At 38.5% G+C, this 56,140-nt stretch overlaps 1 protein-coding gene, 1 non-coding gene and 1 pseudogene across 2 annotated transcripts; 2 read left to right on the plus strand and 1 right to left on the minus strand.

Annotated features, from left to right (window-relative positions):
* Nucleotides 1-4,521: 4,521 nt before the first annotated feature.
* Nucleotides 4,522-14,320, plus strand: NXPE1 (neurexophilin and PC-esterase domain family member 1). Its single transcript, XM_010372390.2, has 5 exons — nt 4,522-4,614; nt 5,400-6,130; nt 8,410-8,471; nt 13,193-13,405; nt 13,785-14,320. Exons 1-5 carry the CDS (start codon nt 4,522-4,524, stop codon nt 14,318-14,320), a joined length of 1,635 nt encoding a protein of 544 aa, XP_010370692.1.
* LOC115893781 lies at nt 9,067-9,170 on the minus strand. Its single transcript, XR_004053835.1, has one exon. It is a non-coding gene; the product is annotated as a small nucleolar RNA U13 (small nucleolar RNA).
* Nucleotides 14,321-20,090: 5,770 nt separating the features above from the next.
* Nucleotides 20,091-31,010, plus strand: LOC104669416 (annotated as a pseudogene).
* Nucleotides 31,011-56,140: the final 25,130 nt, after the last annotated feature.

The following is a 56,140-nucleotide window of genomic DNA, read 5'->3' on the forward strand; positions in this document are numbered from 1 at the left end:
TCTATTCCTTGTAAGCATAATTTAGACTTATTTCTGTAAATAAATATATGATTCATTCTTACCATAAATCCTTATATCAAACTTTTCAATTACGTTGGTTGTTTAATGTTCATGCTGTTTAGTAGATTCCTTAGGAAGGATCTGGGCAAAATAGTCCCTGAATTCTAATGTTTTCATTAGAACTTGCCTGTGACTCTTATAATGAAAGGTCAGTTTGTCTTCTTACAAAATTTCTGGCTCATATTTTCTTTCCTTGATTTTCTTAAACATTTTACTCTACTAATTTTGACAAAATATTGATGTTAAAAAGTAAAGAAAATAGAATTTAAGAAAAGACATAAATAAGGATAAAGTGAGATGCTACATAAGGAACAATTTACAAAGAAGATATAATAATAATAAATGTGAATGGCCCTAGCAAAAATTCTCAACATACATAAGTGGGAACAGTCAGAATCACAAGCTAAAATTGATATAGCCACAGCTATAGTGGGAATTTTTATTAGCCCTCTTTCAGAAACTTATAAATCAAAAAGACCTTAACTTAGTAAATGGAGACAAGGTCTAAACACAATTGATAAACATAAACTTGATCTAACAGATAAACACTGAGAAGCAGGGGGACAGTTTAGCATAGTGAATTAAGAGATATATTTTTATCTCAGATATTGTTTGTTCTTTTGTAAAATTTGTTTGGTTCTTTCTGAGGACTAAGCTCTGATTTTTTTTATCTTGCTCAAATTCTTCTATTAATTCCAGGTCTTTAGACAAACTCAACCAATTGTCAATCCGAAAAGGATTAAATTTACGGATTGGAATCCGTAATTTAATAGCCTGGAAGCATCATCCCCCCGACTTCAAATTGTCCTGTCTTTCTGGAACAAACCAATGTATTTTTCAAATGTATTTGACTGATGTCTCACGCCTCCCCTAAATGTATATAACCAAGCTGAACCCCAACCGCCTTGGGCACGTGTTCTCAGGACCTCCTGAGGGCTGTGTCACATGGTCACTCATATTTGGCTCAGAACAAAGCTATTCAAATATTTTAGAGTTTGACTCTTTTCATCGAAATTTCTAAGTATTTCTCCACCCTTGCTGAGATTTCTTATCTTCCATTCATTACAACATATTTTCTTTTACCTCACTGAGCATAGTTATAATAGCTGTTTCAAAGTCCTTATCTGATCAGGCCAACATCTATGTTTTCTCAGGGTTGGCTTCCATTAATTGTCTTATCTTTTGCAAAGGACTGCATTTTCCTGGTTCCTCCTACGCTGAGTAATTTTGAATTGTGTCCTGGACATTGTGACTGTTACGTGGTGGAGATCACGGATTCTGTTTTACTCCTCAGAATAGTGTCGATGTTTTTGTTGTGGCAGGCAATCGATTAACTTGGTTCAACTCAAACTGCAAACTGACCCAACCTGTGGTTATAAGTAACTCACATCTCAGTTGAGTTCTGACTAGCTGCAGACTGCTTTGTGTCTACCCCATAGGTGTGCTTCAGGGGTCAGCTAGAGATCTAAGCAAAGTTCATACTCAGAAATTGGGGCACAACCTTCTCTGTCTGTGTTCTAGGATTTCCCCCTCCTTCCAGTGACTGTGTTACTGCAGACTCTGCTCTCAGGTTGTTGAAGCCAAAAAAAACAAAAAACAAAAAAGATGGTTTTCTATTGTGTTTTAGCTACTCTCTTAATGGACTGCCCTCAGGTTAACACATCAAAAACAAGAAACTTACCTCCTCTTAATGGCACCTTCTTCCAAGTTTCATCTTCCCACCAAAACTTGCCTGCTTTTGTTCACTGTCTTTAGCCTTCAGGTACTTGTTTTTGGCATTTCGTTCAGAGTTGAACATTGCTGTCTGAAAGAGAGCCAGAAGTTACTTGGTCATATATGAAACAGAACTCTTTTGTTATACTTAAACAAAAATTATTTCCCACCCATACTCTCCTTCCTCTTTTCCCAATACGCACCCATTCTATACTAGTTATTTCTCAGAGTGTTTCAATTCTTATTCAATACATGTATTTTTGTATATATGTGGACTAGGAAGATAGTTACGAGTTAGTGTTTGTATTTATTTTAATTTACATAAATACTTTAATTTTTTCATTCAAAATAGCTTTTTGAAATCTAATCATGTTGCTATACGTAAATGTAGTTCATGATGTCTGAGAACTGCATGTATTTCATTCTATGAATATACAAAGTTTAATTTATTCAGTCTCCTAAATAAATTGGATTAATCGGCCGGGTATGGTGGCTCACACCTGTAATCTCAGCACTTTGGGAGGCCGAGGCAGGCAGATCACTTGAGGTCAGGAGTTTGAGGCCAGCCTGGCCAACATGGTGAAACCCCGCCTCTACTAAAAATACAAAAAATCAGTCGGGCATGGTGGCTGGCGTCTGTAATCCCAGCCATTCAGGAGGCTGAGGCAAGAGAATCGCTTTGGAGGTCTTATTTAAGAACTACTTGCTGATGTGAGGTCATAAGGAAATTATAAATTTCTTTATATTGAACTTTTAGTTACTATATTCCTATTTAGGTTTTTAATTCATGTGGATCTTTAGTATGTAGTGTGTGATAGGAATCTTCTGGTTTTTTTCAATATAGTGAAAGCAGATTCTTGATACAATTTATTAAATATAATTTTCTGATTTCTGATGTTACCATTAACCTATAATAAATTTCAAGTCTGCTTCGAAGGTATCTACTCCTTTTGATTGGTTTATTTGATTGATATTGCACTTTTTAAATTTTCTTTAGATAATTTACACTAGGGCTAATATTTTTTAAATAGTTACAATTTATAGACAATTATATTCCCTAAAATTTTAGAATTAATCAGATTCCATCTTCCACCTTAAGAATTTGATTAGAAATAAAGAAACTTTTTAAATTTTTTGAGAGAGAATTAACAACTTTATCAAATTAAGCCTTACTACATTTCAAAGCACAACATCTTTTCATTCATTCAGGCATTTTAAAACTAATCCTTAAAAGAATTTTCAAAATACCTCCATTGAGGACAGAGCTTCTTCAATTGTATTTTCTATAACTGAAATGCTTTTGAGTTTGTGAGTTTGTTTTGTATTCCACTCCTTGCTGACTATCTTCATGCTAATAATTTGCTAACTCTGGTTTCTTTGTAGACAGTCACAACACCTACAAAAAACGAAGAAAAGAAGGGAAAAAAGGTCACTTCTCCCCCATCATTCTCATACCTTGGATTTTTGTTTGTTTGCTTTATTTTATTGTTCAGGACTTCTAACATTATGTTGAACATTAATTGAGTCAATGGTGGCTAACGTCCTTGTCTCCTTGACTTTTAAAATGTTTAAGATTTCCTATTACTGAATTTTAATGCTAAGTAAATGTTGAAATACATCAAATGCTTTTATTGCAACTGCAATCCCAATCAGATAAGCCTGAAAACAGTGAAAAATCATAAGATTTTGTCTTTAATCTATTAATATTTAAATGATACTACAAGATTTTTCACTCTAGAACCATTTTTACAACCCTGAATTCACCCATAATCAACCACGACAAATGTACACACACCTGTATATATTTATCTAATCTACCTATATACTTTTGTATGCATATATATATGCACATACACACAGAGACAGAGAATTTAAAAATCATGTCCATGAATAAAATGGACCTGTACTTTTCTTGTATCATACTTACCTAGTTTTAGTATAAAATATATTCCAAGCTCATAAAATTGATTGGATTGTTTTTCCTTGTTATATAAGTTAGGGATATCTGTACTCGCCAATAAAAGCATCTCAGCCTGTGACTTGCGGAGGTGGGAAAAATAGAAAAAGGTTTATCATCATGATGATTATATTCTTATTCATACTGTTATTTATATATTACATGATTATTTTCTATTCTATTTTTAAATTGTATTTTTATCTATTTTATAATGTGAGATTTTTATATTTTCCAGAGATCTACAAAAAAGGTTCTTTTGGGGGATTTCATTTATTTGCATCTCTATTTCTTGGTTGGCATTGCCAATGATTTGTCTTTTGGCTTTGCCAAGGTTTTTTTCAAAACTTCAACTTGGGTTCTATTCATCTTTTTTAAATGATATCTCATTGTCTTGTTTCTCCTCTCCTTTGGCTTATTCTGCCACTTTGTTACCAATCACAAGGGTTTTATTGCCTGATGCTGGGGTTCAGTGCAGCCAGGCCTGAATTTTTTTCAAAGCTTTATATGTGTTCTAAAGTGTGAGAGGGGTTGACAACTACTGGTCTACAATCTTTCTTCTCAAATCTATCTGATCCTAAGATTGCATATACTCCTGGACAACATAATGTAGTGATTATGACTCAGTTGATCTAGATTGAAGCCTAAGAGTTTGTATTTTTAAAAAAACTTGGCAGGTGTTTCTGACTACCAGCAAGATTTGAAAATCACTGAATTTGAGTGCCTATAAAACACTGTATAGTGCCAAAAGTATAAGTGACCTCTGAGGTTGTAATGATTTCTAAGGTTAAGAGATGTTTAGGTGGTTTGGGGGAATTCGGGGGTTACTCAGCAATCCAGGAAGAGGAGAAAGTATTAGTAAAGAACAAGAGCTGAAAAACAGGAAGGTCAGCTCCTAAAAATAAAAGAAATCTTATCAAGACATCAAAAGCAAGGAAGAGAGTAGCAAGAACTAGAGTTAAAAATAGGCCACAGACAAAGCCATATTACGAATGGACTTTTACCCAAGAATTACAAGAAGCCATTGAAGGGGTTTAAGCAGGAAGACAATACAAATAGAGTTTTGCTTTAAAACGACTGGTTTAGCTACAGAAGAGGAAATTAAATGGAGGGAAAGCAGGACTGTCTTCCTTGAAGTCTGAAGACAGTCATCATCCTTCAGGTGGCCACCATAATCCAGGAGATAAATGATGGTGGCTTGAACTATGATACATTTGGAGAGAAAAGGACTACTAGGCATGACTAATAGATATAGATGTTACTGGATGTAAGGCATATATGAAAACAAAGAGTAAACTTATCATCACCAGTTTATTGCTCATAATTATTCTCTGAGCTATATATTTTGGATCAAATATATCTACAACTGTTCAGACATTCTCTAAAATATTGAGGTAAAAGTGTAAATGTTTATATGTTATACAAAATTGTCACAGTTTAAATAATATTGATAATAATATATAATAATACTATATCATCATCATCATATCTCATTTCCTTGTTTCTCTTCTCTTTTGGTTTACTCTGCCACTTTGTTACCAAATATTCAATTTGGTAACAAATTGATTTCAATTATACAAATATTCACTGTAAACAAATCTTCAAACTCATAATAAGTGAAAATGACTAGACAGATTAATTTCATAGTATATCACAATCCTTGTCATTTCAGCTTTGGTCTGCTCTAAACTTATCCATCTCCATCCATTACTGGAACAACTCCGCAAAGTCCTTATTCCCTAAAACATCACCGATACCATTAAAGTTACCAACAGAGACTGAACTCAGAATAAAGGAAATCATAGAGAAACTAGATCAGCAGATCCCACCCAGACCTTTCACCCATGTGAACACCACCACCAGTGCCACACACAGCACAGCCACCATCCTCAACCCTCAAGATACGTACTGCAGGGGAGACCAGCTGGACATCCTGTTGGAGGTGAGGGACCACCTGGGACAGAGGAAGCAATATGGTGGGGATTTCCTGAGGGCCAGGATGTCCTCCCCAGCCCTGATGGCAGGTGCTTCGGGAAAGGTGACTGACTTCAACAATGGCACTTACCTGGTCAGCTTCACTCTGTTCTGGGAGGGCCAGATCTCCCTGTCTCTGCTGCTCATCCATCCCAGTGAAGGGGCATCAGCTCTCTGGAGGGCAAGGAACCAAGGCTATAAAATTATTTTCAAAGGTAAATTTGTTAATGGCACCTTTCATGTCTTCACTGAATGTGGCCTGACCCTAAACTCGAGTGCTGAACTCTGTGAATATCTGGATAACAGAGACCAAGAAGCCTTCTATTGTGTGAAGCCTCAACACATGCCCTGTGAGGCTCTGACCCACATGACCACCCAGAATAGAGAGGTATCTTATCTTACGGACAAGGAAAAGAGCCTTTTCCACAGGTAAGTATACTTTTCATCTATACTGAGAAGTGTTCCCTGAAAAGTGCCCCAGTCAGAGCTACATTGCCCATTGCAACATTGAGCATGACTCAGAGGCTTCCTCTACTCGAGGTAAGACATGTGGTGTCTTCATGGGGCCTCTACTCACCACTCTACGCCCAAGTTGGCATTTTCACTCTATTGTCCATTCAGTCATGTGTTTTGCTGTAACTGTTCTTCTGTGTGTTCACAGACGTTCCACTGAAAAAAAGATTCCTTGATAAGTGTATGACAAAATCCATGCTCCTTCACCTCCCATATCATATTTTGTTGTTTTTGCTCTTAAATATCTTTGCATTGATCCATTTTCCCCTATGCACAGTGCTGTTATGCAAGTTCAGACCATAATCATTTCATCTAGATTACCCGTACCCGCTTCCCAACTGGTCTCTCTCCCAGCAGTCATACCCTCTCTCATCCATTCTCTACACTGAGTGATCTTTCTGAAAAGCCAGTTCCTACTGGTTTTCTCCAGTTGATCCCATGATCAGATATTCTTCAGTATATACCTCTCAGGGTGGAGAAGTCCTTCTTACTCCTCATGTTGTGACCTAGTGATTCCTGCAAACCCCTTGTTCAACAGACCGCCACAAACCGGGGTGGAAGCATGTTTCCTCTATCAATCATGGCTGCAACAATGCCAAGCTTTTCTGCCCCGACTCACAAATAGATGCTCACTTTTTGGTCTCCCTGTTATCCACTAACCTGAAAACCACTTTGTTGATTAGAATGAACCATCAGGGTCGCTACATGGGCCACTTTGAGGATTTGCAAAGGGTAACTATCTGTTATTACAAATCCCAGAACTGTGAGGCAAGCCCTAAGACATCTATCAGTTTCAGAGACTTCTGCTCATTTGCTAACTTTCCATAAGTCTCACAGGCTTAGTCCATTTCCTTTTTTCTTTCAATTCTGCCAGTACCCTTTTATTTTCCCCTACAAAGATTTATTTCTCCTAAGCTTGGTGACAGAGTAGAATGCTAGGTTCACAGCTATCCCCTTCTAGCAGTTTTCAAAGTCAAGTTTAGAGTCTTTTTACCACAAGCTTTCAAAAAAATATGCTAAGAGTAGGCACCAAACATGACAAAATAACATGCATTCCAGAATCTTATCTCATTATCTAAGTTTTGGCTCCTGATCTAGTCCCTGGCTCCCTTCTGAAAAGTAAAAGCACAGTTAAGTTTCTGTTCCTTCCCTTTTATCTCTGATGGTACAGCTCATCAAATCTCTTCCTACCCGTCAACCATCCTTATGCCTAAATCCTAGAAAGGATGAAAACATGCTGATCCTTTCCTTCTCAGGATGGCATGTGGAGAGACATCCATAGCAGGGAATCAGGTACCACTTATATCTGTTATACTTGGCACCTAGGTCCCCATTCTCCCCTTAATCCTTTTCTTCCTTCCTCCACTTACATGGCCATATACAGAGGTTTGAAACAAAGTGTGAGTAAGAGCTTTCAAGCAGGAAAAGTCATCTTTCATCAGTTGGAGGAAAGAAATATAAGGTACATTTATCAACACATCAGATTCAACAATACTTTCTGCCAGTCGCTTTGATAGATATTAAGGATACAGCAGTGGACCAGACACATGCGTTACCTTCCTTCATAAAGCTTACTGATCTTCAGAAAGCAAGTTTGTCGGAAAAGTCAAAGGTAATCATAGCAGGAAATGTGGATTAAAAATGAAGCAGAGGCCCTCCGATAGAAGGTCTACCTGCCACCCAAAAAGGCTAGATTCCTTGGGTGGGAATGATGATGGGGAGACAGTAAAGGGATGTAAGCAGTAGTGCAGTTGGATTTGCAATGAGAAAGGGTGCTCTGGCAGTCAGATTGAAAAATTTAGGTGGGATAAAACTGAGACCTGCATGGCCAATTAGAGGCTCACAGTAATCCAAGGAAACTATTCTGCAAACTTGAACAGGAGATGTGGAAGCAGAAAGAGAGAAGAGAACTTGTAAATTAGATAAATATTTTGAATCTAAAATTCCAAGACACACTGATTACATGTGGCAGATCGGTAGAGCTGCCCTGGACTTCAGGTGCTCTCAGCAGGGTAGAAAGCCTTTCAAAATCTTCACTCATTTACAATACCCAATATATCTAAAATTTACAATAATAATAATAGCTTCCAGTTATAGAAAATTAAAATTTTTCCTTCACTCACAAGGAGATGATTCACTTTGATGTTATGTGGGCATAGAGCAGGCTAATTTATTGTTCTATTTTTTTTTTGAAGGTCCAAAGTGGGAGTTGAAATGATGAAGGATCATAAACACATTGATGTCGCCAATTGTAACAGTAAGTTGGCTCTGTCCTGAGTTAGGTGATGCTCAGAGGAAATTTTATCAGCGTTAACCTAAGTAATTGTAGTTCTCCTGGAGCACAATTCCTAGCAGATGTCTATGATGTCAATTATGTTGGACTTTAAAGGGAGAAATTAACTCAAGGAAATGATACTCAAAATGTTTATAGGAGTTGACATCTTGACATATCCAAAAGGAGAAAGTATTAGTATCCTACATTCATATTTAAACCTGAGAGTTCATCTCCTAGAGTCTAAGGCACTGTGCAAATGTCTTTGAAGGATGGATACCTACAGCTTCAGAGTAGGAACGCTTTCAGTTCTGGTTTCCTAACTCTCTGGTGGCATAACCCCCTAACATTTAGTTGATGCAATTACCAATTTTATATGGAGTTTTCATCTTATTATATGTTTTAAAGACAAACACAAAGCCGGGTTACTTATGAAAGAATACCTTAGCTTTAAGATAACTTTTTATAAAGTCTATCTTAGTTTACCGATAACATCCATCATGATACTTACTTCAACTTATAATAATTTATTGCCACCATTTATTCATTTATTCTGCAAATGTTTATTTATTTTTCCTCACATCATATGGATAATGTGCTGATGTCATAACAAGATTTGAGGGAGACACATCTCACACATGAGCATGAAAACCCAATCATCTTGCTTCTGAACTACAAAAGGATCAGCAAACATTTACTGAGCACTGAATAGATATCAGGCATTATGGACAAATGGAGAAAAATAAATGCTCAGTTAGCTTGCAATGTGAAAGACATTCAACCTACGAACTCTATGAAGACAGTAAAGAGGCAAAAGAGCTTATGTTAAAATTGGTATTTGACTGAGTCCTGAAGGATATGTGTAGTCAGAAAATGAAGAAAAACCTCATAAAGATCATGGGTAGTGTTGCTGGAGTTAAGCAAATAATAATACAGGGAATCAAATGAATATGGGTAATTTCTAATTGCCTGTCATATATACATTGAGAAAAGGGGAAAATGTTGCATGGGCCATACTTACACTAAAAAATTATTCCTTGTTAGAAGTCATACAAATTTAATATGATGTCCTGTATTTTTTATCTAACTCTTTTTATCTGATAATTCCAGTCATGAACTAAGTCATCATGGACTTGTTCAATAGGCCAATGGGGTGGGCATATTGTGGAATGTAGCAGAGGATAAGCCTAGAAAGAGAGGAAGAACCTAATCATGAAGGTTCTCAAGTGCCATGCTGAGGATTTCAGTGACTATTCAGTAAACTTGAAAGCCACAGAAACCAACTGAGGAAGAAAGTGGTATAATCCACTTTGTGCTTTAAAATGCAAATTCACAATTTAACAAAATGCATGATCTGTAGAAAAACAATTTAAAATGTCACTAAGGAATATAAAATAAAATTCATATAAATAGAAGGAAAAAACACTGTCTCTGGATGGGATGACTTTATATTTAAAAGAATGTCAGTTGTCTATGTATCATTTTCTCATTGCTGCTATAATAAAGTGGCTTTTAAAAACAAAAATATATCATCTTATAGTCTGTAGTCCAGAAGTCCAGTGTTGGGCTCATTGAGCTAAGCCCAAGGTAGAGTAGGAGCATGTTCCTTACTGGAGGCTGTAGGGGAGAATCTGTTCCTTTGCTTATTCCAGGTTTTTAAGGCTGCCCACATTCCTTGTACCCATCTTCCTCTATCTTCAAAGCCACAGCAGAGGGTCAAGTTTTCTTGTCACACCTTTGACCCACTCTTCTGCCTCCCTCTTCCACTTCTGAGGACCAGTGACATTAGATTGGGCCTACCTATGTAATCCAGGATAGTCTCTCCATCTGAAAGGCCATACCCTAGTCATATCTGGAAAAGGCAACATTGTTGCGGGAATTAAGGGACAGGAGAGACCAATGGATAGAACAGGAGGATTTTATTTAGGTGGCTACCTGGCCAGCAGATTAACATCCAAAGGCTGAGCCCTGAACAAAGACAGGGCTTGACTCTTATACATGTACCTGAAAGGGTATTGGCTAGCTTGAATACACACTTCACTAAATGGTGCAAAACCTACAAGGTGGCCAGCAAGTGTACAGAAGCAGAATAAAGACAGTTTATCAAACAGTGACAGGTTTTACCACTCAAGCCAGGTGTTGCAACTCAGCCATATGTTGTGACCTTTGCTGTGCTGCACAGAAGGAAAAAACAGGAACTTACAAAACTTGCAAAGATAATTGTGAGAATAGTAAGGCGGGAAGGGGGAAGCTGAATGAGAAAAACTTGTTTTTCCCAACCTTGCTTTGGGATGGGAGGGAGAGACTCTGGAGCCCATCCCTTCTGGGACCTGGCTCTGCAGACAATGCTACCAAAGCTTCAACAGAGCCCTGCCCTTCCCTGGGTCTTGGAGTGGGTCAGCCTAGTACAGGAAAACTTGGTTTTCTTTTTATATCTTCTGCTTCAACACATTCACAGGTTTTAAGAATTAGGATGTGGATATCTTTGGGGGACTATTAGTTTCCCTATCTAATCAAAAATATAATGGAATCTATTTCTCAGTGGGCAGGTCTGTGCAAACCTACTCCCAAAGTTTGAGGAAGCTGAGAGGCCAAAGAAGAGTCTGACACATCCAGTTTCTCCGAAAGAAACATTTAGTAGGGACTTACAAGCAGAAGCCATGTTTATGTCTCCATTGGTGAGACAAGATGGTGGATCTCCATACCATTACCCCCAGACCCAGGGCTTACAGAGCACAAGGGAAGGGTGGTTCAGATGGGATGTACAGGACAACTGAAGTACAATACCACCAAGGCTGTTTGACCTAAGGGCAAGATTTACCATAAGTACCTGCTGTTGTACAACAAACAATAGATAAACTGGGGTTAATCAGGAGCCAACATAGCAGATTAGCATCTAAAATGGAATTGCTTTTGCTGATATACAGAATCCTGATATTATTACCCACATACTGTTCAAAATGCTCAAGCCTATTCTAAAATTATTAAGTAAAATAAACATGTAAGAGTAATCATAAGCAAATTTGTTACAAGTTTGATACATGGCAAAATGAATACCTGACACATAAAGATTACACAACATAGGATTTACAACAATACTATGTTGTATTTACAACAAAGGCTATGTTCTCAGCAAAGTGTGCCAGTACATTATTAGGATAAAGAATACTTACTAACTATGAAACTCAAGTGTCCAGGGTCATGGTATTCAATCATCTAGGGTGCAATGCTATCAAGCCTCATAGAAACCCATCAATATCACACTGTAATTCCAACATAATTATAGGATTATACAAACTCCCTTTAGTAAGCCAAATCACCAAGACTTAAGAGCTATTTCAGGTGCACTTTCCAATTCTGCAACCAGCACCATTTTATCACTTTGTCCATAGGTTACAAACACAACACAACCACGTAATGATGTACAATTCTGTGGACATAGGCAGCCAGAGACTGCAAGGCCTCTGAGGAACTAAGCAAGGAGGGTAAAGCAGAGACTGCCAATGGTTCCCCAATATTCACTGCCTCCTCCTTCTTTAGTAATAGAAACCAGTTTGTGGCTAGACCCATGGCCATCCTTCCTTATATCTAGTTGTGACCATGACTAAGTTTTTTCCAGGAGTGTGAGTGGGAAACTTCTAGGTCATGCTTTAAAAGCAAAAAAACTTGCCCTCCTTATCCATTTCTTCCCTAACTACTAGCTGAACTTTAGATATAACGTGAGAATGGCAAGAGCCAGGTTAGACCATGAGATTGAAGCCACGTGGTAAGAATGGTATAGCCATAACATAGAAGAAACAAGAGTCCCTAACACCATGCAATGGCATATTAGCCCTGTCCTTCTCACTCCAGGCCTGTTGTGTGAGACAGAAATAAACTTTTTTTTTTAAGTCATTATTATCTTGGTCTTTCTTACAGCATTCAAACTGGTTTCCTATCTCATACACAACAAGTCCTAAAATACAAGGCATTGGCTCAGTGATGGGATGGCAGCATAGATAGTGGCAAGGAAACATGACAGGAGAAATTGGATGACCTTTGTTATGCTATAACAAGACATTTGCTGCACTGCTACCTACTCGTAATAGAAGGCAGACCATGCGCAAACAGCCTGAAACTCTAGTGAAACTTCCTGGAATATCTCAGAATATTGGTTTGTAATAGCTGTTGCATGTTGCTTTTAGCAAAGTCTAGTTTTTTAAAAAAAAATTGTCAAGCTAGGTGACTAATATACTATTTGAGGTTTTTATTTTTAATGTACATATTTTAAGCCATTTTTTGAACACGGAAAAATTAGATTATTCATTCCTTCATTAATGAAACAAAGGTAAAGAATTTTATACAACGGCACCAACTGGCAGACCACTAACATTATTCGGGTAAGAGACAAAGACAGAAGTCACCACAGAATCAGGAAGAAAGGACAGAACGTCAAAGAAAGGATAGTATGTCAAGATTTAGCTAATGACCAAATTTAAGAGAAAAGGAATTAGACAGGAGGCAAGATGACTCAAAATCTCTCAAAAGAATAAGTAGAAATGCCTGAGGCAAAGCTAATGATCAAAGAATAGGACTAGAAAGGGACAGAAAAAGGACATAGGCATTACAGGAAGGGGAAAAGAGAGCAAGAAAACAAAGGACCAGGAAAGAAGGCTAGATGTCTAACTTATGCCAATAAAATCATTTACAAGTGTCTTTGTTACCAGAGAGTGAAAAAATAGAAGAGAAATGCCAAGTTGGAATGAAGCCTCCTGTCCCTGGTGGTTATACTTTACAAGGAAAATGGATAACAACATTTTGCAACCAGGTTCAGTTAGACACAATTAAGATAAACGGCTGTTTGAAAGGCAAACTCATTTACCTCCTGGGAGATTCTACGCTACGTCAGTGGATCTACTACTTACCCAAAGTTGTAAAAAGTAGGTAGTTACTTTATATTCTCTTAGAAATTCAGGCTGGTTTTAAAGTACTTTTAATGAAGTCTCTATTCTCTGATTTGAACTATTTTGTTTTTTACTTCATTTAGCTTTCTGGATTTGAGCCTTTAAATTTAAAATGTATTTTATTCCCTCTTTCATAAGAAATGTTGGTCCTCTTTTAAAATTCCAATGAAAACTTTACATTTTTTATTGACATTTTACATGTATGAACTGGGGGTACCGTACCCCAGAGAGTAGAAAGACTCCAGTGAGCAATTATCTAGGTGGGGTGAGTATTTTAAATAATTGATAGGACATTCTTTTTCATGAATATTAACCATTATCTTCTAATTAAAACATCTATTTATTTTTTTATCAGCACTAAAGTTTTTTGATCTTCATGAAACTGGAATTTTTAAGAAACATTTGCTTCTGGATGCAGAAAGACACACTCAGATTCAATGGAAAAAACATAACCATCCCTTCGTCACTTTACAGCTCTACTCTCTGATAGGTCATGATTATATCCCTCGGGAAATTGACCAGCTATCAGGTGACAAAAACACAGCCATCGTCATCACCTTTGGCCAGCACTTCAGACCATTTCCCATTGACATTTTTATTCGCAGGGCCATTGGTGTCCGAAAGGCTATTGAAAGACTATTCCTAAGAAGCCCAACCACTAAAGTGATTATTAAGACAGAAAACATCAGGGAGATGCACTTAGACACAGAGAGGCTTGGAGACTTCCATGGTTATATTCAATATCTTATCACGAAGGATATTTTCAAAGACCTCAACGTGGGCATCATTGATGCCTGGGACATGACCATTGCATATGACACTAATAATGTCCACCCACCTGATCATGTGGTTGGAAATCAGATTAACATGTTCTTAAACTACATTTGCTAAGGGATAAATACTATACAAAATCACTAGGAATCAATCTCTGCACATAATCCCACATGTATTGTAAAGTCAGTTTTATTCATTTTAGGAACTAAGGAAAATAAATTTAAAAGAATCTTTTTTGGGAGGAAGGCTATGTAAGGACAATGACAACTGATATGGGATGCAAAACCAAGAGAATCAGACATGTAGAATGACTATACCATGCCTGGTTCTGATGCTTCTTTAAAATATTAAAGAAGTTTTTTAAGTCATGTTATTAAGCTGATTTGAAAATATCTGTACAAATTCATGATGCTTTCTATTTCCAATATAGATATTTCCTAGCTCTGTCTATTGAAAAGACCTAGAAGCAATGATAACCCATTAGCAATAATCACTCCAAGCACCCTGACTGTGGTCTCTAAGAACCCTTCCTCAACAAAAGAAAACAGGCATCCTTGAAGGAAAGGCTTATTCCAGGACTGGAACAGAAAATATATATATACACCATGAGCCTGGACATCTTGTTATGCCAGAAAGCAAATAATCAAAGACAAATGGAACCATATCATGGAACAGAGGAGGTAACCCAAAGGAATCTCTTCATTGGCCTAGCTAGATTTAGCATCAAAAAGACTAATGACTGCAGTTAATTGAAATACATAATATATAAAATCCATGAGCTCATAATAATACAAAAAGAGACATGCAAGAATAAAAGCAAAATCTCTCATGTGTCATAAGTGGAGTTGGGTAAACCCTTATTTTGAAAATTGGCAACAAAAGGCAAATATGTGAACATTTATCCTCTTTCCTCTTAAAGAGAAAATCAATAACCCTAATAGATAAGGGAAATTTCTTCTTTTTGGAAGAATTACAGCTAATGAATACAGAAAGAATGACAGAATTAGGAAATCACCATTTAAATACTTCTACTTAAATAAGTAAGTAAGGCAGAGATCATCAGTGAATGAGCTTTTTTAAAAGTTTGATTGGAACTTTACTATGGATATAGCAGGCTGTCACTTCTGAATCTGCTGCTCAAACTTAGCTTTATTAACAGCAGGACAACCTGTCATTATGTCCTACATGATTTGATGCAATGTAAAGTATACAACACCACCTATGAAGCAGTATTCTTGGAATACTTTTTACCCTAGATCATCTCATCCAATGACTCCAAAATTTTTATTTTCAGCTTTCTAGTCTAATGCCAACTTTACATGAGACATCTCCACTTACACTTGACAGACCTCAAATACAGCATGTTAACGCCAAAAGAAATATCTCCTCTCTACCAAATTTTCACCTCTTTCTGTGTTCCATTTCTTGATCAATGATATTAGTATCCACCCAGTTTTCAAAGCTGGAAAACCATATTTTGTTTAAGTAAACAATTATTGGCATCTACTCTGTGCCACATGCTATGTTAACCAATTTTGATACAAAGGAACAGGGCAAAACGACCATCATCCTCAGTCTTGTGGAGAAGACCAAGCAGGTAGGTTCAAAGCAATGCAGTATCACAAGAGTCAAGAAGTTATAGAAACACATCAACAAACAAAACCTGAACTCTGTGATAGAGAGATGCTATCAAGTTTTATAGAGGAAGTATTACCTGGACTCATTCGTGAAGAATGAGAGAGTCAAGTTGACAAGAAGGAAGGAGAGAGAGAAGTGGGACAAACTTGTTGAAAAAAAGGCTCAGTCAGGAAATGGCAAGAATTATGAACCTTTAGTGACACAAAACAATGAGAAAAAAGTGGGGAGGCAGCACCCAAATGATGAAAGATTTATATGACATGCTAAGGAATGTGGGCTTTATCTTAAAAGTAATGGGGAGTGGTTAAAGAACCATAATACAGACAGGACATGATTAGATTTGCCTTTCAGAAAGAGAAATGAGGCAAGATATTTAGAACTATGGCCAATGTGGCATAACGGAAATAAGAGAGATTGAGGTCAGACCTGGTTTTGAATTCCAGTGTCTTCATTTGTCAACTCAGCCAATTTAGGAATTTAATCTCTGAACTTCAATTTCCTCAATGTTAAATTCAAAGAATCAAATTAGATGATATATGGAAAATGTTTACCTAGTTCTAGCACATGGTGATATTCAATCATTTTTCCCTTGAGGCAGCTCACTTAGAAGTTTCAATGATAGCCGCAAATTGGACACAAATAACTTGAAGGAGAACCCCAACATTCACTGAAGAAAATAAAGGGGAAGGAAGGTATTGGGGAAAAGGGTAAAATGAATTTAGGTTTTAGTTAAATGAGGTGAAGATTTCCATACAAATATCAAAATGCAGATGTCCTGTAGATTCAATATGAGTCTCAATTCAGGAGCGAGGTCTGTAAGACAGATGCTCAATTTGGAAGTCATCAGTATATATAGGTGGCTGCTAAAAATGAGGAGATGTTAACATTTTCTCACACACAAAGGGAGCTCTCGTACACTCTTGGTGGGATGTAAGCTGGTACAGCCATTATGGAAAACAGTGTGGCAGTTCCTCTAAAAACAGAACTACCATATGACTCAGCAATTCCTCTGCTGAGTATCCCAAAGGAAATGAAATCAGCCCTTCATAGAGATATCTGCATTCTCATGCTCATTACAGCATTATTCACAATAGCCAAGATACACAAACAATCTAAATGCCCATCAATAGATGAACAGATAAATAAATTGCAGTATATATGTACATTGGAATATCATTCAGCCTTACAAAAGGAGATGCTGCTATATTTGCAACAACATGGGCGAACCTGGAGGACGTTATGCTAAGTAAAATAACAACATTGAAGAAAAGAAATAATACTGAAAGAAAAATATTGCTTGATCTTACTTATATATGGAACTTAAAAATTACACACAGAAACAGGGTAGAATGGTAGATATCCAGGTTGAGAGGAAGAGAAAACGGGGATATGTAGGTCAAAGGGTACAAACTTGAAGTTGTATTGGATGAATGTCTAGAGAGCTAATGTATAGCATGAGGACTATAGTTAATATTGTATATGGAAAATTTGCTGAGAGACTAGATTTTAGGTATTCTACCTCAAATAAAAAGGTAATTGTGCAGTGATGAATATGTTAATTTCTTGACTATAGTAATCATTTCCCTATGCATATGTGTATCAAAACATTACACTGTATACTTTAAATGTATGCAATAAAAAATAAGATACATACATAAAATTTTTTAAATGTCCGACACACAAGACAAATATGTGTCCAAATACATCAGTCTCTCAAGCCTCTGCACCACTCTACATGCTGCTCCTTCTGACTTGAATGCCCTCCTGCCCCTCCTTTCACCTGTCAAACTCCCAATCACCCTTTAAAACCCAGTTTGAATTTTATTTATTCTGTAAAGCTTTCCCTGACACCCCCCAGAAAGAATAATGTTTCCACAGTGTTTTGTCATTTACTCTATAAAAGAAACAAAAACATGTATTTTAAAAAGTATCTGTCATCTCTAACAGCTTGTAAACATCTTGAGAAAAGAGACTAAGTTTTGCTTATTTTTCCCCCAAAGAGAACTTTATTAAAACATTTACCATTTCTTTAGAAAGAGGTTTTACCATCTCTTTAGAAAGCTCCAGAATCTATAACCAGGAATAAGTGTTAATGGGATAAGAACCAATGAGAGGACAGCATATGATGCTGAAATGTACTTTCTTATTAATATGAATTCAATGGGCTCATGGAAGGAACCCTTTTACCAAACTGGATAGAAAGCATTTTCTGTAAAGTATCTTTAGAAAAGATGTATAATTTGAAAAATGGTTATCCAAATTTAACAACGGTCATATAAAAGGCTCATAAAATGTGTGTGGCTGTGTTTCTCAAGATTGTGAGGTCAACTCTGTCACCCCGTCAGCAAACTTTGTCACATTATGCCTAGACATTGTGGTTTTGTTCTTGGGGTTCTTAATAATGGTTGTGGTCTTATAAGAAAAGGAAATCTGGAAATCTTGTCCCTGTTATTAATACTCACGTCATTACTAATAAAAGTGGTTTGTTAATATGCTAAACAGGTTGTAAAAGCTGTCACTTTGCATGAAATTAACTAGGGAAATACTTCTTTATAGCATGAATATGTAAATGTTCAAAATTTCACAGTAAACTCAAGAAATCAATTTCCAGTTTTCTCACCTTGTATCCAATATAAGTGCAAATTAACTTACATTTAACCTTCCTGGGCTGAGGTAAGTAAATTTGCAAACAGAGTTAAAAGCTTCCTTTTTATTCCCCAAAAACATTTCTGTTAATTCACAGCCCTTCCCTGGATGAGTCAAGATTTTTGACACTCTGAGGTGTCACCCCAGAGCAAAGGACACCTCAGAGCAAAGTGATGGTCTCCCCAAATCTCAATTCCTCCTTCCATCTATTCAATTTCCAACAATAAAGATTTCAATTTCCAAATATATCCAAAAGATCTTCAGATATGTGGACAAGAACCCCATTCACAAAAACAAGGTACTCTTACATAGAGTAAAAAACATTCCCTTTTTGTCAAGGTTTATTTTTCCAGTCTTCACCTGAGGCTGGTAGCTAGCAGCGTCTTCTTTAAAGATAGGGTTTTCCTTCATTGAAATATACCATGTGGCCCTTTGGCTATCTGGGCATGTTTTACAGCCCAAAGGTACAACACCGAGAGCACAGTGCAATGGCTGTGGGGCCGAATGTGCTGAGCTAATCCTAACGTTTTCTGTACCTCTCAGCAGATCTCGGAGAGGCAAGGCAGATGTTGCTGAACACAGTGTTTCCCGCCACTGCTCCTGGTCTCAAAGCCTGAATTGTGTTATTTGCAGCTCTTGGTATGGAAAAAGGAGTGCTGGTGTGAAGATAAGCACCAAATAGCAGAGGGCCACATTCAACCCGAAATTTATACCCAGTGTGTGGGAACACTTGGGTTCCGTCATTGCACACTACAGAGCCTGCTCCAACCTCACAGGAGGCCAAGACATCCAGGTTCACCTGTGTACCTTGTGAACCTGCTCCCAGCATTCCTAAGGGTCACTTTAATCCATGGCATGTGCCTCCCCCTGATACTTGTGTGGCTACAACAAAGAGGAGGACTAGCAGATGCAAAGCTGTGGGAGCAGAGCCATCAGGGGTGCAGCTGGGGCCTCCATCAGGGCATGGTTTATGAAGGCCCCTAAGTGGTCTGTGTGCCACTTTGATGTCAGCTTCCCACCGCCCTTCCTTCTCCCCTTACTTCCTGACCCCCAGCCTCTGGTTTCTCTATTCTCCTCCAACTCACCAGAGTGGAGGAAGCATCCTCCATGGAGATGCACAGCTGTGATCCTAGCTCCATGCTTGGAACCATTTTATTCATCTTTAGTCCTTAGCACTGGGCCCAGCACATAGTAGCAAGCAATAGATATTTGTCAAATACATGATGCTATATCTCTGTGTATCTAGAACATGACATAAAACAGAAGATAAATGGTAGTGTACATTAAAAAGGTACACAGCACATTTCACAAATTAATAAAAAATAAATCTTCTGTGAACTGAGGGAAGGAAGAATCAAAATAAAACAGAGCAGCATCATGATCATCTATGAACAAAGGACCACAATGCTGTGTTTATAGTGAGAATAATCATGGAAACTTCTTTCCACCTCCTGATTTCTGGGTAAGGGAGGAGGGATATGGAGTTGACATTTGTGGGGAAGGGACAAATAATCTAAGAAGCAGGAAACCTGGGTCTTCCAAAAAATTTACATACAGCCACTAATTGCCTCGTCTTCAAGTTCCCTCCTTTTTGATTATGCTAATGATACATACTGAGAACCTGAAAGATCCCAACGGAAAAGACACTGAAGCAGCTGTAAGGAAGAACAAGGCTCTGGTCTGAGAATCATTTATTCAATAAATATGTATTTACTCATCAACTGTTACACGGTAGGCCTTGAGATGGGGACACAGCGCTGAACAGGACAGGTGTGGTCCCTGTCCTCATCAACGATGACAGAGAGAGAATACCAGTAAGTAACAGGCTATTGGAACACTGCATGATGCCTGCTATGGAAGGGTACCAGGATGAACACATGGGTCACCCACCTCAGAGATGAGAGCTTGAGGAAACTGTCCCAGAGGAAGTGATATCTAAGCCAAGACTAGAAGAAGAAGTAGGGCTCAGGGAGGTGGAAGAGAAGGGACAGAGAAAGTAACCCAGAGGGAAATGTGGGAAAGCATTCCAGAAGGAACAGCATGTACAAAAGGGACCATCTTTTCATGTGGCTTTGTGTCCAGTTCCTCTCCGTGTGTGTGCTCTTATTTTCAGATAAGATGATTTGTAAAATAATGTGGTACTTCTGTTAAGGCTCATTATATAGATCATTTTTATAACTGTCAGAATTCCAAAAAAGGTTTTTAAATAATAATAACAATAATAAGGCTTACTTTCTCCACTTATGGAATAAAATCTATCTCAGAATTCAATCTACCCCAGGTCAGACTAAAAACATAGCATTAAATTGTCTGGTGATGAATTATGGACAGGTAGGTTTTTTAATTGGGAAAGATTTGATACTTCATCACTTTATCTATGATTTTCTAACCTGAGAGACCATGGTAAGGAAGATGGATAGAGTTAAACCTGTTTTCTCTTAACTTGTGACTCCTACTAAATTTTGAATTGTTCTTGAGCAGGCTCTTGAGTGTCCTACCCTTGCCTGAATGTCCCTACTACACCTAGTATAAGACAGAGTCCAGGAGCTTTTGTGTGCTCCTCAGTCTCTCCACCAACCCTAGGATTGCATTCAAATAAAATTAACAGCAACAGCGCACCCCACGCCAAACACAACTGGGAGGTAGGGCTGCAGAAACGTTAGATCACAGGCTTAGCAACAGACTGCCTGGATTTGAATTTTGAGTCTGGTAGTTATTAATTGTGTGGCTATAGGCAAACTACTTAACATCTTCTTGCTTAATTGCCTAATCTGTAGAAGGAACATAAGATAGGACTAACCTCATAGCATCGATTGCCCCAAATTCACCGAATGATCAGGTATCTGGCTAAATCTTCATCTTTTCCCAGAACCCTTCCATTAGGCCCCCTCTAAGTCAATTCAAAATTGAAGCTTTATGGTGATTTTTCTTTTGAAATACCAGTACCTGCAAATCTAATGTGTTTTGACAACCCACTTCGAGGGCCACACCTTGAACCTTGTTATCACCTGAATTGCTCTACTTCAGAAAGATTGCCTTTCACATTTACTTTCTAACCACAGCCTCTTACTCTTCTTTATTTCCTATAAGCTTATTCTCATTGCACCTCCCAGAAACTCTGAATTCAGTCACAGATTCAGTAAACAAAAACAGATCGAATGCCAGGCACTGTTTCCTTGTTTCTTCCCTTTCCTTTCATCTTATCAGATCCCTTCTGGTCCCAATTTCCTTTTCTTCCCAACCAGGGCCCTACAATTAATTATATGAACTATTTTCTCTGCTACACCCTCAAATTCAGTGAACACATGTTTTTCTGTTTGAAGTCTCAGTTTCAATGAATGTATGCAAAGGAAAGCATATATTAATTCTTAATTTGTCTCTTGGACAGTTTCATCTTTCTGAAGGTTAAAGAAGTAATAAGCAAAAATTGTTTCTCTAGATCTTGTACATTACTGGAGGTTACAATTTAATTTGTATTCTCACCCCATACCACATATCAAATAGGTCCCAGGTTATTTATAGATTCAACTTTTTAAAAAATCCAACTATTACAACAAACTCAGGGGATATAGTTCTCATAAGCTCTTCTTTAAAAAAAATACAAAAGACTAGCTTCAGCTAAATAAGAGATAAATGATAAAGACTCTTATAAACAGAATGACAAGTACTGAATCCACTTAATTATAGTACTAACCAAAGAACAAAATAAAACAAAACTATGGAGACTATAAAGAGAAAACAATGTAAATATTATATACTATGACAATATAGAAATGTTGTAAATAAAAAAAGTTGGTGGAGCACAGGTGGAGATACTTCCTTATCATTTTTAGCCTCGTGTTAAAAGAGACTACTTAATATATTAACAGGATATATGTAAATATAGACATAGTTTATTAAAACATGTTTTTTAAGAAAATAGAGGTAAACACAAAGATAAATAAGCAACAATATAGTCATAGAGAGAAAAAATTGGAGCAGGGAAGTATAAATAAATATTTTAGTCACTGTCTATGCTAGGGAGTCAATAAACACTGCCGAATAAAGAAAAGATGAAGTATTTTATGTAAATATATTATATGTATAAATTTTTATGTTATGTAAAGAAAATCACGACTGAGCATGGTGGCTCAGGCCTGTAATCCCAACACTTTGGGAGGCTGAGGTGGAAGGATCACTTCAGCCCAGGAGTTTAAGGCCAGCCTGGGCAACATAGTGAGACCTCATTCCTACAAAATATCAAAAAATTAGCTGGGTGTGATGGTGCATGCTGATGGTCCCAGCTACCTGGGAAGCTAAGGCAGGAGGATCACTTGAGCCCAGGAGATGGAGGCTGCAGTGAGCCATGATTGTGCCACTGCACTCCAGCCTGGGCATTAGAGTGGCCCTGTCTCAGAAAAGAAAGAAAGAAAGAAAATCACTAGAACAAAAACGCAAACCTTCCTATTTTTCAGAACAGGGTATGCTTTTAAACTTCAATGTAGTTATTCCGTTTCCAGGGTGCAAACACAAGATTATACTTTCAATACTGTAATAGCAAAAGATTGAGAAAATCTATATGTCCAGCAATGAGAGACTGCTTAAAAAAATCTATACAGTGAAATGCTGTGTATCCATCTTAATGGATGACTGAGGGAGTTCAATATGTCCTGAAATGAAAAGACATTAAAAATACATCATTACACAAAAAAGCAAGGTACAGAACAATGCATTTTATGTAAAAAAGAAAATATAAGTGATATATGCATGTACACATACATATGCACACATAGGCTCTAGAAAGGTATTTATAAGGAGGATAAGAGTGATTAATTTGGGGAGGAAAACTATGTGGCAGGAGGCAGGAATGAAATAGAAATTTATTTCCACACTTCACTCCTTTTTGTGTCTTTTGAGTTTTGTACCATGTTTACATGATACCCATTCAAAATTAACGAATTTTTACAAAATGTCTTTGCATTTCACTGTTGAAAATGTTAATTTTTTCATTATGACTTTTCCTTTCATTCTATTAAGACTCAGAAATACCTCAATATTTCTTAATAATTACTTCCTTCAATTTGCTATTGTAATCATTTTTTAATCAAATAATTTTTTCTTAGCCATATATTTTTAGGTTCAATGGGTTTTTTAAATGGATTTTTAACATCCTATGGAATACGTGGTTAAAGCACAAATGGAACAACTGACTCATGTGATTTACTCAAAACTTCCAGCATTTTAATTATGGCCAATTTCTAGATTGAACACTTCAGTAGTTATATATGAATAAAGATATAAATGCATTATTAAGGTTAATGAAATAAGGACAGGTTCAGCTGCATACACATAATAAGTCACATTCTTTGCCATTTCAGTTTTGGTGAGGACAAGAGATGTCTATCTTTCTTCATCACAGGGATACCTTCCTAATATTCTCTCCTACCATGAAGCACCACTGTGTCCAGAAGTTTCAGCAGCAGAGACTAAGCTGAGAATAAAGGAAATCATGGAGAAACTAGACTAGCTGACCCCACCCAGACCTTTCTCCCACATGAACACCACCACCAGTGCTGCACACAGCACAGCCACCATGCTCAACCCTCGAGACACACACCACAGGGGGGACCAGCTGGACACCCTGCTCGAGGTGACAGACCACTTGGTGGGACATAGGAAGCAATACGGCAGGGATTTCCTGAGGGCCAGGATGTCCTCCCCAGTGCTGATGGCAGGTGCTTCAGGAAAGGTGATCAACTTCAACAATGGCACCTAACTGGTCAGCTTCACTTTGTTCTGTGGGGGCCAGATACCCCTGTCTCTGCTGCTCACCCACCCCAGTGAAGGAGCGTTGGCTCTCTGGAGGACGAGACACCGAGACTGTGACAGGATCATCTTCACAGGCCAGTTTTCCAGGGGCACCTCTCAGGTCAATACTGATTGCACTCTGGTTTCAAACTCAAATGCTGGATTGTGCCAGTACCTGCATACCCAAGAAGCCTTCTACTGCTACTCAGGAGTCAGGGACCCACTTGAGCAGGCAGTCTGTCCTTTCTCAGATCTCAACCTCCGTGCTGGGAGATCCACTGCTCTCTTCAAAGCTGTCAGACAGGGGCATTTACCTCTGCCGAGGTTTCTGCTGCTTTTTGTTTAGCTATGCCTTGTCCCCAGAGGTGGAGTATACAGAGGCAGGCAGGCCTCCTTGTGCTATGGTGGGCTCCACCCAATTCCAGCTTCCCAGTGGCTTTGTTTACCTACTTAAGCCTCAGCAATGGCGGGCGCCCCTCCCCCAGCCTCACTGCCACCTTGTAGTTAGATCTCAGACTAGCAATGAGGGAGGCTCCGTGGGGTGGGACCCTCTGGGCCAGCTGTGGGATATAATCTCCTGGTGTGCCCTTTGCTAAGACCCTTGGTAAAGCAGAGTATTAGGGTGGGAGTTACCCTATTTTCCAGGTGTTGTGTGTCTCAATTTCCTTTGGCTAGGAAAAGGCATTCCCTTTCCCCCTTGCACTTCCCAGGTGAGGCGATGCCTCGCCCTGCTTCAACTCTCACTGGTCAGGCTGCACCCGCGAACCAGCACGAACTGTCCGACATGCCCCCGTGAGATGAACCCAGTACCTCAGTTAAAAATGCAGAAATCACCCGTCTTTTGTGTCACTCATGCTGGGAGCTGGAGGCAGGAGCTGTTCCTATTCGGCCATCTTGGGCGTGCCCCTTGTTGCTCTTTTGAAGGGTTTTTTTGTGTGTGTGACTCAATCTCCTTCACTTCAGCTCTGATTTGGTTATTTCTTGCCTTCTGCTAGCTTTGGGATTTGTTTGCTCTTGATTCTCTAATGCTTTTAGTTGTGATGTTAGGTTGTTAAGTGGAGACCTATCTAACTTTTTGATATGGGTGTTTAGTGCTATTAATTTCCCTCTTGACACTGCCTTAGCTATGTCCCAGAGATTCTGGTATGTGGTATCTTTGTCCTCATTGGTTTCAAAGAACTTCTTGAATTCTGCCTTAATTTCATTATTTACCCAAAAGTCATTCAGGAGCAGGTTATTCAATTTCCATGTAGTTGTATGGTTTTGGGTGAATTTCTTAGTCTTGATTTCTAATTTGATTGTGATGTGGTCCAAGAGTCTGTCTTTCATGATTTCAGTTCTTTTGCACTTGCTGAGGAGTGTTTTACTTCCAAATATGTGATCAATTTAAAAGTATGTGCCATGTGGCAATGAAAATAATATATATTCTGTTGTTTCTGGGTGGAGAGTTTCATAAATATCTATTAGGTCTATTTGATCTGGTGCCGAGTTCAGTTCCTGAATACCTTTGTTAATTTTCTGTCTCAGTGATCTGTCTAATATTGTCAGTGGGGCATGAAAGTTTCCCACAGTTATTGCGTGAGAGTCTAAGTCTCTTTGAAGGTCTCTAAGAACTTGCTTTATGAATCTGGGTGCTCCTGTGTTGCGTGTATGGTATTTAAGTTAGCTAGATCTTCTTGTTGAATTGAACTCTTTACCATTTGAACTCTTTACCTTCTTTGTCTTTTTTATTTGTTTTATCTTTCCTGGTTTAAAGTCTGTTTTGTTAGAAACTGGGATTGCAATCCCTGCTTTTTTTCTGTTTTCCATTTGCTTGGTAGATTTTTCTCCATTCCTTTATTTTGAGCCTACGTGTGTCATTGCATGTGAGATGGATCTCTTGAAGACAGCATACCAATAAATCTTTGTTCTTTATCCAACTTGCCACTCTGTGTCTTTTAATTGGGGCATTTAGCCCATTTACATTCAAGGTTATTATTGATATGTGGGGATGTGATTCTGTCATCATGATGTTGGCTGGTTATTTTGCAGACTTGTTTATGTGGTTGCTTTATAGTGTCACTGCTTTGTGTACTTCAGTGTGTTTTTGTAGTGGCTGGTAACAGTCTTTCCTTTCCATATTGCTTCCTTCAGGAGCTCTTGTAAGGGAGGTCTGGTGGTAAGAAATTCCCTCAGCATTTGCTTGTCTGAAAAGGATCTCATTTCTCCTTCACTTATGAAGCTTAGTTTGGCTAGATATGAAATTCTAGGTTGGAATTTCTTTTCTTTAAGCAATATTGAATATTGACCCTCAGTCTCTTCTCAGTTGTAGGGTTTCAGCTGAGAGGTCTGCTGTTAGTCTGATGGGTTTCCCTTTGTATGTGACCTGGCCTTTCTCTCTGGCTGCCTTTAACATTTTTTCTTTCATTTTGACCTTGGAGAATCTGATGATCATGTGTCTTGGGGATAATCTTTGTGTGAAGTAATTTACTGGGATTCTCTGCATTTCTTGAATTTGAATGTTGGTCTCTCTAGCTAGGTTGGGGAAGTTCTCATGGCTGATATCCTGAAATATGTTTTCCAAGTTGATTCCATTCTCCCCATTTCTTTCAGGTATACTAATCAGTTGTAGATTCAGTCTCTTTACATAATCCCATATTTCTCAGAGGTTTTGTTCATTCCTTTTTATTTTTTTGTCTCTATTCTTGTCTGCCTGTCTTATTTCAGAAAGCCAGTCTTCAAGCTCCGAGAGTCTTTCCTCTGCTTGGTCTATTCTGCTATTAATACTTGCATTTACGAAATTCTTATAGTATGTTTTTCAGTTCTATCAGGTCAGCTACATTCTTCTCTATACTGGCTATTTTGTGTGTCAGTTCCTGCCATGCTTTATTATAATTTCTAGCTTCTTTGTATTGGGTTACAACGTACTCCTGTAGTTCATTGAACTTAATACCTGTCCATATTCTGAATTCTACTTCTGTCATTTCAGCCATCTCAGCCTCAGCTGGGTTTCAAACTCTTGCTGGAGAGATGATGCAATCCTTTGGAGGAAAGAAAGCACTCGGGCTTGTTGAGTTTTCAGGATTCTTTGCACGGATTCTTTCTCATCTTTGTGGGATTATCTATCTTCAATCTTTGAGGTTGCTGACCTTTGGATTTTTTTTCCTTTGTCCTATTTGATGACTTTGAGGGTCTGATTGTGGTATAAGGCAGATTAAGCCAGCTGGCTTCACTTCTGGGAGATTTTAGGGGGCCAACACTCAGCTCCCAACTCCTGGAATGCATGCTTTAACTGTGGGGGACTTGTACTGGGCCTGACTTTGTTCTCTGGGCTGGAGACTGTGTGTGCTATTGCACTAGAGGTGGTATTGGCTTGGGGTGGCACAGGTCTGGGTGCCTTCTCTGTGCCCCACAAGCAGGAGTGATCACTCAGGGTGTGGGAGGATTCCCTGTTTTCTGTACAGGATCAGTGCAAGTGTGGGGGCACTGGCTAGGTGGGGCTTCCTGGCTCTGTGCCAGCCAAGGATTTGTCTGCAACAGCCATCACTGGGGGTTAGTGGGGATGCATACTACACTACTACTGGCAGGGCAAGTGAAGCAAAACCCACCCCTGCAGACACACATCAACCAAGTAATGTGGGGAGTTGCCATGGCCTCAGGGGAAGCTGCAGTATGGGGAGGAAATTTGCAGGCTGATGTGTGGCCATAGAGGCCACCTCTCTGGAGCTTTCCACTGGTCAGGCACAGTCCACAGGCACAGAAGCTATAGTGTGGGCCTCCAGAGCCCCCCGAGACTGCCCTGTAAGCAGGTAAGGCCAGGCTGGGGCTCTGGGAGAGGCCAGTAGACCAAAGAGTGCTCAGGTTGGATCAGCCCTGTCTGATGTGCAAGACTACCCTGTAGAGATCAGTTCTGACAGTACGGACTTTTTCATTTATTGTGTTGGATACACTATGGATCTCTTCAAACTAGAGACCAGTGTTCTTAATTTCAGAAATATTGTATTATTATTTCTTTGATAATGGCCTCCCTGCCAATTTCTCTATTCTCTTCTTCTATAATTCCCGATACTTCAATATTGTATATCTTGGATTTATCTTCTAAGCTTCTTAATTTTTAAACTTTACACCTCTTTATATTTTTGCTATATTTTCTGCAAAATTATCTTGACATATATTTTGGCACTTCTATTGATGGTTTTTTTTTGTCATCAATTTTTTTCATCTTAAAAAGATCCTACTTGTTCTTTGAATGTTCTTTTTCACAGAATTCAGTTGTTTCCTGGATACATTTTCCCTGATTTCTATGAATATATTCTATGAATATATTCATTTTATTACTAATACACATTTTATTTGAAGTTTCATTTTATTCTTGAAATTGTCTCTGTCTCTTCTGGAGAGCCTTGAAGACACATTAAACCAGATCAAACCAGACCGAACCAGATCAAACCAGATCAAACCAGACCAGACCAGATCAAACCAGACCAGACCAGATCAAACCAGATCAAACCACACCAGACCAGATCAAACCAGATCATACCAGATCAAACCAGACCAAACCAGACCAGACAAGACCAAACCAGACGAGACCAGACCAGACCAGATCAAACCAGACCAGACCAGACCAGACTAGATCAAACCAGATCAAACCAGACCAGACCAGACCAGACAAACCAGACCAGACCAGATCAAACCAGACCAGACCAGACCAGAAAACCAGACCAGACCAGATCAAACCAGATCAAACCAGACCAGACCAGACCAGACAAAACCAGACCAGACCGGATCAAACCAGACCAGACCAGACCGGATCAAACCAGACCAGACCAGACCAAACCAGATCAAACCAGACCACATCAAACCAGATCAAACCAGACCAGACCAGATCAAAACAGACCAGACCAGATCAAACCAGACCAGACCAGATCAAACCAGATCAAACCAGACCAGACCAGATCAAAACAGATCAGACCAGACTAGACCAGATCCAACCAGACAAGACCAGACTAGACCAGATCAAACCAGACCAGACCAGACTAGACCAGATCCAACCAGACAAGACCAGACTAGACCAGATCAAACCAGACCAGACCAGACTAGACCAGATCAAACCAGACCAGACTAGACCAGACCAGACCCGACTAGACCACACCAAACCAGACCAGAATAGACCAGACTAGACCAGATCAGAACAGACCAGATCAAACCACACCAGACCAGACTAGACCAGATCAAACCAGACCAGACCAGAACAAACCAGATCAAACCAGACCAGACCAGATAAAACCAGACCAGACCAGATCAAACCAGATCAAACCAGACCAGACCAGATAAAACCAGACCAGACCAGATCAAACCAGACCAGACCAGGCCAGATCAAACCAGAATAGACCAGATCAAACCAGATCAAACCAGACTAGACCAGATGAAACCAGACCAGACCAGATCAAACCAGATGAAACCAGACCAGACCAGATCAAACCAGACCAGACCAGATCAAACCAAACCAGACAAGATCAAACCAGACCAGACCAGATCAGACCAGACCAGACCAGATCAAACCAGATGAAACCAGACCAGACCAGATCAAACCAGACCAGACCAGATCAAACCAAACCAGACAAGATCAAACCAGACCAGACCAGATCAGACCAGACCAGACCAGATCAAACCAGATCAAACCACACCAGACCAGATCAAACCAGATTAAACCAGACCAGACCAGATCAAACCAGATCAAACCAGACCAGATCAAACCAGACCAGACCAGATGAAACCAGACCAGACCATATCAGACCAGACCAGACCAGACCAGATCAAACCAAACCAGACAAGATCAAACCAGACCAGACCAGATCAGACCAGACCAGACCAGATCAAACCAGATTAAACCAGACCAGACCAGATCAAACCAGATCAAACCAGACCAGATCAAACCAGACCAGACCAGATGAAACCAGACCAGACCATATCAGACCAGATCAGACCAGACCAGATCAAACCAAACCAGACAAGATCAAACCAGACCAGACCAGATCAGACCAGACCAGACCAGATCAAACCAGATTAAACCAGACCAGACCAGACCAGATCAAACCAGATCAAACCAGACCAGATCAAACCAGACCAGACCAGATGAAACCAGACCAGACCATATCAGACCAGACCAGACCAGACCAGATCAAACCAAACCAGACCAGACAAGATCAAACCAGACCAGACCAGATCAGACCAGATCAGACCAGATAAGACCAGACTAGAGCAGATCAAACCAGACCAGACCAGATCAAACCAGATCAAACCAGACCAGACCAGATCAAACCAGACCAGACCGGATCAAACCAGACCAGACCAGATCAAACCAGACCAGACCAGACCAAACCAGACCGGATCAAACCAGACCAGACCGGATCAAACCAGACCAGACCGGATCAGACCAGATCAAACCAGATCAAACCAGACCAGACCAGATCAAACCAGACCAGACCAGATCAAACCAGATCAAACCAAACCAGACCAGATCAAACCAGATCAGACCAGACCAAACCAGATCAAACCAGACCAGACCAGATCAAACCAGATCAAACCAGACCAAACCAGATCAAACCAGACCAGACCAGACCAGATCAAACCAGACCAGACCAGACTAGACCAGATCAAACCAGACCAGACCAGATCAAACCAGAAGACACATTTGTTTACTGTGACTCAGTATTCACTGTTTTTCCACTCCTAGCCACTCTCAGTGGCTACATAAGTAAATAAATAAGTAAGCAAGCTGGGGATAATAATTCTCCCAGGGAAACTTAAAGGAAACAAATCAAACTCAGAATTCACATGCAAAAGCCAAACCACATAGGTTTTTCATGTAACGTCCTACCAATCAAAAGATCACAATATAGAATTACACAAGAAAACCATCTACCATAAGCAAAAATAGAAGGATTTCATGGAATTCGATCTCCAAGAAATTCATATGCGAGTCATCATTGAAGACTATAAGCATTTAAAATTACAAAACAGAATCAAATCTATGTGAAAGAAGAAACTAGGAAAAACATCACACAGGTTGGCAAAAGTACTAAACAATAGTTCCAGATATGAAAAATACAGTCATTAAAATAGCAAATAACAGTAATATTATAAAGTCCCATAATCTTAGAAAGTCCCTAATCTTATAAATTCTGTGGATGGGTCAAACAGCATATTAGACAAAGATGAAGAGAGAAATAGTGAAACTGCAGATAGACCTGAATAAACTACTCAGAATATAGTGCAAAGAGGATGGAAATATAAAATAGAAGGCTAGAGACATAAAGTATATAATGAGAAAGTCTAAAAAGAGCCTTTTTTGGGGGGAGTGGAGAGAAGAATTTGAAAGATAATTAAGAATTTTCTATAAGAAATATGTGAATCCTTAGATTAAGATTCCCAATGAGTCCCAAGCAGCATAAAGAGAAGTAAATCTACACCTAGGCACAGTACAGAACACCCAAGAGATATAAAATGAGTCTAAAATTTCTTGTATTCACAATAGAATGAATGCTGGTACTTTTTCCTGAGATAGAGAACAATGAAAGAAGCCCAGAGTTTGGCTGGAAAGAACATGAACTTGATATGGGACATTTTACTTTGGGAAATCTCTGGGCTATCAAAAGTAGAAGCCAAGTAGTCCCTTGTGGAAAAATCTTCTTTCACATTATTTGTCTAAGACAGGGTTTCCTAACCATTGCACTATTGACATTTTGGGCTGAATAATTCTTTGTTGTGGGAAGCTGTCTTGTGCACTGTAATAACATGTTTAGCAGCATCTCTGGTCTCTACCCACTAAATGCCAGTTAGCACTCCTCCTAATTGTGAAAAACAAAAACTAGATATCCCCTAGAATACAAAATCACCTCTAGTTGAGAACCACTGGTCTAAGAGAAGATGGTGATTTGGTATATACAGTATCTACTGAGAAGCTACAGGTTTTTGTTTTGTTTGTTTGTTTGTTTGATTTTTATGTTCTCATGGATACACTGAGATACTAACTCTCTTCCAAAGACCTTCTTACCTCCAAAGCCCTTCTCTCTGATCTTGAGCCACAGTGCACTTCATTTGACAGCTCTCTTGGCCTTCTTGGAGCCTTTCTGATCCATTAGCCCTGGAATAAATAAGGCACTGACTTTCATAGTCCCAAAGATTCCTCCCTGAATCTTAAAGTCCCTATATTTGAACAGCAGAACAGTCATTCAGAATTAAATGGTTTTTGTAACTTGTAAAATACCTTAAATATACTACAATAACCATAAATATTATATTCTCTCAAGTTAAAAGGTCATTCAAAGATAACCTGAGATTTGTGGTGATTTCAATGCTTGAGGGAAAAACAGGCTAATTGTCTCTTCCCCTTTCTTGAGGGTTGATTCTGTACATTGAAATAATGCAAAGCTTTGAATCCACTGAGGGCTTAGAGAGTAACCCTAAGTCTGCTTCTTGCTGTAAGGGGTAGTGCTTAGAGCAATGGCTTCCAAATTGACTGGATGTCTCAGAATCACCTGGAAGAGCTTTCTAAAAACAGAAACTATCCAGTTTCTACACTGAAAATTAGGTCTGGGGTGGGGTTCCAAAATCTGTATTGTTTTAAAAAGCTTCCCATGCATACTGCTAGGTTTCAGAACTACTTTAAAGAATGGACACCCCTACTCAGGTGAATAACTATTCGGCATCATTACTGACATGGCCCTAAAATAATGGTTTTCTGTGTTGTAAGTTAGAGTTCTTGTTAAAGATGTCAGGATATTCCTAAATAATTCATGGTTCAAAGAGAGTATCAAGTATAGAAACTTCAAACTGCAAGTATAGAAACAGAATAGAAAGTCCAGAAAAAGACCAACAAAATACACTCAACTGATTTTCAACAAAGGCACCAAAATAATTCCATAAGGAATGGACAGTCTTTTCTGCAAATGGTGTTGGAACAACTGGATATGCCAAATGGGGAAAATAAAACTGAACCCTGACTTCTCCTTCATACCAATTCATACCACTTCATACCAAACATAAAAATTAATTTGGGAAGAATGATGGGATCAAGCACAAAACTGTAAAGCTGTAAGAAGAAAACAAATTTACAATATTTAGGTAGGTAAGGATTTCTTAAGTAAAACACAAAAAGCAATAACCATAGAAGAAAAAGTGATAAAAATGAACTGCATTAAAACTAAGATCTTCTATTCTTCAAAAGACACTGTAAAAAGGATAAATCACAAACTAGAAGAAAACATTTACAATACATAAATATGACAAACAGCTTATATCCAGAATATGTGGAGAACGCTTACAACTCAAATAACAAAGAAAACAGACAACCCATTTTTTTAATGGACAAAAGGACTGAACTAACCTTTCACCCCACAAAAGTATATGAATAGCCAATAAGCACTCAAAAAGATGTTCAAGATCATTATCCATCAAGAAAACACAAATGTAAAACACATGATACGCTACTTTGTATCCAATAAAGTTACTAAAACTTAAAAGACAGACAATACCAATTATGAATATTGATGTGGAATAAGTGGAAATCTCATGCATTTCTGTACGTAATATATATGGTACAAACACTGGAAAACATTTTGGCAGTTTCTGATAAAATGAACCATACCCCTTGGCCCAGAAATTCCAGTAAATATGCACCCCCCAAAAATGAAAACATGTCCACAGAAAGATTTTTAAAGGAATTCCTATAGCAACTTTATGCATAATGGCCAAAAAACTGGAAACAACCCAAAAGTTCATCTAGAAACAGGGTAACAAATTGTGGTATAGTCATACCATGGAATGCTGCTCAGCAATTTTAAAAAAAAAAAAAAGAATGAACTGCTGATATAAGCAACACTATGGATTAACCTCAAAATCACTTTGCTGAGGGAAAGAAGCCAGACACAAAAGAGCACATACTATAAGATTTCATATACACAAAGCCCAATAATCAATGAAATGAATTAGTAGTGACAGAAATCAGCAGCAGTTGTCCATGAGGAGTTGGAACTGACTGGAAGGTGATGGGAGAGAACATTTGGGGTAATGAAAGTTTCTGTGTCTTGGGTGGTGTGTTGGTTACACAGACACATGTATTTGTCAAAACTCACCAAATTGTACAATTAACATATGTGCATTTCACTCTGTATAAATTTTACTTCATTAAAAAACTAATCTAATTGTACCCTTAAGATATGTGTATTTTATTGCTTGAAAATTATACTTATTTGTTACAAAAGCTTAAAAATGCAGTTACAGGCTATTAAATCTATAAAGACAGCAAAATCTACAAATCGAAACTGATATGAGGACAAATATATTCAGAAGAAATTTTACAGTCATAAATATATTCACTTTAAAAATAGAAAATCAAAATGAATTTGAAAAATGGCAAAAAAAAAAGATGAGAAACCTAAGATATCAAGAGAAATTATTAGAAAATAAAAATACATTTGATAAATACATCCAAGAGTTAATTTCTTTGCAAATATCAATAACATGGACAAACCTCTTACATATTTAAGCAACAGAAAACACATTCAAAACATTAAAAGCACGAATTAGGCTTTATTCATAGATATAGAAGTATGTAACAATGGTATAAGAAATTTAAACACAGTAACCTAAGCTAAAAATTCTGAAAATAAGGATAAGACACATGATTTTCTAAAAACACATAAACTTACAGAAAAGACTTAAGAAAACAGTTCATCTGGACATCAATAATCACGGGAGAAGCTTGAAATTTTTGCCTAAGAAATAACTCCAAAAGCTGTACCATGTCCAGACAATTTTACAAGTGAGTCCTATTGAAGCTTCAAGGAAAGATAATTAACATGCAATTTAAGTTGTTCCAGAGCAGAGAAAAAGATGGCACACTTCCAATTCATTTTCCCAAACCACCAATACTCTTAATACCAAAGCCCACACATAAATACAGCACAAAAAAGGAAATCACAAACTAATCTCACTATTAATATAAATAACATGCTAATCCACTAGCATGTTAAAAACACCAGTCAATTAATTAGTCACATCAATACCTCTGAAGATTAAATTAATTATTTCAATAATTGCAAAGATTAAAAATAATTAAACTGAAAGCAATATTAAAATAAATACAAAAGCCTCCTGAAAATAGAAGAAAACTTCCTTAAACTAACAGAAAATAGTTATTCCATATTGATAGCCAATATTATGGTTAATGATAAAATATAGAGTGTAGTCTCATTAAATTCAGGAAGAAGAGCAGTGTGTTCATTACTCTTTTGCATTTTTCTGTAAGTTATAGCCAATGTAATAAAGGACAGTAATTTTTTTAATTGATTATTTTTAATTAATTATTATGGATACATAATAGTTACACACATTTATATAGTACATGTGACACACTGATACAGGCATACAATGTCTAATGATCAAATCAGGATAACTGGGATATCTATCACCTCAAGTATTTATCATTTCTTTGTGTTAGAAACATTCCAATTTCACTCGTTCAGTTATTTTAAAATATACAATAAATTATTGTTAAATAGGGACAAATGACTCTCTGTTTTCAAGTGATTCTTCTCTATATGGAAAAACCGGAGTAAATAAGATGAAAATGTACTAGCAGAAGTCAGTAAGATAACTAGTTTAAAAAGATACAAAAGTCAGCAATATAGATACAGATATTCACATCAATACAGATAATATATATAGACAGATCTCAACGGTAATCACTTAAGAAATTTAACAGGAAAAAAGCTCTCTTAAACAGTAATCAGAAACATGCAATACATAAGAAACATCCTAACAGGAAATGCAAAACATCTTATATAATGAAAACTACCAAACTTCACTGAGGCCCAAAAAAGACAACCTGTTTATTAGTACGTTTAATAACATAAACATAAGGCAATTTAAATGAAGATACCAATGAAATGCTTAGGAAGTAAACTCAATTATTTCAATGTTCATGTGAAAGAATAAACAAATTATAACTGACATAAATTATTTTAAAAGATGCTTAATAGCATAATAAAATATGTGGAATATCTTTGTATTTTACCAAATACAGTTGTTCATTGCTTAATAACAAAGATATATTCTGAGAAATGCATCATTAAGCAATTTTGTTGTTGCATAAGAGTGTACTTACACAAACCTAGATGGCATAGCCTACCACACACCTAGGCTATATGACATTGCCTATTGCTCCTAGGCTACAAACCTGTACAGCATTTATACTGTTTTTATACTATATTTATACAGTATTGAATACTGTAGGCAACTGTAACACAATGATAAATATTTGTGCATTTAAACATATCAAAATATAGAAAAAGTACAGTAAAAATATAATATAAAAGATAAACAATGGTACCCCTGTATAGAGTACTTACCACAAATGGAGCTTGCAGGGCTGGAAGTTGCTCTGACTGAGTCAGTGAGTGGTGAGTAAATGGGAAGGCCTAGGACATTACATACACTATTATAGAGTTTATAAACATTTGCACTTGCTGTTCAAAAACACTTTTTTCTTTATATCTTTATTCTATAAGCTTTCTGCTAATTTTAAATTCTTTTTTTTTCTTAATTTTGCTAAAAATTAAGACACAAATACACACATTACTCTAGGCCTACACAGGGTCAGGATCATCAATATCACTGTCTTCCACCTTCACATCCTATCAGACGGTGAGCTGCTCAGGGGCAGTAACATGGAGGGGGGGTCACCTCCTATACTAACAATGCCCTCTTCTGGAATACCTCCTGCAGGACCTGCCTGAGGCTGTTTTAATAAGTAGAAAAAGTATATTCTGAAATAACGATAAAAAGTATCATACAGTAAATACATAAACCAGTAACATAACCGTTTATTATCATTATCAATAATGTACCATACATAATTGTATATGTTATACTTTTATATGACTGGTAGCACAGGTTTGTTTACACCAGCATCAGCACAAAGACATAAGTAATATTACACTACAATGTTATGATGGCTACTACATCACTAGGCAATAGGAATTTTTCAGCTCCATTATAATCTTACGAGACCGCCATCATACATATGGTCCATTGTTCATCAAAACATCATTATGCAGCAGCTTACTATCAAAATATACTATAAAGACACACATATTAGAGTAATTGGGTATTGTAACAGGGATAAAAAATCAAGAATCAGAACAAATTATATATAACAACTACTTCTACGATTAAAAAACAAAACAAAACAAAAAATGTTGAGGAGGTGGAACAAAATGGCCAAATGGAAGCCTCCTGTGTCCACTGCAGGAACAACAAATTGAACAACTATCCATACAATAAAGAACCTAAAGAACCAAAAATCAGGTGAGGGATATCACAGTACCTAGTTTTGTTTGTTTGTTTGTTTGAGACGGAGCCTCGCTCCATCGCCCAGGCTGGAGTGCAGTGGCGCGATCTCGGCTCACTGCAAGCTCCGCCTCCCGGGTTCAGCCATTCTCCTGCCTCCCCCTCCGGAGTAGCTGGGGCTACAGGCGCCCGCCACCACGCCCAGCTAATTTTTTTGTATTTTTAGTAGAGACGAGGTTTCACCATGTTGGCCAAGATGGTCTTGATCTCCTGACCTTGTGATCCACCCGCCTCGGCCTCCCAAAGTGCTGGGATTACAGGTGGGAGCCACTGCGCCCAGCCCACAGTATCTGGTTTCAACATCATATTAAGGAAAGAGAAACTAAAGAGGGTAGGAAAGACAGTCTTGAATTGCCTACGCCACCCCTTCCCCAGTAGCAGTGGCATGGGATGGAGAGAAAAATCTGTGCACTTGGGGGAGGGAGAGGACAGTGATTGTGGGACATGGCATTGGAACTAAGTCCTGCCCTGTCACAGAGGAAAGCAACGTAGGACAGAACTCAGCTGGCACCCACAGAGGGAGCATTTAGACCAGCCCTACCAAGAGGCAAATTGTCCATCCCAGAAGTAAGGACCTGAGTTCCAGCAAGACCCACCAACATGGGCTAAAAATCTCTGGAGTGGGCTCCTAAATTAATTTGAAAGGCAGTCTAGGCCACAAGGATTGCAACTCCTGGGCAAGTCCTGGTGCTATGCCAGGCTTGGAGCCAGCTGACTTGGGTTACACATGACCAAGTGAGATACCAGCTGCTGCGGCCAGGACAGTCCTTGTGTCATCTGTCTCCCAACCCCAAGCAGTGCAGCTTGCGGCTCCAGGAGAGACTTCTTCCCTGTGCTCAAGGAGAGGAGAGGGACAAGTAAAGAGGACTTTGTCTTGCAACTTGGAAACCAGATGAGCCACAGTAGGATAGGGCACCAGGCAGAATCCTACAGCCCCCATTCCAGGTCCCAGCTCCCAGACATTTCTAAACACACTCTGGGGAATAAGGGAACCCCCTTGTGTTAAAGTGAAAGACCTAGTCCTGGCAAGATTCATCACCTGCTAACTAAAAAGCCCTTGGGCCCTGAATAAGCTAATAGTAGCCAGGCAGTACTCACTTCCGGCCTTGGGTGAGACTCAGAGCAATGCTGGCTGCAGGTGTGACCCAGCACATTCTCAGATGTGGTGGCTATAGGAAGACACTGCTTCTGCTTGAGGAAAGAAGGAAGACTAAAGGGAACTCTGTTTTGCAGCTTGGGTACCAACCTGGTAACAGTGGGGCAGAGTACCAAGTGGGCTCCTGGGGTAGGGGCGGCCATGAGGAGAGACCCTTCTGCTTGAGGAAAGAGTGGAGAAAACTTTTGTCTTGTGGCTTGGGTCCAGTTCAGCCACAGTAGAATAGAGCACTAAGGTTCTCAACTAGAGTCCCTGGTCCCTGAATGGCATCTCTGGACCCACCAGCAGCCAGAGAGAACTCACCGCCCTGTAAGGAAGGACATAAGCCTGGCTGGATTTCCCACCTGCTGACTGTAGAAGCTCTTGAGCCTTGAATGAACATAGGCAGTAGCCAGGCAGTGGTCAATGCAGACCTTGGGTGAGACCCAGTGCTGTGCTGGTTTCAGGTCTGATCCAGCACTGTCCCACTGGTGGTGGCCACAGGTGTGCTTGTGTCACTCCTTCCCCAGCTCCAGGCAACTCAGCATAAAGACAGAGATTTTTGTTTGTTTGGGGGAAAGTAAAGAAAGAGAACAAAAATGTCTGCCTGGCAATCCAGAGAATTCTGCCAGATCTCACCCAAAACCACCAAGGTGGTACGTCTGAGTCTACAAGAGCCACAGTATTACTGTGTTTAGGGTGTGCCCTAAAGCCAATATGGCTACAGTGACCAAAGACATCACAACATCCAAGTTCCTCTGAGTACCTGGAAAGCCTTCCCAAGAAGGACAGGTGCACACAAGCCCAAACCATGAAGACTACAATAAATACCTAACTCTTGAATGCCCAGACACTAAAGAACATCCACATGCATCAAGAACATTCGGGAAAACATTAACTTACTAAATGAACTAAATACACCGTGACATATCCCAGAGAGGAAGAGATACGCGACCTTTCAGACAGAGAATTCAAAATAGCTGTTTTAAGGAAGCTCAACAAAATCCAAGATAACAGAGAAGAAAGTCAGAATCATATCAGATAAATTTATAAAACAGATTGAAATAATTAAAAAGAATCTAGCAGAAATTCTGAAGCTGAAAAAGGCTATTGATCTATTGAAGAATGCATCATAGTCTCTCAGTAGCAAAATGATCAAGAAGAAAGAATTAGTTAAGTTTGAATACAGGCTATTTGAAAATACACAGTCAGGGAGACAAAATAAAAAAAAAATAAAAAAGAAAAAGGTATGCCTACAAGATCTAGAGTCTCCAAAGAGCAAATCTAAGAGGTATTAACCTTAAAAAGGAGGTGGACAAAGAGATAGGGGTAGAAAGTTTATTCAAAGGGATAATTACAAAGAACTTCCCAAACCTAGGGAATATATCAATATTCAAGTACAAAAAGGTTATAGGATACCAAGCAGATTTAATCCAAAGAAGACTACATAAGGCATTTAATAATTAAACTCCCAAAGGTCAAGGATTTACAAATGATCCTAAAAGCAGCAAGAGAAAAGAAACAAATAACATATTATGGAGCTCTAATATGTCTAGCAGCAGACTTCTCAGTGGAAACCCTACAGGCCAAGAGTGAGTGGCATGACATATTCAAAGTGCTGAAGGAAAAAACTTTTACCATTGAATAGTATATCCAGCAAAAATATCCTTCAAATATGAAGGAGAAACTAAGACTTTTCCAAACAAAAGCTGAAGGATTTCATCAATATCAGACCTTTTCTATAAGAAATGACAAAGGCAGTTCTTCAGTCTGAAAAAAAGGAGGTAAATGAGCAATATGAAATCATGTGAAGGTATTCACTAATAATAGCAAAAACACAAAAAAGTACAGAATATTATAACACCGTGATTGTAATGTGCAAACTATATCATGAGTAGAAAGACTAAATGGTGAACAAATAAAAAATAATAACTACAACTTTTCAAGACAGAGACAGTATAAGATGTAAATAAAAACAATAAAAAGTTAAAAAGCAAGGAAATAAAGTGTAGTGTTCACATTAGTTTACTCTTTGCTTGCTATTTTGTTGTTTGCACAATCAGTGTTAAGTTGTCATGGGTTCAAAATGATGGGTTATAAGATATTATTTGAAAGCCTCACAGTAACAAATCAAAAATCATACAACAGATATACAAAATAAAAAGCAAGAAGTTAAAACATACCACCTGAGAAAATCAGGAAGAAGGGAAAGAAGGAAGAGAAGACCAGAAAGCAACCAGAAAACAAATAACAAAATGGTAGGAGTAAGCCCTTGCTTATCAATAATAACATTGAATGTAAATGAACTAAACTCTTCAATCAAAAGTAACAAGAGTGGCTGAAAGATACAAATAAAAAGACCAAATAATCTGTTGCCTACAAGAAACACACTTCACCATAAGACATACATAGACTGAAAATAAAGGGATGGAAAAGGACATTTCATGCTAATGGAAACCAAAAAAGTTTATAAGTATGAATAGCTACACTTATATCAGACAAAATAGATTTCAAGACAAAAACTATACAAAGAGACAAAGAAGGGCATTATATAATAATAAGATGGTCAATTCAGAAAGAGGATATAACAATTGTGACTATACATGTACTCAACATTGGAGCACATACATATGTAAAACAAATGTTATTAAAGCTAAAGAGAGCAAAAATCCCAATACAATAATAGTTGGAAAATTTAACACCCTAATTTCAGCATTGGACAGATCATCCAGACAGAAAATCAACAAAGAAACATTGGGCTTAATCTGCACTATAGATCAAATTGACCTAATAGATATTTAGAGAACATTTCATCCAATGCCTACAGAAAACACAATCTTCTCAGCACGTGGATAATTCTCAAGGATGAAGCATATGTTAGGCCACAGAAAAGCCTTTAAAGATTTTTTAAAAACTGAAATTATATCAAGTATCTTTCTGAAAACAATGGAATAAAACTACCAATCGATAACAAGAGGGATTTTTGGAAACTATACAAATACATGAAAATTAAACAATATGCTCTTAAATAATAAAGATCAGAGCAGAAATAAAATTCAAACAAAAAGTACCAAATATCAACAAAATGGAAAGTTGATGTTTTTAAAAGATAAACAAAATTGAAAAACCTTTGGCTCAACTAAGAAGAGAGCAGACCCAAATACATAAAGAAGAAAAAGGAGACATTAACACCAAAACTACACAAATTCAAAGGATCATTAGAGGGTTCTATGAGCAACCACATGCCAACAAATTGGAAAAGCTAGAAGTAATTGATAAATTCGTAGACACATAAAACCTCCCAATATTAAGTCATGAATAAATCCAAAATCTGAACAGGCCAATAACAAGTAATAACATTGAAGCCATAATAAAAAGTCTCCCAGCAAAGAAAAGCCCAGGACCTGATGGCTTCATTGCTGAATTCTCCCAAACGTTTAAAGAATGAATAGCAATCTTACTCATACTGTTCCAAAAAATAAAGAAGGTGAGAACACTTCCAAACTCATTCTATGAAGGCCGTTTTACCCTGACACCAAAACCAGACAATACCATATCAGAAAAGGAAAACTAAAGGTCAATATCACTGACAAACATTGATGCAAAAATTCTCAAGAAAATACTAGCAAACCAAATTCAACAACACATTAAGATGATCTTTCATCATGGCCAAGTGGGATTTATCCCAGGCATGCTAGGATGGCCCAATATATGCAAATCAATGTGATACATCATATCACATACAAAAACCATATGATCACGTCGATTAATGCTAAAAAAGCATTTGATAAAATTCAACATCCCTTCATGATGAAAACCCTTAAAAAAACTGGGTATAGAAGGAATAGACCTCAACACAATAAAAGTAATGTGCCGCAGACCCATAGCTAGTATCATATTGAATGGAGAAAAATCTTAAAGCCTTTTCTCTAAGATCTGGAACAAAACAAGCATGCCCAGTTTTACAACTGTTGTCCAACATAGGATGGGAAACCCTAGGTAGTGCAGTCAGACAAGAGAAACAAATAAAAGCCATCCAAACTGGAAAGGAAATTTTACGGCAATTAGAAAAGAAGAAGTAAAATTGTCCTTGTTTGTAGACGACATGAGCTTGTATTTGGAAAAACCTAAAGACTCCACCAAATAACTATTAGAACTGATAAGAAAATTCAGTAAACTTGCAGGATACAAAATCAACATACAAAAATCAGTAGCATCTCTATATACCAACAGTGAACAATCTGAAAAAGAAATCAAGGAAGTAATTCAATTTATACTAGTTAAAATAAAATTAAATACCTAGGAATAAATTTAACCAAAGAAGTGAAAGCTCTCTATAATGAAAACTATAAAACACTGACGCAAGAAATTTTTTTCACACAAAAAGGAAAGATATTCCAGATTCATTGATTGGTAGAATCAATATTGTTAAAATGTCCATACTGCCCAAAGCAATCTTCAGATTCAATGCAATTTCTATCAAAATACAAATAACATTCTTAACAGAAATAGAAAAAAAACAAAAAAGACCCAGAAGAGCCAAAGCTGTCATCAGCAAAAATAACAGAACTGGTGAAATCACATTGCCTGACTTCAAGCTATACTACAGAGTTATTGTAAACAAGACAGCATAGTACTGGCATAACAAGAAACATACAGACCAATAAAACAGAATAGAGAACCCAGAAACAAATCCATACGTCTACAATGAACTCATTTTTGACAAAGGTACCAAGAACATACATTGCGGAAAGGACAGTCTCTTCAATAAATGATGCTGAGAAAACTGGCTATCCATATGCAGAAAAATGAAACCACCCCTATCTCTCACCATAAACAAGCATCAAATCAAAATGGATTAAACACTTAAATCTAAGACCGCAAACTATGAAACGACTAGAAGAAAACACTGGGGAAACTCTCTAGGACATTGGAGTAGTCAAGGATTTCTTGACTATAATACATAATCACAGGCAACCAAAGCAAAAATGGACAAATGGGATCATATCAAATTATAAAGCCTCTGTACAGCAAAGGAAACAATCCACAAAGTGAAGAGACAACCCACAGAATGGGAGAAAATATTTGCAACCTACTCATCTGACAAGGGATTAGTAACCAGAATATGTAAGGAGCTCAAACAACTCTATAAGAAAATATCTAACAATCCAATTTTAAAGTGGGCAAAAGATTTGAACAGACATCTCTACAAAGAAGACATACAAATGGCAAACAGTTATATAAAAACATGCTCAACCTTATTGATCATTAGAGAAATGCAAACCAAAACTACAATGAGATATCATCTTACCCCAGTTATAATAAAATGGCTTTGGCCGGGCGCGGTGGCTCAAGCCTGTAATCCCAGCACTTTGGGAGGCCGAGACGGGTGGATCACGAGGTCAGGAGATCGAGACCATCCTGGCCTACACGGTGAAACCCCGTCTCTATTAAAAAAAAAAAAAAATACAAAAAAAAAACTAGCCGGGCGAGGTGGCGGGCGCCTGTAGCCCCAGCTACTCGGGAGGCTGAGGCAGGAGAATGGCATAAACCCGGGAGGCAGAGCTTGCAGTGAGCTGAGATCGCGCCACTGCACTTCAGCCTGGGCGACAGAGCGAGACTCCGTCTCAAAAAATAAAATAAAATAAAATAAATAAAATAAAATGGCTTTTATCCAAAACACAGGCAATAACAAATGCTGGTGAGAATGTGGAGAAAAAGGAACCCTTGTACACGTTGGTGGGAATGTAAATTAGTACAACCACTGTGAAGAACAGTTTGGTAGTTCCTTGAAAAAACAAAAATAGAACTATCATACAATCCAGCAATTCCACTGTTAAGTATATACCTCCAAAAAAGGCAATCAGTATATTAAAGAGAAATCTGCACTCCCATGTTTATCACAGCACAATAGCCAAAAGTTAGGATCAACCTAAGTGTCCATCAACAGATGAATGCATAAAGAAAATGTAGTACATATACACAATGGAGTACTATTTAGCCATAAAAAAGAATGAGGTCCTGTCATTTGCAACAACATGAATGGAACTGGAGGTCATTATGTTAAGTGAAATAAGCCAGGCACAGAAAGAAAAACTTCACATGTTCTCACTTACTTGTGGGAGCTAAAAACTTAAAACAATTGAACTCATGGAGATAGAGAGAAGGATGGTGACCAGACACTGGGAAGGATAGTATGTTTGGGAAGTGGGGATGATTAATGAGTATAAAAATAGAGTGGATAAACAAGATTTATTATTTGATAGCACAACACGGTGACTATAGTCAACAATAATGTATTGTACATTTAAAAATAACTAGAATGACCAGGTGTGGTGGCTTACGCCTGTAATCCCAACACTTTGGGAGGCCAAGGTGGGAGGATCACTTGAGGTCAGGAGTTCGAGACCAGCCTGGTCAACACAGTGAAGCCCCGTCTCTACCTAAAAAAAAAAAGGCCGGGCGCGGTGGCTCAAGCCTGTAATCCCAGCACTTTGGGAGGCCGAGACGGGCGGATCACGAGGTCAGGAGATCGAGACCATCCTGGCTAACACGGTGAAACCCCGTCTCTACTAAAAATACAAAAACTAGCCGGGCGAGGTGGCGGGCACCTGTAGTCCCAGCTACTCGGGAGGCTGAGGCAGGAGAATGGCGTAAACCCAGGAGGCGGAGCTTGCAGTGAGCTGAGATCTGGCCACTGCACTCCAGTCGGGGCGACAGAGCGAGACTCCACCTCAAAAAAAAAAAAAAAAAAGACAAAAATTATCCAGGCGTGATTGTGGGCACCTGCAATCCCAGCTATTCAGGAACCTGAGGCAGGAGAATTGCTTAAACCTGGGAGGCGGAGCCTGCAGTAAGCCAAGATCGTGCCACTACACTCTAGCCTGGGCAACAGAGTAAGACTGTCTCAAAAAATAAAAATAACTGGAAATATGTAATTGAATGGTTTATAACACAAGGAAAGGATAAATGCTTGAGGTGCTGGATACCCCTTTTACCCTGACGTGTTTAACACACATCATATGTCCGTATCAAAACATCTCATATACCCCATAAATATATATACCTATTATGTGACCACAAAAATTTGAAAGTTTAAAAAATATCATTTTGAATCGAAACTCTCTGGGAGGAGGAGGAGGAAGAGTTATTCCCATTTATCAAAAAAGGACACTAAGGATCAAAGTGATAAATTAACTTGCTCTAAGTCACCCAGTTAGCACCCAGCTAGAAAATATTATTAACAGTGACTATGTCTTGTAGATGGAATTATGAATTATTATTTTTCTGCTTTTTTATCATTCTATAAACAGAAATAAGAATATTTTTTAAATATTAAAGTGATATAAATTTCATTTCCCATATGTCATGTTATCCTGCAAGTCCCACCTACCTGATCAACGATATTCATCATTTCAGGTGGAAAGAGAAGTGTTGCTCAGTTTACATGTTCAAACCAGAATTCTAGCCCGCAGAAACAGAAAAGACGTGAAAGCTAACTTGGTTTGTTTTTTAAGGAGAATAAAGGGGGTTTCTAATATCCCTTCATATATCATAGATCATAAATCAAGAGAGTCAAGTCTGGCCAACTTGACCAGAATCTTACAAAAAGCCAAGGAGTAGACAACAAAAAAGATATGGCATTCCCACTACCCAGAGAGGAAAAGTGGAAAGCCCTTTGGGCACTGGAAAACAAGCCCAGAGAGGAGAAAGAAAAAGAGAGAGGGAGAGAGCACAGGCAGTCATCAAGGAGGTCCTCAATTCTACCCTCCACATCTAAAACTTAGGGAAAGTACAATAAAAATACCCCAGATAGTTTAAGGCAATGCCAAAACTAAAGGGGGGACTTGAATTTCACTTTCCATTTGGAATTTTGATAACAGAATAACTTGCAGGATATATGATTCCATTAGTCAAGTGGAAAGGATGGCAGAGTTGAACAATACAAAGTGCTAGGGGAGGGATATGGAAGAGGAGTGCTGCTGAGACACATTAGGTCATCGGCATCAGTAGGAGCCCAGTGGGGGCTCAGTCATCAGTGAGACATGATGGAGAACTTACCCAAGTTCTCCATGGAAGAGCAACCATCTTCCATTTCCCTTGACTGGAAAACAGGCCACAAGTTACAAAACCCATAAAAGCATCAATGGGCCGGGCGCGGTGGCTCAAGCCTGTAATCCCAGCACTTGGGGAGGCCGAGACGGGCGGATCACGAGGTCAGGAGATCGAGACCCTCCTGGCTAACACGGTGAAACCTCGGGTCTCTACTAAAAAATACAAAATACTAGCCAGGCGAGGTGGCGGGTGCCTGTAGCCCCAGCTACTCGGGAGGCTGAGGCAGGAGAATGGCTTAAACCCAGGAGGCGGAGCTTGCAGTGAGCTGAGATCCGGCCACTGCACTCCAGCCTGGGCGACAGAGCGAGACTCTGTCTCAAAAAAAAAAAAAAAAGCATCAATGGTAGATGCAGAAAGAATAGCATCAGACACTCAAAGGTGAGGTAGCATGAGTTACACATCAGCCAGGGTTCAGTGGGAACCCGCAGAGGATGAGTCCTCTTGGGATGGAACTCCTACTATCATGAGGTGATGCAAGCTTCTTTCTCTGCCCAGAGACCAATCAGGGAAAGAGAAGAAGGAAGGGAGTGTGATCACAGGGGTATGGAAGGGAGAGGAATCCTCTAAGACTTTCCATTTTACTAACAAAAGAAATGTGGGAGTCATCTGAAAGACACCCTCTTAAACCATAAGAGACTAGAGCCTGGGATGGGAAGTTTTACTTTTTCCCTGACACCACCAACAACAGGAACAATATTAAGCCAGACACAGAAAAGTTAGAAACCTATATATCTGAGTTTCAGTTGATCAATTTTAACTGTGTTATGTGTTTTTCCTAAGAACAGCGACCATGTGTTTAGTACTAAGATGTGCCAGGCACTGGGCTTAAGACCTTGCATTTATACAACAATCTCCTAAGGCAGGTGCTATCATTATTCTTGGATAAAAGAGCAAACGGTGCTTTAGAAAACTTATGTAAATTTGATCAAGATTAGACAGCAAATAAGTGACAGAGCTAAGATTTGAACCCAATGCCAGAATCCTCTCACTCTAACCACTAAGTAATACTACCTATATGTTATTATTATACTCATTTTTCAGATGTTTAAAGAGTCCAGATGAGTGACCCAAACAGCAAGTGGCAGAGCTGGGGTTTAAACCAAAGCAGTCTGGCTCAAGATATGTCAGTTGCTATTTCTTGAACAATTTAAGTATTTTTAACAAATCTATTTATTGAAATTGTAAAATCTTACTGTTGTTTTCATAACTTATGTTTATAAGGAACATACAAACTATAGATTAGGGTGGTAGTAAATGAAAAATGAAAAGCAAAGAGAATATAAAGTAAGTTTGGCAAGGTTTCCTAAGTAGAAACTTCGTGAATCACAAGCTCTAGGAAGTGAAGGAGGAGTAGAATTATTAGTAGCTGGGAGCAGTGGGAGGAACCTAATTGTTGTAATCCAATGATAAACAATTACAACTGACAACTGGCTGAAAAAAAAATTTCTGTGGATTGTACATTCTCAGATCTCTCAAGGCAACCACACCTCCTACTGGAACAAAGCTTCTTATGGAATGACACACATACAGAGTAGAGTAGTGTTGGACAGCCAAAGTCTTAGTGTACTCAGATTCAAAATACAGTGGTGGAAGGCATGGGATTGACAGATTAGACAATGTGATAGTAGTTGACGGCATTATAGGGCTAAGGTGGCCATGCAAGACCTTAGTAGTTGCAGCTGTATTAACTAAGGCAGCTCGCGCCTGCTTTCAAACAGGGATGAATAACTGAAGAAACATAATTGGCTGTTATGCAGGGAGGAAGGAAGAAAGAGGATATGCAAATGTTGAAAGTATGGTTAAAACTAATGAAAAACATGCTCTAAATCCCAAATAAAAAATCATGTTAGGATTGCTTTGTCTGTAAAGAGGAAATTGCCTAGGGATTTTTTCTGAAATTCTTTCATAAGTACTTAGGGTAACATTGAGACTGAACAGATAGTTCTAGTTGCTTAACTCAGTTTGTTAAACTGCAGTTGTGACAAGGCCAGTGTCTTGAATATGGATCCCAGGTCAGCCAACTGCCTTGTTTTGGAGCTCACAGCTGCATTCCAAACCTCAGCCTCAATGCTGAGGAGCCTATACACTGCTGTGTTTTGTATTTGGATTTACAATAAGCTGTGAACTACTTAAGAGCAGGAAATATATTTTTTTCATCTCTGTATCCTCTCAACCTTGCATAGCTACTGACACAGTACAGGCACTCAATAAATGTGTGCGTGCCAGCCACCACTTGTTCAGGAGCACAAAATGAGAGACTTTAATCCATCTTTTGTACATTTCAGTTGAAAGACGGATTAAAGCCTCTTTCAATTTGTGTGTGGCTATTCTTAATGGTACCTGTGCTGTGTTCCTTCAATGCCGAGGTGGGAGGAAAAAATGGTTGAATCTTTCGCTACAGTTACTTGCAAGTGTATAGGAAGGGTGGTATATAAACATAGTGGTGTTGAATATTGCTTATGAGGGGTATTTATTTTACCAGAGAGTGAAAAAGTGAATGAAAAGTGCACAATTGAGATGAAGTCCTTGGCTCCCTTTAGAAGGGAGATCGATTTCAAAAATTTGCCAACAGACAGAATTAAACACCCATCAATGACCATTTGAAAAGGAAACTGAATTACTACATGGAGATTTCTACACTGCACCAGTAGATTTACTACTTCCCAGAGGTTTTTAAATGACATGTCTTCCAACTTAACTTTAAAATTCAAGTTTAATTTTATGAATTACCTTAAATGTGATCTATGTTGTTGTTCTTACCTGGTGTCATTCACCTTTTAGATCTGTATTTTTTATTTTTAAAATGTCACTTCCTTTTTCACAAAAAAACCATTAAAAATATCTGCCCTCTTCACATGTTCTAAGGAAAGTGCTATCATTGCCATTTTACTTCATCTGAGCTAGTGTACTGCTCTTTTTAGGCAACAATGCTCTAAATTAAATTATCTTATGTGTTTTAAAACCTTACCAAAATCTGAGATGAGTTCCTGCTCTGTGCTAGGCTTACTTTGAAACCCGTTAGACCATGAGATAGAAATTTCAGGACACCAAGACACAAAAGACCAATCAAAGCTCTCTGATCATTCTTCTCAGGCAACAGTAAGTAATATTCAAATATTACACCACAGTTTTAAGCCTTCTGTCAAAAGTGGGAAACCTTCACCCCACCGCCCCACAGTAAGCTAGGAACTCACCTGGTCCTGAGAGTTAAACACCCAAGTTTTGTGGACACAACAGCACAAGGGTTCTGCCTCCTTTTATTCATCCCCTGGGATAGAAATAAAGGGACCTTAACAAACCCAGTCATAACTCTGGTATCTTGTTTGAGGCATGTCCCTCTCCATCCCATGGTTGAAACATTAGAACAGCAGTCAAGCATCATCTCTAGAGATTTCTCAAAGGAACCTAACAAATACTGCCTTCCCTTGTTTTAATAAATATAATTTATTTTCCTGAAAAGGAGCATACTGTTCTGAAGTAACTTAAAATTAGGAAGTCACAAATTAATTATCCTATTTTTTATTATGGTAATTGCAGAGGGATAGGATAGTGGGCTTCAGGTCCATAAAGGAAGGGTATTTAATAAAGGTCTCCCACAACAATAAAGTGAATACTTTAACCAATGATTGCTGTATTAATTAGGATACTTTCAGTTGCTAATGGCAAAAACTTAAGTAAGTCAATTAGCTTAGGTAAGAAAGGTCATTATCACATGACTGGTAAATAAGGGATTCAAAATGATAGCTAGACTCACCTCTCACACAGTGTCATCAGAGCTCATCTCTCTCCAGTTTTCAACTTTGCTTCTGGTTGTGTGCCAGTTTTCTTCTTCAGAAAAGCTTTCACATGCAGGAGGAAAGGTGGCTGCCCATGGACCAGATTCAAGTCTTTTTAGCTTAGCAACCACAATAGGAAAGAAAGAATTTTCTCCCCAACTTTATCTATCCCAGAAAGAAATCTGTATGGGCCATGTGGCTACCCCTGAGCCAATCACTTGGCCAAGTGGACAGAGGCATGTGTTTATAATGGTGGGATTATAGATAGGGTGAAGGCTAGACAGTTCCCTGAGCACCACTATATTTATATACCACCCTACTCATACACTTGCAAGATTTAGCAGGTATATGGCCAATACAATCACACATTTTAAAGGGATACACGTGCAAGATTTAGCAGGTATATGGCCAATACAATCACACATTTTAAAGTGATAGATGCTTTCCTTTGCAAAAAAAGCTATTGTTTATTTTTCATCAATATTAAGTTTTTAAAAAATTATTATGGAACTAGATTACTTAAAAATCACGTATCTCAAGATGCAAGAAAAACATTCACATTCAGTGGAGAAGACATGGACTCCCATTTATCACTGAAGAGCTTCTCACTGAAAGATGAATTTTTTTTTTCTTTTGAGACAGGGTCTCACTCTGATGCCCAAGCTGAAGTGCAGTGGCACCATCTTGGCTCAGTGCAGGCTCAACCTCCAGTGCTCAGGTGATTCTCCTACCTTAGTCTCTGGAGTAGGTGGGACTACAGGTGCACACCACCATGCCTGGCTAATTTTTGTATTTTTTGTAGAGACAGGGTTTTGCCATGTTGCCCAGGCTGATCTAAAACTCCTGAGCTCAAGCAGTCCACCCACCTCAGTCTTCCAAAGTGCTGGGATTACAGGTGTGAGCCACTGCATCTGGCCTAAAAGATGAATATGAATATATCACCCAAGAAATTGACCTGGTAGCGAGAGACAACCCAGTCATTGTCATCACCCTTTCCTATCAATGTTTTCATCTACAGGTCAAAAGGCCACTGAGGTCTACTCCTGAGAAGTTCAGACACCAAAGTGCGATGGAAAACATGAGAGATGTCCATTTGGAAGGAGAGGGACTTGGCAGCTTTTGTGGCTGTAATAACTCTCTGATCCTAAAGAATATTTTTTAAGTGCTCATTGTAAGTGTGACTGGTCCCTGGAATAGAACCATACATGTAGCACTAAGAACATCCACCCTCCAGAAAATGTGATTGGAAAGGATGCTGCAATGTTTTGAACGTGCTTCGGCTAAATTACAAATACAGAAAATCACCAGGGACCATTCTCCATAGGTATTTACATGAATACCATAATATCCCACTTTTCCTTGCATCTCCCTAGCTGTTCCCTTTTGGTATCTACTGCTGGCACTTCTTCCTCTTCCTCGACCAAAACATAGTCTGACATTGCTCTGGCTTCCTTCTGGATCTTCTTGCCTTCTCCATCTAGACACGTTCTTCAGGCAGTGGTATGGTTTGGATGTGTGTCCCCCTTCAAATTTCATGTTGAAATGTGATCCCCAGTGTTGGAGATGAGGCCTAGTGGGTAATGTTTGGGTCATGGGGATGGACTCCTCACAGATGGCTTGGTGTGCTCCCCACAGTAAGGAGTGAGTTATCTATTAGTTCACAGGAGCGCTGGTTATTTTAAAAAGCCTGATATCTCTCTTACTCCTTCTCTCTCCATGTGACACATCTGCTCCCTCTTCACCTTCCACCATGATTATAAGCTTCCTGACCCCTTCACCAAAAGCGGATGTCCCCCTATGCTTCTTGTACAGCCTGCAGAACTGTGAGCCAAATAAACCTCTTTTCTTTATAAATTACTCAGGCTTGTGTATTCCTTTATAGCAATGCAAAATAAACTAACACCGTGGGGTCTCATCCATTACCCTCCAATTGCCATCTCCCAGATGTCCACTTTCAAATCTACATGCAAACTCCAGTCCTCTCTCCTAAGCTTCAAACTGCTGGATCTAACTGCCTACTAAACATCTCTGCAGGGCTGTCTCTGTGTCCAAAATATTAACTCTTCCTTCCCATACCTCAGCTCCAACTGCTCTTCCTCCAATGTTCACCATCTCAGGAAATGATACCACTACCCAGCCCATTACTCAAGTCTGAAACCTGGGAGTCATCCTTGATTCCTTCTTCTCCCTCAGCAACTCCTTTCACATTTAAACAATCACAAGATCCTATTTCACTCCTAAATATTTCTCAAATGCTTAGTGACATAGATGTCCCTTCTCTATATGCCCACTAGTCCAACCTGCCCTCATCCTTTGCCTAATGACTACAGTAGCTCCCCAAGTCCCTTAAAACCATTCTTGCCCCATCCTTCCACCAATCCATTCAGATCCAATTATACCAATCTCTGGCTTTAAAACGTTCAAAGGGTTTATAGCCCAGAGTGTCCAAAAGAAAGTATTGGGACTAATTGCCTCAGAATCCTACAGAGGAGCTTGTTAAAGGTATGGGCTCTTGAGCTGCACCAAACCCAAAGAATCAAAAGCTCTAGGAACAGGCTCAAGGCACTGAATTTTTAATCCTAAATCTGTATTAAGGTTTGCAGGCCCTCCATAATTTGACCTCTTGCAGTTCCAGGTTAGGGCATTTCACAATATTGTCCTATAGATGGCACTTTGTGCTTTTCCATGAGTCACACTCATGGCACTGGGTCCTGCTGGTCATACCACTGGTTAAATGTCTCATTCCTGCCAGAACATAAACTCCAGAGGGAACAGAAGCATGCTGTCTTGTTTACTATTTGTCCCTGGCACCCAGGACAATGGGCACAACATCTGACATTTAATATTCATTGGCATTGCCAGAATAAAAGAGAACTTAATTTGAAGGGCTTTCTCCAAAGCAAGGTTGGTTAAACCTAAAAATGCCTTCCTTTGATGAGATAGTGAACAAGCCAAGAAACAGCTTGGATAACAATAATTGGAGTAAGTTAATTAGTGGCCTGAAGGAGAAAGTTTACTTTTCAAAGTTAAATTACATTTGGAGATTCTTCTGTAGTCTCCAGTGAGATCAAATGAACAGAAATATACTTTGGACCACATTCAAGGAGTTTCTGATTATAAGTACTGTAAGGGGTAAACCCCAATCCAAAAAAATAAAAAAAGTAAAATTCTGGTATAAAAAGGGAGAGAAAGTGAAAGAGACCTCCTCTCCCTTTTCCTAGAGCATTTGCTTTAGAAAATTTCTAATTGTAAATTCTTTGAGATGTCTATAAATCTTTTCAAAAGCTAAACAAACCTTCTTGCCAGCTTTACAACCAAGGAATGTCTTTCTCAAGGACCTGGAAACCATCTCTTTGAAATGTAAACATCAAGGAAGAGAGTGTCCCATATCTCCTAGACTCCATGAGAGTTAGGTATCTGGCTCCAAATTGTAACTACCTCTCTGTCACAGAGATATGAGGAGTACTATCATTCCTTTGGGTAAAAGCAATTACCAAACACAAATGTCCACCCTCATTACCTGGTGAATGTAGGATGAACTATGTGCGTGTGACAAATGGTGTTGCTACAACCTCTTTCTTACGTGGGGTGGGGGAGGGGGCAGCAGATACAGCAGGAACTCTAGTCCATAGATTTAGGTATGTTAAAAGTTTCCATGCAACACCGAGGGATGTAAAACTGTTTTACTAGTTACCACTCTTTGTTAAGATCACTCCCATCACCAAAGGCAAAGCAATACTTTACTTATCAAGAACTTTGTCCTTTTTAGCCAAACCAACTTACCATGCTCTAAGAAAAAGAAAGGGGTTCGTTTCCTTTTATACATAAGTAGATAACAAAGGTAACCCAATATTTTCATGTTCTAGAATTTTATATAAACAGAATCATGGAGTATTTACTCCTGGTCTGGGTTCATTCACTCAGCGTAAGTATTTGAAGTTTCACCCATGTTGCTGCACATGTCAGTAGTCCATTCCTTTTTCTTTTTCTTGCAATATCTTTATTATACTGTTCATACACTTCTCCTCCCACAGAACTCCATCATTTCAGGTTTACTATTGAGTATTTTTCCTTTTTTTGTGGAGGGTGGTGTCTTTCTTTGTACCCCCACCATGTTACTAAGGTATACCTGATCTAAATTATACATATTTACAGTGTACATGTAATGTTTTGATATATGTATACATTGTGAAATGATTAAATTAAGCTATTTAATATATCCATCACCTCACACTACTTATTTTTTTGTAGTGAGGGCATTAAATATCCAATATCTTAATAATTTTCAAGTATACAAAACATTATTAACTATAGTCAGCATCTGTACAATAGATCTCTAGAACGTTCTCATCTTGTCTAACTGAAATTTGTACCCTTTCACCAACATCTCCCCATTCACTTTGCCCGAAGTCCTTGACAACCACCATTCTACTGTCTGCTTCTATGAGTTTGACTTTTTGGATTCCACATATAAGTCCATTCCTTTTCATTGCTAAATAGCACTCCATTGTATAAATATACCACAGTATCTTTATCTAGTCACCTGTGGAAGGACATTTTGGTTGTTTCTAGTTTAGGGCTATTACAAATAAAGCTATGATAAACTCTCATGTGCAAGTCTTTGTCCTAGAAGTAGAATGATAGAGTCATATGGTAGATGTACATTTAATTTCATAATATAACTTAATAGCTTTAGAGGGCTTCTTTTGGTTATAAGCAATTACCTCTTCCACAACCAGTTCATTCTCCCCTCAGTACCCCCTACCTCCATACACACACTATTGATATGGTTTAGCTTTGTGTCCCCACCCAAACCTCATCTCAAATTGTAATCCCAGGTGTTGGGCGAGGAACCTGGTGGGAGGTGATTGGATCATGGGGCAGTTTCCTCCATGCTGTTCTCGTGATAGTGAGTTCTCAAGAGATCTGATGGTTTTATAAGGGGCTCTTCCCTTTTGCTTTCACTCTCTCTTGCTCCTGCCACCTTGCGAAGAAGTTGCTTGCTTCCCCTTCGCCTTCCACCATGACTGTAAGTTTCCTGAGGCCTAACCCAGCCATGAGGAACTGTGAGTCAATTAAACAAACCTCTTTCCTTTATAAATTACCCAGTCTCAGGTATTCTTTATTGTAGTGTGAAAATGGATTAACACAACTATTATGCTTTGTTCCAATTTAAATACATAAGAGGCTTAATTTTATAACTGGAAGAAGAGGATATATTTGTGGAGAGAGGAACAAAGGTAGAAAGAAGAGGAAGAAATGTTGCAATGGGTCTCCTGAAGAGCTAATTTAACTGTACATGTTTATGTGTAATTAATTTGTAGCATTATAGAAAGATATGTATACAACATCAAGTCAGGTTTTGCTTAAATGTGTATATCTTTTAATCAATATTTTAAAGCTATTACTACAGGTGGTCCTCACTGTGCACAGGTTCTGTACACCATT

Source organism: Rhinopithecus roxellana, chromosome 15, assembly GCF_007565055.1.
Source record: "Rhinopithecus roxellana isolate Shanxi Qingling chromosome 15, ASM756505v1, whole genome shotgun sequence".
In the NCBI taxonomy this organism is placed as follows: Eukaryota; Metazoa; Chordata; class Mammalia; order Primates; family Cercopithecidae; genus Rhinopithecus; species Rhinopithecus roxellana.

Bases quoted from the DNA above. Each gene is read 5' to 3' on its own strand.
- NXPE1 (XM_010372390.2), top strand. From the start codon at position 4,522: ATGTTTAGGTGGTTTGGGGGAATTCGGGGGTTACTCAGCAATCCAGGA. The intron at 8,472-13,192 runs GTAAGTTGGCTC...CTTTGTTACCAG, and splicing joins TGATGTCGCCAATTGTAACA to AGAGTGAAAAAATAGAAGAG. The intron at 13,406-13,784 runs GTAGGTAGTTAC...TTTTTTTATCAG, and splicing joins CTTACCCAAAGTTGTAAAAA to CACTAAAGTTTTTTGATCTT.